Genomic DNA, 72,089 nt, shown 5'->3' with positions numbered 1-72,089 from the left:
TCATTTATTCCAGAAGCTCAAAATTTACATGAACAGGAAATATATCCCATGATGGTCTATCACAAGCAACTACTGAAAGCCAGGAAATGGAATGTATTACTTTATGCTTTTCAACATGGGCTTTAGGAATTTAGAGAGAGCGACTCTCTTTATGAAAAACATGAAAGTTTCTCTTTTTCAGTACCTCTTGAGATTTGGGTTTCCTTTTTGCCAATGCAATAGTGTTGTGTTTTTCTTATTCCATTAATTCATTATTCATTCAGTCAGTCAGTCAGTTATATCAAAATAAATTAGTATCTTTTTGAAAAATTATAAACAGAATGAAATGACAGACACTTTCAGCATATTCATTAACTAGTCTAATAAGTCCATTTTATTCCTCTCTCAGGTTTTGCTTCCTGGTGTACAGTAGGTTACCTATTGTCTTCACCCCTCAACCACTGCACGTGGAAAAGGGAAATTACTGAGATAAAAATTTATTAAAATAGTTTTTTGCAGCACCACAACAGCATAGTGCAATTACTAAACCTTTCTGCTGCAAAAATATCCAAAATATCCAAAGTAGATTTCTGGTCTGCATTGATTTCTCCTAAAACCATCCACAGTTATTTCCCATTTTCTAAAAGTTCCTTGTGTGTAAGTTTTTCAGCCCTTGAAACAACAGTGTACTGATTTTATTGGTTACGTGATCATTTTGAAAAGTTGCTTTGGAGATTCTGTTCTATTTTCCTTCCTATGTACCGTCTAATTATTACTGGTGTAACAGCCCAGTGTCTACTTATGACCTCCTCCATAGAGAAGAGTCATGGACACTCCGGAGCAAGTCCAGTGAAGGACCATGGAGATGATGAAGGGGCTGGAGCATCCAGTGAGAAGAGGCTGAGAGCTGCGACTGTTTAGCCTGGAGAAGGAGCTCAGGCAGATCTTACCAGTGTGTAGAAGACAGATTTTTTCTCCGTGCAGTTTCAGTGTTTCTTGCATCAATGCTCCAGGGCTGCTTGTGGCAGTTAAAAAGTTTAGTGCAGTTCTGAAGTTTCTAAAACATTGTCCCATCAACACTTTCTTCTATTTTTTTGACTCTCTGTTTAGTCACTCTTCCGCTCTGAAACGTCCAAGATTCTGCATCAGGATAGCAGCATTGAAAAATGTAATACACTCATTTAGTCTCAAATGAAGCAAACTCTTTCTCCATGAGACAGTTTGCTGAGAAATGCCTCTGAGCTGTGTTTCTAATGTTCTGCAAATCCCACAATAAGAGATAAGAGTGGAGATAAGTGTATTTGGACCTCATAGGGGGGGGGGGGGGGGGGGTGGGGGGGGAAAGCAAGCAAGCAAGTAGGCAAGTAAGCTATATGATTCTTATTGTATTACAGGAACCTGTGATCAGATGAAAACCTGTAGGCTAAGTGCCTTCTTTTGTATGACTTTTTTAGGAAACCATTGTTTATAGCTGTATTTACAATCACATTTCAGCAGACTTTTTCTGTAATCTGAATGTGTTTTCAGGGACTTAAACTGGAAATCTATTCAGAAGCAATAGCAAAACTAAGTCCTTAATGATAAAGTTGGAACACAGCTATCAAAAATTATTACAATTATATACAGAGATGAGAGTGAATTCTGCACTGTCTTGTACTGTGCAAAGCATAAACTAGACAGCAAAATTATTGATATCTCAGAACCTATCCAAGTTATCTACTATTCATTTTTCATCTGCTTTTGGTTTAATTTCTTAATACTTCTGATAGGAGAGCTGTCTGATAATATGCTGAAGAAGTAATTAATTATCTATACTGGAACAATTATAAAGGAAATTACAGTTCTGCATGAAAGATTCTGCAACAAACATTGTTTATGAAAGTTTTAAAATGGCATCACAGGTATTACTGGAGAAACAAGAAAAAAAGTGCAGAATGCTATGAACAAGAATAGAGGACTGAAAACATCTGTGGAAATAAGTACCATCCCTACAAATAATATTTTTAATGTAATTTTCTAATTCTTTTAATGTACAGAACTGCTTGAAGCAGTGCAGAAATGTGAGAATGAATATATCCTCAGCATGCCAGCTGTTGCTCTGCAGATAGATAGGCTATTTTATGCCAGGCAACACTTAGGTTTATAAGAAACTTCTGCACATCATTTTTGGAATAGGTGACTCAATGGGATTCCATTGCCAGGAGCAGCAAGATCAAATATACTATCTCAGATTACAATTACCAACTCATTGCAGAAGCAGGAATTAAATTTATAGTCAAGAACATCAGGATGAAGAGGCAATAATCCCACCCTATGAAGCCACCCTGCTGGTTTTTCTTAAGCAAACACAAATGGGTAGATATTCATTAAACTGTTTGGAAAGTGGTAACCTGCCAGCTCCACTGACCACACTTGATTTGGGTGGGTGGGCACCTCGGTGAGAAATCTGATTAGTAGGAGATAGCACAAAAAGCTTCAGTGAAATGTTTTGTGAAAAGAGACAGCCATGCTGTGCAATATTGTTGTGTCTCAGGCATGCCCTGCTGGGATAACAGATAAAGCAGGAGTAGTTATAGCTATAAAAATTTACCATATGACTGCAATGCAGCAAAAGGATTAAACTTCTTTTAGTGACAGCACTCAACTTTAATTGTATCAACATCACCAGAAGGGGAAATTCTGCTGAACAGAGAAGAGCCATAATTTTCACAGTTTTCAGTGCTGCTACCAAATACACAGCCCAACTGTGGCATAACAAAGTTCTTGGCCATTTTCACTTTTATGTCTGAGAAAATATTTGTTGCACATCCAAATGGTTATCTGATTGGTATAATTATGACAAAATTCAGACAGTGAAGGAGTATAAACTTTTGAATACACACACTAGCATGCTGATGTAAAAGTTATGTCTTGTGTACTCCCATCTGCATTGTGCTTTTTTCCTAAAATAGGGTATATTATGGTGAAAAAGAACAAGTTTAACTAATTTTGTCAAGTATTTTGGCTCAATCTCTGAACAAATCCACTTGTTCTCCTGCACTGTCAAACCTTTGGGCTTTTTGAAGAAAACAATACAGAAATGCCTATATGACTAGCTATTTTAAAAGCTATGAGTGTCCCTTCTGCTACTGCTTATATGCCACTAACAAAGACAAAGGAATAACCAAGAAAGACAGTGCCTTAAACTCCTATGACAAATTTTATCAGTTGACACTCAGAATTCTGGGAATATGAGTAACTTGGTGGGCTCTGCCTGAATTTCCTTCCCTCTTTAATTGGCAATGCATTGTGACATCTACTCCCAAATTAGATCCAGACTAGACAGGAGCAATTTTTTAGTCATACTTTGTTAGGTTCACTCTGAGTGAACCTAAGCTTGAGTGAACACTACTTTGTTATTGAAATCCAAAGTGTTGCATCAAGGCAAAAACTACAGCAGGCAGACATGTCGATAATTCAGTAGAGACAAAAAGAAATTCATCATTCATTGAAGTGCTGGGACTTTAGTTGCCTCAGGTTGCTCAAGAAAAATTGCTGAGAAAATCCTTGCTGCCTGTGTTTGGCTACCTTCTTGTTCTTGCTGGTTTTGGAAATGTTTACCAGGATGGTTGGCTTTACCACCTTCCCAAGGTTCAAGATGAGGCTGATCAGCCTACAGCTTCTGGATCCTCCTTTCTGTACTTCTTGGAGACAGGGGAGACATTTGGTTTCTTCCCAAACTCAGGAACCTCCCCTGAGAGCCATGACATTTCAAAGATAATTGAGACATTGGCCAGATCCCTTAGCACATCTGGCTGCTTTCCACACAGTTCCAAAAATTTATGTCGTTTGTTTAGATGTTCCCTAACCTAATCTTCCTTTTACTAAAGAGAGTTCATTTTGAATTATTCAACCGGCTTTATTTGTTAGATTTCAAAAATTCAGCATCTTCAGTACTTTCTTTATTTATTTCTGGACCTTACAGTAGCTTGAATAAAGCATTATCGGTTGTTGCAAAGCAGTCCTACTAATGTTCTACAAAAATTTTCAGGTTTCTACAAAAATATTCAAAATTTCAAACACTGCAGTTGCATTGCTACTGGAACAAAAGCATTAAACCTGTTGATCCAGATTCCTTTTCTTTCAGTTGTGATTTCACATTGGATGTATTCTCTGTATAGTAAATATTAAGAATAATTTTCCAATCTGAGAAAATTCATCTAAGTAAAAATAAAATGTATTAAGCAATATATTGCCAGTGTAATAGGGCACAATAGTTACTTAAAATTTTGAAAAACATTGCTATGTGTAAATGCAATAATCAAGTTTTATGTAAGAGATCTTGTGTCTCATTCTATGGAAAAATTCACATCATTCAATAAACACAAGGAATTGCTTATGGTTTTCTGTGAGCTTTATGTAAAAGTGTAAGTAAGTTCATTTTAGTTCTAACAATGTGTATAAATTTGATTTTTCCTAAATCTTGAAGAACAGCTATAACTGTTTAGGCAGATCTTCATGAAAGAAAATGAGGTACTAGAACATATCTGCAAAGTGCTTGTACTTAAATAAGCTGACTATAAATCTGTGGACAAGTTTTACAGGTCCTCACTAATATATGTGCATAGAATATATTGTTTTACCTTCTCATGAAGTTTTTGTAACTGTAGTCCACAGGCTCTAGAGGGGTCAAGGGATTAATAGATAGCATCAAAACTATGTGGAAAAACATTTCTCAGCTGCTTGGGAGCAGCACGTTTTGTCAGCAGTTCGGCACGAAGACACGTTCGCTGTCCTTGGCTGTGTGTCCACCTTGCACTCTGCAGCACAACCATTTGGCACTGTGGCTGTCAGTGGAGATGTCCCACACTGTAACTCTGCATGCATGTGTTGTTATTTCAGTGCTGGCTGAAGGCAGTTTTCATTAAAAAAAGAGTTCCATAAAAGCTTACTGGGTAAACATTCAAGAAAACTTAGATGAGATAGCTGTAAGCCACTGAGACTCATTTGTACTAGAAAATAAAAACATCTGTTTATTTCTTTAAAAGCTCTGCTATCACAGATTTCTCAAGCATATGCTCCAAACAAAACAACAGAAACCAAAAAGGCTGGATATCTGCCATTTCTTATAGCGGTACATTAATTAAATAAAAGTGACATTTTTGTTATTGGTAAGATAGCATTTTTTTCCCTTTTAAAATGTTTTTCTGTTGTTTTTCGGTATGTTTTTCCTTAAAAAATGTAGGTGATAAAAAGACTTTCAGTCAGAAAGGTTAGTTGTCTCTAGAAGTATTTGCAAACAAAATATCATGAGGACAATTGTGTCATGTTTTCTCAAGTATGTAGAATGCTTTAGGCCAGAATTCTACAAAAATGCAAGGAAAACCATTTTGACTACAAACATTCCAATTCATGTAAATCATATGTACAGAGCTGCAGCAACATCCTGCAATGAAGAATTTATTTCTCCCTTCTACACACTATCTTCTGAAGAATCCCCAGGCTCTTTAAGAGCTGCCACAAATCTGGAAGAGCATCAACACGTTACACACACACACACACACACACACACACACACACACACACACACCTACACCTACCTCTCAGTATTTATATTATTTCACTGTAAACAATTACAGAGTAAAGTATTACCATCATTTAAGAAATTGGATATTTGAAAGAATCCTGCAGACTAAAAATAAGATTAAATAAAAATCTTGCTTAAAATATGTAGGACTTTTTTTTAATCTTGTGATTCAACTTAAAGACAAGTTTTTCAGACAAGACTTCTTTTATTATATGTATAGGAATCACTCTAATTTTGTGTGACTTTCTAAACTAGATCTAAGTGACAGCAGTGACTGAACATGGAGGTAACCCCTCCATGATAATAATAATAATCCATAATACAGTGATTTCCTTTTCCTAGAAAGCAAAACCATAATTACTCTAATTGGAAGTGACTTAAAAAAAATCTGAATACTTGGTAGATGTGAAAACCATTCCTTAGATATTATAGGGTTTTTTCTTTTTTTTTTTTTTTGTTTGTTTGTTTTTTGCTTAGATGTCAGTATTTAACTACTTGAGAACCTTATTCTTAAAAAAGTAAAATCATATTCTCTGACAACTTTTCACATATCTCAAAAGTTCCTTCTAAATAGGACTAAGTAGAAATGCAGGAAGCATGAAGAATGCTGGGAGGATTTGGAGCACAAGTAGCTTTTTGTGAAGGATGCAATTAAAAAACAAACAACTTTAATGATGATCTTTAGACAGTAATGATGGCTTTGAAACTGGCTTGCTTTCTTAACCAATTCAAATGCAGAATGTTGCCCCAGGGTATGTGTTTTCCTGACCATCTCTTTTTTGGCCATGAGAGTACAATCAGATTAAAGGGCAGTTTATTTCCAGAACTGATGAAAAACAGTGTGCTGATGGAGGATTGTAACACAGGGCTCAAAAAATGGGCAAACCTGCTTGCTGAGTGAAGCAATGTGTTACTTCACAGCTTTTCTTGCCATTGAGCTCTTACTATTCAAAAGGAAGTGCATCTCAGTCACTGCTTGTCGTTATGACAATGCCAGCAGCAACTGAATTTATTGGGGAGAAAATTTCCTTCAGCCTTTGGTGCCCTTTTAAACAGATTCTATATGTTGTAGTGATCTTTGCCTCTTGATTTTACGGGTTTCTTTAAAACGAAAACTTTTCTTCTGTTGTGCCATTCAAGGACATGATAGGTTTAATTTTAATTTTGCAACAAATATAACCTTAGAAATATCAATGGGCAAGTCAAGTATTTAATCTGTTTAGTGAGTCTAAGAACATCTTTCCTATGTAGTATACATGAGGCAAAAACACACATAGATGTAAGAAAAGGCAGAGTTGTACAAAATATCTTCACCTATCTTATGCATGCAAAAAAAAAAAAAAAAATTGCTTAGGAGTGAAACTGAAAATACCTGAAGGGTTAGAAAGAACTTTAAAGTTTTCTGTAGCCTCTACTCAGCCAAACCTCTCTGGCTTTAAGTTCTGTGGCAAAATAAAATATCTTCATGGAAACCTGATTAGTACCTTTGTTTGTAGATAGCTGTATACTTCTCTGTCTGTGAAATCTTTTGGTTTTATTCCTGACCTCAGCTTTGGATATACATTTTTCAATTCCATTTGGTCATCTTAAACACGCATCTGTTGTCATATTCATTAGTAATGAATGCATATTCTCACATACATTTCTGTTTGAAAATGAGCTCCCTTAATTGTTGCTGCATGTGATTCATGAGGAGAATCTCCTCATTTAGTCTCCTTTGTTAGAACTTTTATTGCCTTTCATATCCAGAAATGGGTAGAAGGGGAAAAGTCAGACCACAGGACATCACTGCACGCGCCTTCTTATCTGGTGTGGGTGGGATGGCAGTAGGCTCAGAATTTTATTGGCCATAAAGCCAGATAAAATATTCTGAGTGAATAACATTAAAGTCCAATGAGGTAAAATTCCAGTGAGGTAGAGCACTTATTCTAAGGTTTCCCAAAATATCAACATGGACAGGTCTGTAATTATGCTGTAATTAGGTCCCCAACTGTGCCTGCTTTCAACTCCTTCCATTTCCTACCAGGAGGTCTGTGAATGCATGGAACAAGAAAAATCTAGTCCAAATTAGAGCAGGTTGGCAAAACTTCCAACAAAACAGTTTTCCCTGATGAAAAATACCTTAATTCCTGTGAAATTTCAGTGAAGCAATAATCTGGGTTTTTGTCAGGTAGGCTGCTTAGGATACCAGGACTGATAAGTCTGTCCTTGCTGACAATTCCATCATGATTTATTCTGAGGCTAAGAATCCCAGACAATTGAACAGTGAAGCTAGAAGTACAGAACTCATTTAGCTAGGTGTAGAGGGTTGATTCCAAATGGCAGATAAGCCCTTCCCTAGTAGGATGAGGGAGAGAATCAGAAAACAGAAATAAGAAAACTTGAGAGTAGAGATAGCTTAATAGGAGAAGGGGGAAGAGGGAAAAAAAGGCAAGTGATCGAAAAGCAAATTACTCACTACCAACTGACTGATGCTCAGTCTCTGAACAGAGGCTACTTTGGAAAAACTCCCACCAAATTTTATTGGTGAATAGGACATTATATGGACTCTCTGGCCAGCTGGGGAGACCTGTCCCGTCTGTGTTCCCTCACAACCTCTTGCCTATCCCCAGCCTACTGGCTTTTGGTGGTGTAGCAGGAGAGAGAGCCTTGACACTGCAAGCCAAAACATTGATGTGCCAACAACGCTGTTTTGGTCACAAATCCAAAACACAGCTCCGTATGGGCTGCTATAAAGAAAATTAACTCAACCCAATGAGACCCTGTACATTAAGATTTTTAATAAGTGTTTGGCCTTGAATTCCACCAAAACAATGCCATTTCAATTATAACTGTTTTCTAAGGGAGACAGAGTGTTTTTGCTAACATCCTAAATTTCTAGGAAATTACTAGGGTGTTACATAAAAACTCTTCTGCTAATCTGCCCAGTTTTCACAAGGAAGCGGTGATTGCTTGAAAACAGTGATGGCTTCATATTTACAAATGACTTTTTTCTTAGTTATAACCTCTCCTTCTCATGCATGTTCACCAAAGAAGAGAGAAATTAGGAAAACAGTCCTATATTTACAGTTTTTAGATTTAGATGTTGTATGCTATTTGCTATTTTCTGCCTGCCTGTGTTTCCAAATCCCTTTTTTGCATATTGATGAGGTTTGGTACTGGCCAAACAACAGGCAAAAAACACAAAAGCCGCTCACTCACCCTTCCCTGCTACAGCTGGGCAGAGGAGAGAAAAATTTAAACAAAGGGTTCATGAATTGAGATAGTGGCTGTGAGAAAAATACTCCAAGGGCAAAACAGGCTCAACTTAGAAGTACAAAATGAGTTTATTACTAGCAAAATCAGAGGAGGATAATGAGAAGTAAAATAAGCCTATAAAAATACCTTTTCTTCCCCCAACACCTCCCTCCTTCCCACCAACAGTGTAGAAAGACAGGATGTGGGGGTTTTGTTTAGTTCATCACCTGAGATCTTCCCCTGCTCCGGGAGAGGAGTCCTTCCCCTGTGAGGCCGTGAAGTCCCTCCCACGGGAGAGAGTTCTCTGTGAACTCCTCTGGCGTGGGTCCACTCCCATGATCAGCAGCCATAGTGCACCTGCTGCAATGTGAGTCCCTCCCAGGAGCACACAGTCCTCCCAAAACTGCTGTGAAGTGGGTCAATCTTACACTGGGTGCAGTTCTGCTAGTACAAGCTGCTCCAGCCTGGAAGCAAGGCCCCCTCTCTCTCCCGGGTCTCCCACTGGATCACAGCCTCCTCCAGGCATCCTCCTGCTCTGGTGTGGGCTCCTCCTGCACAGGCTGCAGGTGGATCTCTGCATCCCCTGTGGATTCCCAAGGGCTGCAGGGGCTGCTTCACCATGGTCCTCACCACAGATTGCAGAGGAATGTCAGCTCCCAGGACTGGAGCACCTCCTTCTCCTCCTTCTGCACTGACCTCAATGTGTCCGTGTTGTTTCCCTCGCATATTCTCACCTCCTTTTCTTCTCTGACTAGCAAAAACTGTACCCACTTTGTTTCGATTTTTTTTCTTAAATATGTTATCACGGAGGCATTACCAACATCTCCAACTGGCCCAGCCTTGGCCAGCAGCATGTCCATCTTCAGAGCCATCAGGGATCGACTCTGCCAGCCATGGTGGAAGCTTCCAGCGGCTTCTCACAGAAGCCACTTCCGTGGCCCAACCTGTTACCAAAAACCAGGCCGTGCAAACCCAACACAGATTCAACGTGTACCAAATAACTTGGTAGTGTAGAAAGGGAAGGAACACAGCATGAGTCATTTTTGCAAAAGTCAGCATGAGGCTTTTGGTATCATGGTTTAATAGGACTTAAGTGATGCACTGGCTTTGTACTGGTTTTCATACAGTGGGGACTGTGGGTTAGACTCTTAAAATTATGAATCCCTAGCTAAATATAAATACCTAGCTCTTCACTGGAAGTCAAACAGCTTCTGGGAACTTTAGCATCTTATTTATTTTTGTATGTCTTAAACATCTGGTGTCATGTGGCTTTCAGATTTGGGATGTTAAGATTATTGTTTTCTTATCTGAAAGCTGAATTAATCCCACTTGAAATCTGGTGAAGGCAGTGATGGCTATCTAATTTGTATTTAATTCTCCTGTAGGGTCAGTCCTTAAGGGTTCTTTTACTATCCTGAATTAAGGGCTATTGCACTATTTACCTTCTATGTAACATTTTCTATATGAAAAAAAAATTGATGGTTTATGTTATTAAAGACTATTTTGTTAGAGAAATAAAGTTCACAAATGTGTCACAAAAGTGTAACAAATTTGTTACACGAAAGTGTAACAAATACAGCCTTCAGATAAAAAGTTCTGTGTCAGCTACAAATGCATTGCCAGGTGAGCAGACAATGACATGGGAAGAACTGATAGGTGGTAAAGTTAGTTTGCTGCCTCACCAGCTCGGCTTTTAATTCTCTTTATAATTATATATGAGAACACATTATACAAGCAATCAGGCTCAGGGGAACTCCTCTTATTTCTTATCTGAATAAAGTATATTGACATTAAATAACTATCATGAAGAAGTAAGTCATTGTCTCCCACAGGAGAGTTGTTCTTTTATCTTGTCTCAGAGATTGATCATTTCAGAGCCCACAGACAGGTCTCATCTTCTTTACCATGTTTTTCCATTTACATATGCTAATGGCTACTCTGTAGATGGTACCACTTTCCTAAAGCCATTCTTACAGAAAATTAAATTTCTCTGAATTGATTGATTACACAGTTAAAAATGTAACTTTATTATAAGGTATAATTACTAATATGTGAGCTAACCTTGACAGACAAAGTATAGCATAAGGAGTAGACTTAAATAAGTGCTATCACAAAAATAAGCAACACAATACATTTATTTTGATCCCATACCTGATGAACAAAACAGCTGTTCTGCTACTGTAATGATTAGCAGTTATTCTCCTCAAGGAAACAAAATTAGTCCTTGATTCTTGTAAGTGAAAACATAACTGCCTACTTCAAGTTTTATAAGGGTATTTTAAGCTTTCTAGTGTAGTAGTCATAGATGCCAATACAATTTATGTTGTTGAACGAGGAGGAAAGAAACATATTATGCAGAAATGCCTCCTTCACTACTATGTAATTTAATGTCATGTTTATTTTCTGTGCAAAGTGCTGTGCATGAGGGTTTAAAATTCTCATATACATATCAAAGAGGAGGGAAAGAAGAAAGTATTGTCTGTGTGTACAGCTGAATCTTTTACTGAAATTTGTATGGCACATACATGAATTTCCAGAATCCAAAGAACCCGTTGGCACAGAGAAGATAAAAGTGGCACTATAACTCTTCCATCCATGATGATTTGCTCTCTACAGTTCCTACATTCAAAGCTCTCCAGTTGCCCAGCTCTACAGTTGTGCAGAGTTCAGTAACACATTCAACAATGTTTCCCTCTTGACTTTGCCAAATGCTAGCTCAGTGACAAACCACAATCATATTTTATTTATGTTCAAAAGCTGAGGTTGCTTTTAGAAACAAGATACCACATTACAAGAGATGGGGAAGAAAATGTCCTTAGGAACAACTGGATAGCATTGTTTAAGAAGTCTGCAGTGGCTAGAAGGAAGAGAGGATGTGTTTTAACTTATGTCTAGGGCTTCTACCAATATATCATTACATCTATATGTAAATGGCATAAATATATTTGAACTAATCAATGCTGAAAAGGAATTGCTCAGACAAGGCACTTAACCAGGCTGGTCTTTATGTTCCAAAGGAACATGTCAGTAGGTTTTAATCTTAGAATTATAGAATTGTAGAATGGCCTGGGTTGGAAGTGACCTTACAGATCATCTAGTTCTAACCCCCGTGCCATGTACAAGGAGATGAAGACTGGACTGTTTCCATGGTCCTTCATCTCTTCTGTGATAAAACTGAACAATAATTTCCAGAGCTATCCATGTAACCTTTTTTTGTGATTCTTAAATGCTACACAAAGAAAAAAACCCAGCAGCTTTCTTACAGAAGATTTTAAAGATCTTAGCAGAGAACTTATAGTATCAGGTCATGAATGCTAAAAACCACCCCATATATATTAACATTTATTGTCTGTAATGTGACTTGCATTTGACACAAAACGATGGTATCATGCAGCAAAAATTATGCACAGTTACTTTAGGCAGATTTACAGTTAAACCATAGGAAAAACAATAAGCCTATTATATCCACCAATATAATTATGTATGTTTTATATGTGCAAGTTACATGTATATGCATTTACACAGACATGCACAAGTATATTCTTTATATGAATTTATTTACACACACATGTTATGATGAACTGCTTCAGACCAGCATTGAATGGAGGCACAGAGATGTAGAGATGGAATTTAAGATGAGAAGAAAAAAGGAAAAGGAATATTTGGTGGGTTTAACTGTTTTCTAATTTGTACACTAAATCCTAGTCAGTGGTCTGGAATATTGAAAATTGCCTGGAGCTTTGCTAGGCAGAGCAGAATACAAGGAAGCAGTGGATAGTTTATAGAGCTGGACAGAAAACAAAATGTTTTAAAATTTCCACAGAATGGGGGGAAATGTTCTAGGAAATATTTGGCAATTCCTTTCTCTGCTTGCTTTTTTCCCCCAGCAAGCTTATTCTTGTCATTACCATGTCTACATATGTAAGTTCATGAGTACACACATACACACTAAGGAGATTAGATCACTCAAACAAGACGATAAATCCCAGATGCAAGCCATGGATGTTCTCCATTTATACATAAAAGACAACCCCTTGGGGAATCTAGCCACTCTTCAACTGCAAAACATTTAATGGTGCAGAGAGAATGTGGATCTTGATCCTGCAAACACTTAAACATGTGCTGCAGCGCAAGCTCTTAAACAGTCTGAAGAAGTCAAGTGTGTAAAGCTAAGTACATAATTTAGTTGCAAATTGAAGGTTTTAAAACACAGCAGAATGTATTGCTTTTAAAACTGCTAATATTTTTTTAGCAATACCACACAAAGCAGGAAGAGATAATTACAGCTTGAAAATCTTTTAGTAGAATTCTTGTAAAACCAAAGATTACAGTCAGAAGGGGCAACTGTCATAACCTTTATGCTCACAGATGCCAAAAAGATGCTGGTGGTCTAGGGATTATCTTCAAATACACAATGCTAAGACTCTGGTTGAACAGCAGGATGTCTGTTCTTAGCATGGCAGCAAGTCTGGAAAGAAGGAGGTAAGAACATCACAAAGAGTCACAGATCTGTAGAAGCAGATTTCCTAGTTCTGCAAAACAGCAAATTTAAAAGCACTAGATTAAGTCTGTGTCATCAAAGAGGAAAGATGTGAGTAAGGTCTGACTGATTAGATTGCCTTTGCAGAGAGGACTTAAGGACTGAATGTTTTAACTTCATTAAACATGCTGTTAATGGGTTGTGAAGTTTAAAATGACCCTTCATTCTCAAAATTAAGATGAAGCTGAGCTTCACATGAGCTGCCTTCTACATATGCAGCAGTGTTCTGAAAAGAGAAGCAAAGGAGGTTGGTTATTAAGGACTGGGTGGGAAAGAAATGCTACAGAGGACATTTGCTAAAAATATGTTCTTAGTTCTAAGACTGTCACTCTATGCAAGGCAAATAGCAATCTTTTAGCCTCCACTACATTATATTTCTTCTTGACTGACAGTCCCTTTTTCTAGGAACAAGTAGAGAAAAATGAACACATTTTAAACCCTGTTCCTTTGTAATATGTGTATGCATACACCAGTCTAAATACAGCTGAATGAAAGGAAATATTTAATTGTATTAATTGCTTTCACTTCTAATCATCTTCAATTCTGAGTGATAATCACATTAGGCTAGTAACTAAACAAATCACATTTGCTTTACGACAGTTAAAGAACAGCACTGACCAGGGTAATTATTCTTTTCATTGGAATGCAGAGGGCATCAGTTTGGAATAGTCCTGGTGGGACACAGTAGATTTGTTTGAGATACATTTTATCCATCAATCTGTACCTGAAGCTTTAAACTCTGATATTTTACATTCTCACAAGGGACTCCCGAGCATTAATTTCCATCACATTTCAGGGCAGGTTACAAAACAAATTTTTATCAGGTGTTTGAGGGCTGTTGAAGATACGGGAACTTTTATTATCCAGTGCTTTTCATTACCTTGTTTTTTGTTTTTATATTCGCAGACTGTATTTTAAATTCACAATAGTGAATTCTGTGAAAGTATTATATGCAATGGAGAGCTAAAAACACAAAAGCAGGACTGAAAGAAAACCCACTTAATGCAAATTCTTTTCCTAATTACTGGAACTGCATAAAAATGAGATAAATACAGCAGCCAAATTTTATCAGCACAAAGTCATGTAGTTCTGTGGGGCCCACCAGTGTAACAGCGACTATTACAACAACTAACATTTTCCATTCTTTTCAAGCTTTTCCCCTCAAGTTGCAGACATTTATGCAGTTTAACAGTATAATTTGGCTTTGATTTTTGCAGGTTTTTTCTGGTAACTTTTATGTTGATTTCATGTGACAGTTTCAGCAATGACATGCTGAAAGTATTCTCCAAGCCCCTGGGTGGTCTCTGAGCCATACAGAAAAGGAGTTGAAAACTGAACAATATTGTAGAGCAATAGGCCTAACAGGAGATTATTATTAATAAAGCATATTTATTTAATTTTATCTTTTCATAGCTCAGGCCTACAAAGATGAAGATTTAGAATAACAATGGCAGTAGGATGCTACAGTAACAGTAATTCTGTCACTCCTTAAAGCACTGCAGCTCCAAGCTCTTCCAGGTGATGAATTTTACTTAACTTTAAATTGAGATATGGCAGGAAATTGGTCTGTTTTTTAGCAGCACTAGCCTTTCCACTGCTGACAGAAGAGACATAAGGGTTTATGGCTTTGCTCTAGTCACCTATCAAATCCCTCAGGTATTTGTCAAAATCACATTTCCTCATCAGAAAGAGCACAAGCTGCTGACATCTTCTGAACATTTTCAAGTTTGAAGGAGTGTTGTATGATACCACGTATATGATGCCTTAACATTAGTAATTATGCAACACCTATGAACTCAGGTTAAGAATATTGTGTTTTTTACAGCAAGGGAGATAATTTGCTCCAACAGGTTGGAGCAGATCTTTGCTTAAGGAACACAAAGAAGGAGTTCACTCTTAACTCAGCTGCTTATGTGTTTTCTCAAACACAAACAACACTCTACCAAATGTAACATCAGCCATGATTTCCCTTTGTCAGGACCACAGATGTAGCAGCTCTGAAGCCAGACATGTATGGTACAGAAAGGATGCACTTTTAACTGGAAAAAAACCCAAGAAGTTATGTTATGAGCATAGGGTTTGGGGAAGGACTAAGGCAAATACAAATGTCTACACATAGTTTTTGTAGGAGACACAGTTTGGGGGAAGCAGGTTCAATACAGCCTTGTGCTAGCTGGAGAAATGAAGTAGCTGGTTTGTTGGGTTTTTTAAGTAGTGGTAATATCTCAGTCTAGATTTTATTGATGATGTTATTGTTTTATTCATTCTTGCCCTGTGTAATCATTGGAACAAAACTTGTATCATAAAAAAAAAAAAAAAAAGAAGCCGTAAGGATTTATTTGTTCCTCCACTGACCATCTGGCTTTCATTCTCAGATCTACTTATGATCTATTGCTAAAATGACAAAACTGAGATGATTAACAATATTAAATGTCAGAATACAAAAGTTATTTTTTTATCCTTACTCAAAACTCTGTCTCCATAAGCCATTTAATTATGGTTCTGATAGGACTGGTTCTGTCCAGTCCTATCTGGGTGCCAGAATAACATTACATTTAATACAATTTCATGTCAAAATTCCTAACTATAGAGGAAGAAAGGTAGTGAAACAAAACTTTCATATTACAGTTACATTGAGAGAGTTGCCCAAAAGACATACAATTAAAAAAATTACATAGCATTTACCATAGTTATACTGCCAATAAAATGAGAATATTTTAAACTAGTGTATTTTTTTTTCTGTATCTCTCTGTACAGCTTTCCTTTCACAACATTTCTATTCCTTCCTATTGTTAGCTTAAGAACCTGAGGTATGGATTCACAAGCCAGCTAAGGTTCCCCATTTAAATCTGGCAATGGTTATTGTAATTTTATTTAACCCTTTTTTTGTATTTCTACTCTTTACTAAAGATTAAGAGCATAACAAAAATCAAACTATGTATTGCTCAATACCAGTGCCCAAGAGGGAACAATACCATCCTGCTTAGAGAAAACAGAACAACAAGTGAAATAATTCCTCGTCCTGTTCTCACTTTTGTCCAATCTGATGCTTTGGTTTTCCTGAGCCAGACATTGTAGCTGTGTTTAACACTTCTTCATGTCTAACATTTCATCAGATTAATAGCCCTCAACTCCATGTAATTAATTTAGCATCAGCCTTTTAAATCTGGTATACTACTGAATTAATATTTTTGTGGATTTTCAGATTTTTGGATTTTTTAGAAATCAAATTAGCAACACTACTTCACATGAATTTGTAAAAGTCTTTTAACATTTTGTTCACTTCTTCTTTAAAACCAGGTCTGTGCTTTGTTCCTGTGTCAATAGACTTCTGTCAGATCAAGTCGTGCTCTGTTTTTTTAAAGCATAATAAAAACCAATGGTGTTAACCTAAAAATTGAGATGGCCAAACCATTGTAGAGGGAAGTTAACAGGACACCAGGCAGAGGTTGTCCTTCCAGTTTCTTCAAACTGCAGATGATAAAAACAATTTTCATAATTTGCTGTGCCAAGAAAATTCTATCTGTAGTGAGATATCTTACTCCTATCCAAGATAAAGACTTCTTAATTTTATCTGGGGAACAAACAGGAAAGACATTTTCCATTAGAGTGAGGCAGGGGAATCTATTTTCCTCAAAATACTTGTTTAAAGCCTCAGCAAAGCCCACTGGGAGGGAGAAGAAAATCACATCTGCTTCTCCCTCAGTCAGGACACTTCTGTGTTTTCTTACTGTATAAAGATACACATGAAAACAGGCATGCTGGGTGAAATCCTCAGCAAAAACCAGTGGAACGTCACACAGTAAAGCTAATTGATAATCTCTGCTTCTGCTCCTTTAAAGTACATCTGTTCTTACTGTTCCATCCTATATTAAGTCAATAAATATTGTCTTTCTCTACAATGCAGGGAAGGGCTTACAGAAACTCACAGCCTAGCTCAGTGGAGTAGTTAAAGCTGAGGAACCCCTCTGCATGTGCTTGCTTCCTTTTATGATCCTCAGCTGTGAACTCCCTCCTTCAGAGACCACAGAGACCTTTTCATAAAACAAAGGCAAAGAATGTGCTTTTCCTGGTTTGGTGAATGCATCTTTTTCTTACCAGGCCAGCCACAGGTTATTTGTTTTTCTATTCAGGGTTATCGAATAGCCATGGATTGTGTGTAGGATGTGCCCCTTACCAGGGGTGCCATATCTGTATTTGGACACAGCCAGAGGTGGCTGCTCAGTGACCGTACTGACTCACTACCCAGGAAGCTGTTCCCACATATGAAGTAAAAGCTAGGAGGAGAAATGATAGGCCCAGAAAGAAGGAACACAGCTTTTAGCTGGGAATCCCACTAGGATGTACGATTTGGGAAAGTTTTAATCCCCCTTCTTCTTGTGGGATTTTACTAAGACACATTTTAGTGTCTACATGATCAAAGCTTTTGGTACTAACAAAGGTAGTTGAGAAAGAAGAAAGAGAAGAATTTGAGAAAAATATTCTATTATTTGTTTCTCATCTGCATAGGTTAAAATTTTTAAGAATATTTTTTTCTCATCTGCAACTTAGAAGACATAACTTAGTCAAGACTTTTACCCAGTAATGTTAATTTTTATTTGTTTTAATTTTAATTTTTTTTATTAGAATAGTGGTGCAAATACAAATAGATGAAAGCCAGTAAGTATGAAGTACACTATTACCTAAAAGATCAATGTTTTGCACCTTACTCAAGTAGCATTTATTCTATATAGGGTAAAGAATTAATTCTATGGTGTCCTACTTTTTAAAAATTGCTAGAAATTACTAAGTGAGCTGTACACACACAAAGACAAACTGCATGGGAGACAGAGAGAGTTGAAATAGTAGTTGAGACTTGTATCATATTCAGCTTATCAATGTAATTACATGTCGGTGTTACATTTCAGTATCCGTAAAACAAAGATTATTCCATTAATATTCCACTAGCCAAGGGACTTCCTAGACTTCAAAATATTCTGGCACATTTTGAGTAAATACAGCTGACAGACCATGAAATAAGGATATAAAAATAGTTGAGAAAAATAAAGGAGTAAGTGGTTGATCCAAAGATGATTAAGTTAATAGAAAGCTTAACACTGATTTTATTTGACTGCTGGAGACAGATCTCCCATGATTTACATTAACTCTTATACTGCTTATCAAAGCCAAATTACATTAGATTTTTAAACTGAAGTCCTTTACTGCATAAGTCAAATATAGTATATACAAGAGGTCAAATATAAAAGAGAATTAGGGACTAAAAGATACTAACGATGTCATTACTTCTGAAAGTTAAACAGACTGTCAGTGCTGAGTACATTTACATGGCAGTTTAAAAAATACCCTCTACAAATTTTAAAAGCATTTTGGAAAACAAATGTCACTCAAAAGCCCCCCAGTTTTCTGAAAAAGCCGCTAGCAGAATAAACATGAGTAAAGTTAACCTCTTGTGATGCTGCAATATCAGTCACAGAATGACCAAAATGAATAAATGCACATGACCATTACCTATTCTCTGTTTCTATTTATTTGGTGTCAAAGATAGGAAGGGGGATAGAATCAAATATCTCATTCTGAATTGGAACAGGCAATGTGTCTTAGTGTGTCTTCCTATGTTTTAGTGATGTTTTTATGTTTCAGGACATTAGTTTCAGAGCTGCTAAACCATGTTTTTAAATCAAATGAACCTTAGCTAAGTTAAAAGTCACACAACCTACAATTTGAAGGGAAGATTGGAATTTGACTTTAAGGGCAGAATTGATTAGACAAAGAATGTTAACAATTTATTGCTTTGGAAAGGACGAGTTCACCTACCATTCACATACAGGAACTGGCACAAGCAAAAAGAAATTATTTTTACACAAAGAAAAACCTAAAACATTAAGGGGAAAATGCAACAAAACTCATTCCTCTCTGATACTTTTGGATCTGCCCAGGGCTGCAGGCTATCTCTCAGCCATCTTCTCCTTACAGGAGGGGTGTTATCTCCTGCAGGCAGCTCTTTCCAAACACTCAGCACTTGGCAATAATGCAATAACCCTTTGAAGCTTTGCAGGGAAATTTCTCCCAGCTTCCATGTTCTGCTCACAGCTTTATTTGGAGTTATGCTCTATCTCTGCACAGATAACATGCTCTATCTCTGCACAGATAACAAATACAACAACATAGATTTAAAGGGCTTATTCAGATTTACCTTACCTTACACTACAAACATGCTTAATAGTACAGCATGAAAGATTCGTTTAAGGAAGACTTCCATTTGTACTCTTAGCTACACAGTTGGAAAGAAAAGGTTTATAATTAATTAGATATAGTTGGCAATTTTAGCTTAAGCTTAATCAGATTCTTCTCTAAGGGTTTATCTGAGTTTACAAAACCCGGCTAAGGACTTCTGAGTGTCAGAGAGAGCAAATCCCAAAGTGTCAGGCCTGGGGATTCATTGTTCAGGACAGCATCCACCTACCCAGCTGTCTTCAGCTCTCAGCCTCTGCTTCCCCCTGCTTGTGCCTTACCATTCACACTAATTACTTATTATTCCAAGGAGCCTACCACAAGCACTGCCTTTCTTGTAGGTGATCCCTTTATTTACCTTCAAGTTGAGGGTTTGGCTACAACTAGAAAAAAAACCCCATTTGTGGCTTTGTCTAGAAACAACTACTTTTAAAACTCAAGGAGATTCTTCATTTCCAGTTTACACCTGAGCAGCTATGCACACCTATTTGTACACATTTTGGCAAACACTGCTGATTGTTCTTAGCTTAGTTACCAAAAAGAATCCTTAATCAACCTGCTAGCCACTTGGCTGCTGCTCACTCTGGACTGCTCCCCTAAATGCAATGTGAGATAATGACATCTTGTTAAATAATGTATAGATGTGTACTTTGTATACATTAAGTTAATGATCTGAGGTGTACTGCCACAAACATCCCACTGGCATGTTAGCAATGGAAGTGTCAAATGACAAAGTTCTGATGTGTTTATGAGAAAATTCCCTTTTTTTCTTTTTTTTTTTTTTTTTTTCCTGGGATTCCTGTTACCCATACACACATGCTGGAGCTGCACAGTCATGAACTTACACAGATAACCCTTAAACCAGAACAATCTAGTTGCAGATCCAAGAACTTAACATCAGCAGAGCCGCCTTCTTTGTTATCTGAATTTTTTAACTCAATTTTCAGCATTGCCTAAGCCGTGTTCCTTGTCATCCAACACCTCTTTTTTCTTCAGTTTATCACTGTGCTCTTCCCTGTCTTATGAGACAGTCATGAGTCAGCAAAAGCACTTCTGCTCAGGCTTTGTTCAAATAATTAATTTATCCATAGACAGGACTTCAGAATCCACCTTAAAATAAATATATATTTAAAAGCTTCACTGAACATGCTGAGATTAATAAACGCTAAGTTAGCTTTGGAATAATTTTCAAACTCAACCTTAAATCTTTCTTTCTTTCTTTCATTGTTAATCATAAAATCCACTCTGGGAAATGCTGATTTGTGCTGCAGTGTCTAAATGCTCCCTAGAATTGATATCATAGTTTCTTGTGCCATGTTTTCAGTGGAATATTAAGCAATGACTTGGACTACATAACCATGATAGAATTTTAAATTCTTCATTCAACACTCTTGGTTTTCCTCCCAAACATCCTGCTATTTAATAATGTATACATACAAAATTGCAGTTTGACTTCACATTCCTTTGGAAATGAAAGAGATGTTTTAAGTAGTGCAACACAACTTTACTTAGCCTATGATTTAGTTAATTGAAACTATGGAAATTACTGACAGAAACTATCTGAAATTCAACCTGCTGGAAAGCCCTATTCTCCTATGATAAGCCTGAGACTGCCCTAGAATTACTTTCGTTTTCCATCAATTCAGTGTCACTGACACAACTCTGTTACCATGAGTGCCAAGTACTACTTTTGGCAAGCTGTCAGCTCTTTTAACCACAATATGCTCTTTCTCTGCTGTCACTGTAAGAGGTTACAAGGCTGATAGTAGCAAAGGGAGCTGGCAGAGGAAAACCAGTCTAGAAAAGATTAAAGGTGCCTGTACTCCAGCAGCCATTACTGCCTCCTCTCTCTATCCCCTGAATGATCCATGACGAAAGGTGTTAATCCTCCTGTAAATACTACTCCATCATGACTAGCAAGGGGTCAAAGAAGTAGCTTAATGTTTAAATTTTGTCAAAGCTTCTCACATCTCTCTTTCTAGCTCTTGACTTTGTTACTTGTTTTGTAAAATATCTCTTTCAATACTCTTGTTTTCTTTATAAACATGTGCTTTGGGAAAAAAGAGAAGTAAAGCCCAAACTAATTTCAGGCATATGCAGTATTTCAGGATAAAAGTTTGTCATATCTGCTGACAAATAATGGAGAGAGTTGAGTAAACAATTAAGAAAACTTATTGTTAAAATTTCCCTGAATTTTTAGGACAAAATTATCTTCCTCAGACAGGAATCCAAGACACCTGTCTGATTCAATTCTCAGACTGTGAGAATTCCAGTGATTCCTTAAAAAAAACTCACTGCCGTCATAGAGCTGACCTGTTTCTTGCAATGAAGAAGCTCAGAGTATGTGAACAAAAGATGACTGAGGTTACCCCAGCAATGCTGCTCTGCCTCTGCCTTGACTCCAAGCCCTGTTACCTCTTCCTGCAGGGAAAGCTGCTCTGCCAAGAGCCATCCAGGTCAGTACCCCTGGAAGCAGTCTTTGCTGACCATTGTAGCCTGGCAGATGTTCAGTGGATGGCAGTAAGGTGTGTTTTAGTGTCAGCAGGCCTACATAGGCTACAGAGATTGTGAAACATTTCTGTGGACTGCTCTGCTGCTTGGTGTGTGCAAAGTAGTTCGATGACTGCACAACCTCAGCCCTACAGTGGAAAATACCAGCACTGACAAAACTTAAATGCTGAGATTTGTTCTGCTCTTTGTCCTCTGACAGACGCCTCTGGAGAGGAGCATCTCTTAGTAAATCTTGAAGCTTGGGCTCTTGGAACTGTTAAATATTTGCTAAATTCAGTCTGCATTAATTGTAATGAAGATTCAATGAAGGTTAAGGAAATATAAAACACTCTTGGTGGTCTATCAAAGGACCAATTTGAAACCGTCTCTTCTTCAGCATTTTACTGTACATCAGAAAATAAATACAGCTCTGGGTTGTAGGGCAATAGGGCATTGCTGACAATGCCGACCTGCTTTGGGTCTGTTTGGATCTCTTTGGGATATGGACAAGCATCTTCACAGGCCCCCGACAAGAACCAAGGACTGTTTCGTTCGTTTTCTTGCAGCGCAGGCCCTCGAGGGAGCCTGGGGCAGGGGATGCCAGAGCGGCCCGGGTACAGACCCCCGCCTGCGGCAGCCCCAGGGCCGGGACCGGGCACGGACACCCCCTCAGCGGGGCCGGGCCGGGCCGGGCAGGGGGCGGGCCGAGGTCCCTGAGGGAGGGGCTGCGCGGAGGAGCGGGGTGGGCGCGGGGAGCGGCCGCAGGCACCGGGAGCTGCCACAGGCACCGGGAGCTGCCGGCGGGCCGGGAGCGCGCGCGGCTGGGAGCGGAGCGGAGCGGAGCGGCGGGGCCATGCCGGGGGCCGCGCCCGCAGCCCCGCGCCTCTGGCTCGGCGTGGCCGTGCTGGGCTGGCTGGCGGCGGCCGGGGCCCGCCGGAGAGGTAAGGGACCCCGGGCACTGTGAAGGGCAGGTGAACGGGCCGGAGGGGCGGCTGCTGCGGCGGGGACAGCGCCGGGCTTCGCCGGGCCCGCGCACCGCTCGGCGCCGGGGCTGCGTGCCGCAGGTGTCACTGGAACAGCCTCAACTCTGTACCTGGCGAAGGAGGAGCTGCCCTTGTCACAGCGCACCTGTGGGGAAATCCTGCCGAGGGCAACTCCGAGAGCGAGGGTGCTGGGTCTCCCGCCCTCTCGCCTGTGTTGGAGCGCAGGCAGTGCCTTGGCACATCCTTACCTGGGACCTCTGCTAAGCCCGTGTCTGAATGGCTTCAAATTTCGGATAGAAAGTCTACATCAAGTGTAGATACAATAATGTATTGCAATGAGAACTACTAGAAAGCGTTCTATAAACATGTATTTTACACTTTCATAAAAGTTATGCGATTATTTGCTACCTTTGCAAAGCACCTCGTGTGGTGTGAACAGAAGTGGCTGAAAAGTGTTTCAACACCCAGTCTGACGAGGTTATTTGTAAAGATATATTAATATGTGCATGTTGATTCGATTTTCTTCATTGGTCCATGCATAGGAGTCACCATGTTCCTGTTCCATGGGTCATTGCTACAACATTTTTGCTCATGTTCTTTTATAGGTCTCATCAAAGAAAATGGTATTTTTTAGGCAGTTACAGTAATTTTTATGTTCTCCTTTAAAAGTATTACTCTAAAAAGTTGTTCCAGGATAACTTCTTCCAAAAAGTGAACTTTTTTCTATTTTAATATTTTGGAAGAGTTTAGATCCACAAATTCTTTTGTTAAATTCAGTCCTAGTTCTAATTTCTGCCTTGGGATGTTGGTATGCTGCATCCTTTGCAGTCAGTAGATGCAATAAAAAGCACACTCATGCTCACAGTGGGCACTTACTAAAGACACTGTTAGTTATCAGTGGTTGTTTGCCAGACCCCAACCTTTGGGCAGCAGGACATATACACTTGTAAGTTATTTATACCTGAGGGACTAGATTGCCACTGCTGCCACTCTGCCCTTGCCTGTCTGTACTCTGCTGTGGCTCCTTTTTCCTTCTCTACTCTAGTTTGTACCCAGCAGTCCTCAGTTCCTTACTGTTCCGTTGGGTTGGAAACATTCTGGACAGGTGGAAAATCATTGACCCCTCTTTGCACATGGATGGAATAGGGATGTGAACAGGAAGTTGAAAAGCCCTTCCTTTGTGGAACTCGTTTTCCACCCCAGTGCCTCAGAGATAGTCATCAGGAGTCACTTCATATCTCTTTGTGGCAAATGAGCTCCTGTGTCGACTTCAGAAACCTCTTTGATTTCGGTTAAGGTGTTCAGAGGTATTATGTGACTCAGTTTACAGCAGCCATGGTAGAAACCTCAACGTGTTTGCAGAGATTTCATCTGTATTTCTCCCAAAAGGCTCATCCTCTAGCACAAGGCTATCCATGTGTTTAAGATGTTGCAGTTTAGGTTCACATTTCTCAGTATCTATCAGGACCAAGGAAGTCTGGAGTGGATCACAGCGAAGCTCATTGCACTAATCCTGAAGACAGTCAGGAAAAAGCAAATATGGAATCAACTTCTTCCTGCTGTGAGGAGAGACAAGCTGAAGAAAGGTAGAGAGCCATGAGCAGTATATATATATAAGGTGTTCGTGGAAAGAAGCACAGAATATGATAAAATAAAGTAAACTCAAATGCTACGGAATTAGCTGCATATTTTCCCAGGATTGTCTGCTTTTTTTCAGCAGACAGTGTTTAGTATCTGGACCACCAAACAGAATGGGAGAGTTACAACTTTCTAGAAACAAGTCTCTCCTAATAACCTATTGATAACCTTTTGTCCTCTAGTCTAAGCGAAAACACAGATACACAGTCTACAAAGGAGACTGGATATTGTGGTCTTATTTCTCAAGTATTCATTTGTGTATTTTGTACTTGGAATTTCACTATCCTATAGCAAATATTTAAAATGAAAGTTATTAAATCACTAATGCATTTAAAGGTTCATAAAAATAACTACAAATAATATTCCCATGTATATGGAAAGGTTTTTGTCAAGAAACAATCATCAGTAAATGCTAAATTTTGTTGAAACTTACATGAGTTTTCTGTTTTGTGTCAGAACATGTTAGGATTTTTTGTGATTGTGGATGAAGTCAAACCACCAGTAGCACAGAAATCTTCCCCTAATTTAATGTTCCTCACATCCTCGATAGAGCTGGTGGGTAAGCCTGCCCTGTAGGTAACCTTCCTTAGCACTTCAAAGCTATCAGAACCTGTTTTCAGATCCTTGTAATTTTGTCAGATTTGAATCATCAGGAAGCCTACAAGAAAGATGGAGAAACATTATTTACAAGGGCCTGTAGTGACAGGGCAAGTGGCAGTGATTTCAAACTGAAAGAGAGTAGGTTTAAATTAGATATTAGAAAAACATTCTTTACTGTGAGGATGGTGAGGCACTGGAACAGGTTGCCTAGAGAAGCTGTGTCTGCACCATCCATGTAAATGTTCAAGGTCAGCTTGAATGGAGCTCTGAGCAACCTGGTCTAGTGAAAGCTGTCCCTGCTTGTGTCATGGAAGTTAGAACTATATGATCTTTAAAGTCCCTCCCAGCCCAAGCTACTCTATGATTCTTGAAAACTGCTGGGTGTTAGGAAGAGGCAAAACTTTTCTGGAGCATTTCAGCAAAGTCGGTATTCATCATTCTAGAATAATATTTGAAAGAATGCTTATATTAAAATCTGTTTTTATTTAAGGCATCCTGAATAAGGAAATCTTTATTTCAGTGGAAAATGTAGCCACCTCCCTCTTAAATGCTTCTGGTTGGAGCAGATCAGGTCTGCAGGGATAACATTTTTGCAGACAACACAACATTAATTTTTTGTGCGTCTGTCCATAAATATGATAATTTATTTGTTTTTGCAGTTGCTGAAGTTAGACAGCACTTCAGTTACATTCAGATGCACAGAAAAGTTATTTTTATTTGTGTTATTGACGATGACAGTTATTTTTAGTTGTTTTTCAAAATGAGAAAGAAAAAAAAAAAAAAATCAACCAGTGTTACACAACATAAGATTTCCAAACAATAACTATAGAAATATTAGTGTACTTCTAGGAAGGAGAAAAGGATACACTGGATTCATAAAGAGCTGGATGGCCTTTTAAAGTGACATGCATAATAATAAGAAACTTATAATTTGATCTTTAGTAGGATTTATAACCCTATTACAAGTGACTACAGTCAGCTGTTTTAAAGATCTATCAAATGATGATCTAATTAAACTGTGGAGGAAAAGAAAATAAAGACTTGTCTCATGTCTAGCCTGATATATTAATGGAGAAGGTAACAGATATTAATTGTTTCAGGAGTGATTCAGTTACAGGAAAGAAAACTAATGAGGGTGCTGTATGAAAGGGAGAATTCCAGTAAAAAATAGAGGACAGGAAGAAACTTTCATCATGGTTCGTAAACTGCTTGTGCTTTAGCTTGCTCGGAAAACATTTCAATAACACACATGACTGACCTGTGATTCTTCAAGGGCTTTTCTCTAAATTCCAGTGAAGGGTAAGTTCCCTGTAAGGTCAAATTGTGCAGACACGAATAGCCCACAGGCTACTACAAGAAACTCAGAAACACAGTGGTGGCACAGTCAATCACAGTGACTTCCAGCTGCCCTTAGAGGATAGAAGATAAAGCTATTGTTACCTGCCTGGGTAGCCTAAAGCTGTATCAGATTAAATCTTTAGTCTTTGAAAGAGTAGAATTCTCATACTGTGCTTGCTGAGACAGATAAAGTGTATTCCTTCACGAAGGCATCTTCTCCGTTTAAAGGTGGGGAATTACCTGATTTTGAAAGTGTTTTATAATTGTGGTTATCTAGAATGACATTAAAAATGTGGAAGATAGTAAACTATCTTATATTAATAAACCAAAGTGTTTCTAATCAGTGACACAATTATACCACGCAAAATATGCAACAAATACAGACATACTTGGGACCAAAAGCTGGAGATCAGAGCATTCATATTCAAAATGTAACATTAGACAGCTTTGCTTACAGCTGCATCTTTAAATTCAGTAGTAGCATAATGAAGGCAAAAATTAAGATTCACTGTATCATTCAGTATAACCCAAATTTCTGTTCACAGTTAGCATCAGTTGGTATCCATTTTTAAAAGCAAGGTAAATAGATAGGTATACTTTTAATCTCACTTGCACATAAACATTCCCTTGCTTTATTTTTCCATTCTTTCACTTCCCAAGCACATTCCTGAACAAGAATGACTATTCAGTATGTTGTATGTAAATATGCCATTAGCTAGAACTTTTGTTGTCACTGTCTTCTACAGAAGTCAACTCACCTGCCAGATCAGACTCAGAAATTCTGCTTTATTTCTAAATGAGTTTGTATTAAAAAAAAAAACAAAACAAAAAAACCCAAAAAAAAAACCAAAAAACCCCCAAAACCAACCAACCAAACAAAAACAACTGTGATAAAGACTTCTTCAGATTCTGATCCTTCATTCTATCAGAAAATTTTAGAGATTTTTCGAGGCCACAAGGTCACTTAGATGTCAAAAAATAAGTTTGGTAGTTGTGTTTCTTTATTATAATTAGTGTGTCATTCATGCAAATTGACTTAAAATGTGTATCAAGTATCTACCCATTTTAACACACTTTTGTTATATTCTGCACGTATACCTGCAAACTGCATGCAACTATCCAGCTATCTCTCATCCATTTGAGGGAATTATTAATTTCATGCAGAGGAGTTCTGTAAAATAGTAATCTATTATGAAAAGACCTTTGGATAAACCTTACTCCTCCTGAGGTAAGTTTTATATTCTCATGCATCTGACTCCTTGTTTGTATTCAGGTTTCATAAATATCAGTCAAACTAGAAAATCAAAATCCAGGTAGAATGTATAAACATATTCCTTCCCACTGGTTTTGCATCCAGGGTAAATGCCTATGTGGTTATTACTGCATTTGTTGTCCACTAAAAGAAGGAAAGTTGTGACATAATGAATTATGTTAAATTTCAGACTAAGACTTCAATATATTCTTTCATAAAATCAGTTTCTCATAATATTGCAACATTTTCCTTTTAAAATGCTTAATATATTTTCTAAAATATTTTAGTTAGGCATTCCGTCTTGATACTTGAAATGCTGTTGCTCCACAGTTCTAGAATGTTCTCCTGGTGGACATCAGATCCTGCAGAGCCCTTACCGAAGCGTGGGTTTTGATTCTTCCCACCTCCAGCAATCAGCTATTCAGGATTTAATCTGTGACCATTCCCTGACTCCAGGATGGTATCGCTTCATGATTTTTGATAAGCCTGCTGAGATGCCAACCAAGTGCGTGGAGGTATTGTTACAAATAATTTCATTCTGAGAAATAGATATTTTGGTGAAGAATTTTTCAGTAGGGTAGGTATAAAACAGAGTATGATTATGGGGACTGATGTGGAACAATACAAAGTTTCTATCATCTCTAAATACTTGAATATATTAAAATGTGTTAACTGAAAAATTAAGTCCTAGGCATTGAAAATTTTACACTGAATGGGCAATAGCAGAGGATGGTAAATTAAATCTCTTTTAGAGCACTCAAAAACTGTAATTTCCACTCGGTGCTAAAGAAATTTTCTCAGTAGCAGCATAGCAGGGCTATCATGTTGTAAAGCTGGAACTGTGTGATGGTCAGTGTGTCAGGAAGGCCATGTGAGAGCAGTATAAAGACTTGAAACCACATGGGCCCAGTAATTGTGGAGCTTTTAAAGTCATCATGTCACAGAAAAGAGATTACTGCTAAAGTGACTTGAACTAACAGAGCTAATTGAATATTAGTTGCCTTGTCATCTGCAAGCCTCCAAAGACTCAAGAGTTGCTTGAAATATTTAATTCTTCAGATGACTAGTTCTTTATTTCAGAGCTTATTTGTAGCTTTATTTTGGAGCTCTGTTATATACTAAGGAGATACATCTTTTTAGCTTCCCTTTTTAAAACATTTCCTTCCTTTAAAAACTTAAAAATGTCGTTAGAATATCGTAGCCTTGATTTTTCTAATGAATTGAAATTTCCTTGTTGCAATCTCTTAAAAAAATAAGTTAAAATCCCATCAATTAAGTGCTCTTAAATGAATGCAAAACAGTTCAAACATACTAATGCGTCAGCTGCCCACATCTCTTAGAACTCCAGGAGGTTAGTTGAGCCTTCAGTTGATGGCAAAGGGCACATAAAAGGTGACAGCTTTAACACCTTTAGTTGATACTCAGTGTACCTCTGCTCTACCCTGCATTCGCTGTGCTCTGATAGCAGCCACACAGTCACTGACAGTAGGTTAATGGTGCAAAGTAGCTCACTGAGCCATAGCACAACTGTGAGCTTTTCTGAGCAAAACACTCAGGCGTGGCTTCCAGTTAAGTTCTTCAGGCACTAAATTATAGCCTGTCTTTAGAACCAAATACAAATTCACTAGGTTCAGTAAAGGACTTAAGTCTCTTTTGTGCGCATTTGTATTCAGCCTTGAGGAGGAAAGTCATCAATCCCTCATCAATCTGGCTGAATTTGCTAAAAAACTCATGTGAGAAATTAATTACATATGTACCTCTCATGAAAGCACAGTAACAGTTTGATGTGGCATTAACCATTTCCTGATGTTTTTCTCTGGTGCTGAAGATGAATCACTGTGGGACTCAAGCCCCTGTCTGGCTGTCTCTGAGGGGGTCAGAATCCATGCCTCGACCTGGTGAGATCAAGCAGTTAACAGCTTGTGCTACATGGCAGTTTTTCTTCAGCACTTCAAAAGACTGCTGTCTTTTCCGAATCCCCGTCAGGGTGAGGAACTGCGGGGATTTCTTTGTTTACTTTCTGCAGCCCACCCAAGGGTGCATGGGGTATTGTGCAGAAGGTGAGAAAATGCATGCTCTAACTCAGCTAAGTGTCTGTGTTTATGAGTAAGTGTTTTTCTGATCTGTATATGTCTGAAACTTGGTGGAGTGGAAATGTCAGGAAATAGTTATGCTAAAATTTCTTGCAGTCCTTGCTTTTAATACTGATATGATAGGAGAAATGATCTGAAATGGTGAGATGGGTTCACTTCACCCCTCTTTAACTTACATGTAGCATTTGACTAATTTTCAAAGACCAGAAACTTAAGAATTGAAATTTTCCATATAATGAGGTAGGGTTATAAGACACATCTAGAAGTCAAAATTCAGTGTACCTAAATTCAGTATAATTCATGGCACTCAGACTGTCCAAATAGCCATTACTGAACATGTGTAGAATTTTGTATCAGAATAAATTTTGCCTTAAGAACTTGAGCAAACTGTGTTTATATCAATTATTATTTAGCACTATTAGGAATATTTTTCTTGTAATTCTTATAATCTTTCTGGAGTGTATACATGTTGTTGCTAGAAGAAAATTCACAGAAATGCTCTACTGATACACATTTTACTAGTTCTATGAGAAAGGAGACCCTTTGCAATGTCTCCTACTGTCTTGTGCTGCAAAAGTATGTTGGTGTTGGCAGCTCAAAACTTCAGCATTTCATTATTCATGACAGATTTTTCAGATAAGCAAGCCAGGGTTAAATCCTTTGAGTTATAAATACTGTGAAACAGTGACAAATTTGTGTAGTAAGAAATTCTTATTAGCTCATATAACACACCATTATGAAAATACTAGCAGTATTTTTGTGCATCATATGCTGTATTGTTTGGAGTCATGTTCTATTACCCTACTTTCAAAAGCATAGTAGCAAATCTATCAGTGGGCTTTCTGGTGCCTTGTTGGCCCATCATTATACCTTTAGATCCAATTTTCAAGACATTCTCCAAGGGTTCAGCAAGCATGTGCCTGAAACAATGAAGAACTCTTGCACAATAGGACTTGCACTTACTCTGGATCCTGGTACATGGTGAGGAAAGAAGATGCAAAACCACGGCTAGACAGCAAGCTAGTAAATTTTTACTACCTCAAAACAAAGCAGGCAAAAAGTATAACTCTTACTTGCCTCTACTGAACACTGTAAATCTGAAACACATTTTGAGTTTAAATGCACAAATTTAAGATGATGTTGTCATGTGAAGTACATTGTACTCTTGTACTGCTTTTTGTATATAGGTTACTATGTGGCCAGTGTTTTTTCTTTAACACTTGACAGCTGTAAATACCTGATGCAAATTTTCTATCTGTTCTCTACGTGCTAAGGAGTTCAAACATTATACCATTGAAGTGTAGAACAGCAAAAGTCTGCTTTTCATTCTTTTTGGTGAATGGGATTTCCAGTGTTGCTGGTGCCCTTCTGATGTAGTTTGGGTAGAGTGACTAAATGGCATTTTCATGTTTAAGTCAAGTTCCACTTATTTTTTCTGTAGCATTCAAAATACAAAACAATAGAAGTTAACAAACGATTTTTCTTAGGCTTCTATAGGAAAGGTGATTTTTTTGCAAAGCAGGTCTGCACTGAATTTCACTGTCCAGGGTTACAGTTAAAGCATAAATGTTCAGATCGGAATTTGGAGAGGCAAAATATATATTTAAGAGAATAGTATAATTCATTTTTATTCACTAGCAATGTGTGTAAGTATTGGCTGAGCACATCAGCAGTAAAGGTTGTAGAGTTGGTAGAATGTTCTGTACCCTTCCTTCTGATGATTTCCAACACAAGACATTGTGCTCTCTGCTGTCACATCTGTACATGGATCAGATTACAAGATTGCTTCTATTCTGAATTTTTGCACTTTAATTGGTGTTTTGTGACATTTGGTCTATAATCTATATTCTGTTTGTGTGTGAATATAAAATGTAAAAACCCTTTATAGTTGTTTCAGATGCAAGGCCACAGACCTGTGATCCTGAGGGAATGGAAATTGAAGGCATCTGTAGCAGTGAGTATTTTGTTTTGATTTTCCAGGTTTTCTGTGCATCTGTGACCCAATAATGTCAGCGCTTAGTGATATTCTGACTTGAATAAAAACATGTTCATGTTATCAACAGTATTGCTTGGTTTGTAGCAAAATGAGCAGTATGGAGGTAATTTCAGACAAACTTGTATTACAAATTTCTTTCTCAGAATATTTTTAATAGGTATCAAAATGTCAAAAAGTAACTGTAATGATGCTGAATGATTCCTCAGAAGTAAAATATAAGAGGAATCTACAAATAATATTGTTGCTTTTTCTATTCCTTTCTAAATAGCCTTTTTCTTTTTCCTTTTTTCTTTTTCTTTTCCCCACTTTCTGTATAAATAGTGAAATTATTCTTCTGTAAGGCACATTCCCTTGCATGTTGCTGGCTCCTGCCTGGTAAAATAATTAATCACATTTTATTCTGTTGTTTATGTTTTTGGTTTATGTTTATTTGGATTGGTTTTTTCCCCTCTTTAGCACCTTCCTGTTGTCTAGAATGTAATCAAAAGCTCATAAAGAGTTTTTGCTCCATTTAATAATTATAATCAGGGAGATACGCATTTTATTTTGATTCTCTTAAGAAATTATGTAGCATTTCCACATATAAAAAGGGTAAATATTACTAGTGTATTATCTGGCAAAAAATATGTCAGTGTCATTGTATCCAATACTGATTTTGTGCAGAATAAAAAGCACAGACCACGCTTCTGTTTGACTAGGTAACCTGGCTCCTACATCATCTCCATCTGTGTCACCACCACTTCCATCCGTTCCTGAAGTTGTAGCAGAGATTATCAAAGGCAGCATCTACCTGAGGTGTACCTTTGGCATTCCTTTTGCAAACAGCTCTCTTGGATTCATTGTAACTTGGTCAAGACTTTCTCCTGAAGGTGTCAAAGAAGAACTTACACATGAAACAGCAGTTCATACCTTCTCACTTCTAGAACTTGATGGGATAAATGTCAGACTTGGAGACAGAGTATGTTAAAACATTATTATGGTTTCTTTGTATATTTGTAAATAGGGCTCAGTAGGCACTAACAGTTTTCAGAGGGAGGTCCAGCACCTTCCTGTGTAATTTTTCTTGGCAGAAGCCTGCTGCCTCTACTTATTTACACCAACTGCCCATATGAACATGTAAATATCACAGAAATATAACTACTGCTGCCTCTGAGGTTTTGAGACTGATTGTCTCAATACAGTGCAGTGTCCCTCCAGGAAAATTTTTATTAAAATAATGTAAATGAAGAGGATTTTTGGATACAACTTCATCTCAGTGAGAGGCTGTAAGAGCCAGAGGTTGTGAAAAGCTGTGTTATTGATTCAATAGATGTATATTTTTCTCTGGATGTGGGTTTGTGTCTAGGATTTATGTTTTAATCTCTGTCATCAAAAGCAGTGTGATGCCTTACCTTCCATTGTAGCAGAATGAAGACTTAGGGTCTCATGGTAACTTTGAGAAGCCTAAGCATTGGAAAATCAATACGTGTTTTACCTATACATACCAAAATACAGGTTAATTTTTCCTGGAGAAAATAAAAAAAGCAAAACACATGAGTAGTATGCATATGTATGTTCAAGCCAAAGCCAGGCTGCCTGGATGGCTTATGGACATGAATAGCAATTTTTATTCCCCAAAAATAATTTGGGGACTTTATGAAGACTTGCCTGACAGTGTTGGCTTGGTGACAGTCAAAAGGAAAGGCACAGTTATAAGCTACCTCCTGCTGCTCTGAATCACTTTTTTTTCAGGATCAGAAATTCTGCATGTGTGGTCAACACATCTCAAAATGGATACAGCAAAATAAAAACAAATGCCAAAACAAACACCAAACCAAAGCAAAACCACGGTGTCTAGTAGCATGAAACTGGTTCAGTGGAGGGAAGTTACACTGAATTCCTCATCTTGAAGAAGATTATCCAGGTCTCTAATATCAGGAAAAACAAAATCTAAGATCTAATGGTCACTAAACAAAATTAAAAGGCAAAAGCTATGAAATAGAAAAAAAAAAAGTAGTAAATAGCATGTAATCAAGTGTAAAATGCATTTTCATAGATATCATTGGTTGTAGAAATGCTCCAGAAAAGATTTTTAAAGTATTAATTAAATATGATTTGTATGTAGCTTTTAGTTGAAGAAGTCTCTGCACCACTGGTAGAATATGCCAGGAAAAGGTCCTAGGATGCTCAGTTTGTATCTGTTTTTCTTCTTTATTTGTATTTACCTGTTACCACTGGCAACTGCTACCTTGTGGTATAACCAGAAGACTGGCCATGATGAAGCATTGAACTGACCATGGTGGCTGAGATCTTTCTTCATGTGACTACTTCATACCACAAATATATTCTTTTATTCTGGTTTTACCCTACAGGTGTACTGTAGCAGTTCTTCTTTTTTCATGGAGAAGCCAGATATACAAAGCTCTTCAGTTGAGAGCAAGGAATTTTTTGCTGGAATTAAGGTAACTTTGTAAAAACATAATGTGGTAGGATTTTTTGAGTATTGCTACAGCAGTCAGTCCTCTGACTAGAAGGCACTTAAAATGTATAAACTGTAAATTAATAGAGCTTGTTGTCAGCTGAGGTGGACATAAATTTGTCCAAAAGCAAGAGAATCACAGTGGTTTGTGTGCTCCCCATGTACTCAAGGTGCAGGAAGGCTGAATTGACACCTCACACACACAGTGCAGGCCTTGGTTTCCAGCACTGGAGCTGACTGGTGCTGTGCTCATAAAGTCTGGGGGCACAGCCTGAGCCAGCCTGGTCTGGGCTTGGAGCGGGGTAGCTGGGAGGCTACTGCTGTGTAGTTCCTGCTGTGGATAGAGCTATAGGGACCCATTTGCTGGCCAAGAATGGCACCCCAGTCCTGGAAAGACAGACTGCATGTCATTAATTATATATTGGGTATAGTCCTGCTGACGTAGCCTGAGCCTGTTCCGGTAGGATCAGGGCCCAGATTTCTCTAATGGAAGCGTAGTTCTGCAGTGTACTCTGCAAGGAGGCAATGTGCTCTCTTTGTTTCCCTGTGAGGCTGCATTCAGGACCACCTCACCCATCCTACCAAGCTGAGCTGTAGGCCCCTGCTACTGATCTGTAATTGAGTTTTTGATTGTACATTTTCGGTGATCAATATTGTAAGCTTGCAGAGAGGAATCCCAGGAGGAATATGGTGCTTCGAAATTATCCTGGATTGTTACCTGTAGGTAGCTTCCCACTTCCTTCCTCCCACACAGTACACAAAGCTGTTTGTATCTTAGCTTCCAAGGGTTATTCATTTTTGTGGTGAAGATGTGGTTTGCTAGCTCCCTCCTCTAGCTAACCCTTTTTCTTGCCTTTTCCTTATCCTTGCCCCTTTACCCACCTCTTCAAGGCTGTGTCTGCTGTGTCTGCATCTTCTCCTCAATATGCTGCTGCTCCTCAGCCTATATAAATAAGCGCTCCTAGCTTATTAGGAAGCAGTGCTGCAGTTTGCTCACAAAGATTGCATTTTAAGCACAATTTCTTCTGTGCTAGATACATCCAGAAGCATATGATATATCAGAAGATGGGAAGGAATACAGACTGACAATAGAAAGTAGCATTCCTATTCCTTGTCCTGAATTTAGCCAGCTAAAAAGTGACTGCAAAATCTCACTAACATTAAACAGTGTTGATGCAGGTAAGTATTACCCTGATTTTGTTACATTTTGTATATTTAATTACATTTTTGTATATTTTTATAAATACTGTGCTGGTTTATTTCTTCAGAGAAGTTGTTACACTGTAAAATAGTTTCTAAAATGTTAAAGCATTCAGAGTCTGTATGATGCTGCTGAAAATAGGAAAGAATTACTTTTTGAAGTTTGCAGGTGTTTTGGCAGACACTGATATCAGAGCCACATTCTTTAACTTGAATAGACATAATACTGTAATACTTGTGAAGTTTATAATTCAAGTAATTTTGTTTACCTGTTGCATTGCAAGTGTTATATATACAGTCACAAAGTCATAATTTTTTACTCTTATAGTAATTTTCTTTAATATTTTCTCAAGCACAAATCCTGTGAACCAGGAGAAGCCTTGCCTATGCAGACAACATTTTTTTTCATGTTATCCAGCCTATAATGATTTCCATTTGTCTGTCAAACTGGGGAATGCAAAAACATTGTCTTGGGTGTGTATATGAAGAGGTAGAGAGGAGGTTTTTTGCATGACCAAACCAAACCCAAGAAAAATGCATAATTATTTTAATTTATGAAAGTGTGTGTAAATAAGTTAGTATCTATATTAACAGTAGTATGGAGAATGTGTCTTGTTTAGAGAAGGAACTCACTAATGATGTATTTTCTTTAAAACAGGTAAAGAGCAGTTAGGTCTAAACTTGGCTCTTTCTTCTTGTCATGTGGATCTTCTCCAGAAATCCTGCAATGATGGAATCTGTAGTCAAGCTGTAATTTATTTCAGTGCTGTGACAGACTTCATGCAGGATGGAGACAGGATTACCAGAATTGCAGTTGAACCTATATCCAGTGAAAATTTCCTGTGGAATGGCTATGTTCCAGAAAGCACACAGGTTGAAAATCTTTGTGTTAAGATCTGTAAACTGTTCAGAAGTGTAGCTGGTGTTAGTGAAGCTTTTATTTCAGTTGTGACTTAATGATTCACACCAAGATATCTAAGTGGTTGATTATAATTGCTTTGTTTTTTCTTGAAATTCTGTGTTTTCATTTGAATTTTTTTGTCTTATATTTTAATATTGAAGTAACTACTAAGATTGATTAAAAGTATAATATACTTATTAGAATGTAAACTACTACCGTAAGATAAATAACATAGCTGAGTGCATTTATTTCCTAACCTGATGTGTTTTAAATTTGTTTTTCTTTGTTTTGAAGATTACAGTTAAGGATCTACCCACTGCCTACTGTTACTCATTTACTGACCCTCATATAATTACTTTTGATGGAAGGTAATTACTGGCTTGCTGCTCTTAATTTTAAGTGTGTTGGGAGCTTTTCTGGGTGGGTTTTGAGGAGTGTGTTCTATTTCTTTAATTATCTCTATATTTATTCTAAATCTGTGCTGGTGATACAAGTAAGCTGTAGTTTTCTGCAATTGCACTGTCTGTTTTACAATTCTTTTTGACAATAAGGATTAATGTGCTTTATGTGGTAAAAGCTTGCCAGCCATGATGAGGTTTGTAATATTTGCATTTCTAAAAGCAAGTTCTGGAGTTGTAGCGAGAGAATGAAGCAAATGGATAAGAGGAGTGGTAGCTGTGGAGTCTGTTGGCTGCAAAAAAATAGAAATGTTCATATATTAAATATGAACCATGATAAAATGATTGAGTAAACAAAACTTCTAATGCAAAGATATTTCCAAATAAAGGCATACTTTCCCTATTTCTGTGTGTCAGTATCTGAATCCTTGTAGGATCAAATTACTAGAAGCTGTCTGCTGTCTGGGTAGCATTTTGCTGTGTTTATTAGTGGCATTGAAAGACACTTATTGATTGCTGTCACTTGCACATCACTGGCCAAAAAGGATTTTGAAGTGAAAACAGCTTGCATAGCCACAGCTGGTTTTGTTGTGCTTCTTTCTTACAAGATAGTTCTGATTCACAAAGGATGTCTGAACAAACACAGGCTCCACACCTGGGAGTTTTATATTCTTTGTTCAGCAGAAGCACATTTCAAACAGAAGGGTGAGAAGACGAGGATATGTTGCCTCCAAAAAAGGATGTTCAGCCCACACATGATAACATAAGGGGAAATAAAAGTTGTGATTGGTTCTCTAAAAGAACTTTGACTACTACTAATAAAGTCAATGGGTTTATCCTGATCTTGTAGTTTCTCCTACAGTGGAAGTTTTAGGGATGTCTTAACTGGGCATTGCAAGCATGGATACATTGTGATCAAGCTTTCTCATGAAGCAGTGTTTTACTGCAATGTGATGTCTGCAAGCATGATGCTGCAGAGAAAGAACTTTCTTTTTAAGGATAAATTATGTTGCTACTTTATTTTACAAACTGAGGAAACAAATTACCTACTGAATTATGGACAATCCTATGCAGTCCCAGTTGTGCGGCCATCTGCAGTTTGTCTGCTGCCCCATTATACACAAAGCAAATTGACAGTCTACAATCAACTGTCAAATGCCATTTATAGCCAAAAGGCTATTAAACTTACAGCAAAAGTTTGGGGTTTTTTTTTCTAATTTTTTTTCTTGCTGCTGAATCATTAAATTGGCTATTTTAACCTTGCTTCAGGGGACAGATGGCTAACCCTAAGGAAAAAAAGCAAGTTGCTATTTATGGTTTTCATCTTAAATGATCATTGGGAATAAGCACTCCCCATCTACATCTTAATAAAGCAGAGCTTTTTAAAAAAATGTGACTTTCTAAATCATTTTGTCAAGGGTACTTGTGCGGTTTTCAGCAGCTGCCCCCACATGCACACTGCTATGCATCTTATTGCTCTTGCTGCGTAGGTGTACCATTGTAGACACACAAAGGTTGAGAAGTACCCTCCATATGCACTGTTAGAATCAAAGAATAGCAGTAGCTTTATGCTTATGTTTACATTCACAGCCATTGTCTTCATATATTCCACTCAAGATCCTTCTTTTCTGCTGTAAAAATAAGATTTTTTTTTTAATTTAGAGCTGCTCAGAGGAAGATATGATGGCGTTTGCTCAGGATAAAGCTTTGTTTTGCTCTGTGAGCTGTAGTGCTTTTTCTGACTTGAGAAAATGAGTTTCAGTATCAATGTTCACCAAATATTAGAAATCTGCTTGAAAATAGAGTTGCTGACATGTAGTGATACAGTTATTTCACAACCAAAGTGATATCACATGCTATACTTTTGATTCCAGAGTCTATGACAATTTTAAAACTGGAACATTTGTTCTCTATAAGAGTACATCTCGGGATTTTGAAGTTCATGTTCGCCAGTGGGACTGTGGAAGTCTTCACTACCCAGCATCCTGCAACTGTGGCTTTGTTGCTAAGGAAGGAAGTGATATAATTGCATTTGACATGTGCAGTGGTCAGCTCCATGAATCACAGCCACACTTATCTGTAATAAACAGAGACACAACAGGAAGCAATGTCAGAATCACTGAATCCTACCTAGGAAGAAAAGTAACAGTAAGTGGTAAATAATTGCTTACAGATTACGTAAAGTGAAAAATCAAGTTTCTCATGAGGCTATCTTGGATCTCTTTTTAGGTTTTGTTTTCTTCTGGAACTTTCGTTCGTGCTGATGTGAGTGAATGGGGAATGAGCCTAACACTTAGGGCACCCAGTTCAGATTACAGACATACAGTGGGACTCTGTGGCACCTTTGATGGAAATGCAGAGAATGACTATCACACTGCGAGTGGCATGGAAATCCCAAACCATGCTAATGTTCATTTTTCTTTTATTAAGGAATGGAGGTAACAAAATGCTTCAATGCTTGTGTTGATAAATCAGATGCCATCATTTTTGATTTTTCTTTTATTAAGGAATGGAGGTAACAAAATGCTTCTGTTGATAAATCAAATGCCATCATTTTTGGTTCTACCTTTCCTTCACACTCTTAAAAACTTGTCAAAATGATAAAAAAAGAATCTCCTTAAGTTTTGAAGTTGATGTTAGAATGTCATAATTACATTCCATAATTAATTTAAGAGAAAATTTAAACTGAATTGCCAAATAAGTATTTAAGCACTATGATGTAAGATTAGTTTGATTAGGTTTGGAACAAAGCACCAAGGTATACAGAAAATATCCACTCATCTCAATTCTTGTATAAGTTACTCTTGGGGTTTTGTGTTTTTGCTGGTGTTTAAATATAACTGTGTGATGCATACTTATGTTGTAGAAGTATGAAACAACAAAGAGCAAAAAAAAGTTAATGCTTTAATAACACAAAGAAAATAGTTCAGATGTTACAGTTTCACCTTTTCCTTTCCTCACTAGAATTTTACCAGGAGAGAGCTTGTTTGACAAGACACCTGCTTCATTAACATCTTCTAGAAAAATGTTCTTCTGTGACTGTTCACGTGAAGATACCAGATTATATCAACCAGCAAACAATCTGGAGACAGTTACTCAGTCAGAACCTCCTCTGTCTTGTAAAGAAAGTGAAAATGGTAGATTTCTTTCTTTGATACCAGGACTGGATGTCACTGCTGAGTATCTTGGTCCTGCTGATCTTGTCAGGGGCTTAAAGAAACGTTCATCTACACAGGAAATTGATTTATCTACACTTCTGCAGAAGCAGAATAATCAAACCAAACTTCACAAAACATCACTATTAAACTCACGTCTCTCTGCCACCTCAGTGGGTAATACTGGTACTGAAAGAGAAGGAAGTTCAAGCTTAGACATTAGGAGAAATTCTCACCATTACAGCAGTCATTTTCACAGAGCTCAATCTGCTACAAGTAGAGGGAAGCGCCAAAATTATTATGAATACCATCCAGTATTTGTCTTCCAAAGTCTCAGCCAAACAGATTTAGAGGGATATAGTTATTTTTTCCCAGAGGACCATGTCACTGACACAGATGAAAAGCTCCTTCCTTCTTGGCCCACACCTTCAGGCCTTACTGAATCTAGTGCTTTGTTCCTGTGCCAGCAGGCAATAGCTAATTCCAGCATAGGCAGGTCCTGTGCTGCCCTCCTTGGCCGGCGAACAGGAGATGCCATCAATATGTGCATTAAAGATTTGCTGCTGAAAGATGACCTCAGTTGGACAGAAGCTTCCTTAGCTCTGCTGGAGAATGAATGTGAGAAAAGAATTTTAGAAGAAATAAATTACAGTCCACAGGAACTTGAAGAATCAGTTGAGAGCCTGCTTACTGCTTTGAAGTGTCCCAGTCTCTGCAGTGGTAATGGAGAATGTACAGAATGGGGCTGTGCATGTTTTCACGGCTACAGCTCATATGACTGCAGCATACTGTCTGGTAAGTGGGGGGAAATGAGATGTACTTCAACAATGTTCTCAATATTTGTACAAAGTGTATTTGTTTTGCTGCCTTTCTCTCCTGCTTTTGTACATGGGCAAGGGTTCTCAATTGTTTAGTTACAGTTTACTACAGCTGTAATTATTTTGCATTCAGCCTTCTTGTTTCCAAGGCCAGAACATGAGCTTAGTTACTAATAGGTCATATTAAAAAAGTCCCTTTGCAATGCAGAGTGTAGCCCCAAGAGACTGTCAATGTTTCCACATGCTGTCTCCTTCAGGGAAAATATGCCAGATTCATCCCTCCCCTAGTTTTTTATAGTTTATGTGATCCTGTTTATTAAATCTCAGTGCGATGTTTTTGTCTTTATTGATGTTACATCTCTGTAAGCTAGATGGGATGGGAGCAGAATTGGAAGCGAAGAAAAAAGAGCTGTAACAAAGTGCTGGGCAGGGTTTTTTCCATTTTCTGTAGGTAAGATATTCACTAAAAATTCAGTTGAACAATTACACTGGAAAAATATGAACAGTAGTACTGAAGTCAAAACTCTTTCAAAATAAAGCCAAAACTGGTTTGCAATCATGTTTTTAATGACTTAAGAGCAAATAGACAAAGAGGGAATAGAATAATAAGAAATGTTTGACTTCAGTAGAAATAAGCTAGTTTTGCCTCATAAAAACTGTTTCTGTGTTCTGATCTGTCAGTTTATTTCCTGAAATAATTTCCATTTGAGATTTTTTTTTAGTTTTTTTTTAGTTTTTAATAAAAAAGAATCCCTATATAAATTATTGCATAGCTGCCTCCTTTCCAGTTCCTATTTCTAAGGCCTTAGTTTAATTTCAATTTTATTCTGGAAGTCTTATGTAAAGAACTATAGTTGAGAAAGCAAAACATGTACTCACAAGTGTTTATCAGTTGAAATTTCTCTGCTTCCTAGTACTGAGGTTCCAAGAGAAGACAGAAGCCTATCTTTAAAGTTTCAGTGTAACAACTAACAAGTGTTTAAATGTTGAAATTTCTCTGCTTCCTAATACTGAGGTTCCAAGAGAAGACAAAAGCCTAGCTTTAAAGTTTCAGTGTAACAATGTAAAGTCTTTCTGTTTATGCTTCCTTTCAGCTGGTCCCAGATTTTCTTGTTTACATAATTTTCATGGTTGGATAGAAAAATAAACATACTGCATAATGTAAAAGCATAAGAATGAATTCTCATACTAGCATTTATTGTCTAATCTCTGCTTCCAAGACCAGGCTCCAGAAATTACAGAGTTGGAGAATGCTGGGTTGTGCGACATTCGACAGTATGACTGCACATCTGTGAGAGTGTTTGGACATGGCTTCAGGGACTCATTGAACCTGAAATGTGAAATCATCAAATTGCAAGTAGGTCTCCCTGAATAGTGACAATTACATTTTAAACTTCTTAGAGAACAAGGGACAAAATGTCAAACGTATTATTCATTGATGTGAGCACAGCCCAATGGTTTAGTAGAAGCTAAAAGCAAAGGCACTCAGCACTTTGCAGCAAACACTCAAGACTTTGCAAGATTGCCATTTCTTCCATGATAAGAGAAATACAAAACATAATGGGAATGTTCAGCAGCTGGGAGGGAGATAACAGCACACAGCAGCTATCCATCAGAAGAGGGCAAGGGCAGCCCTATTAGTAACAACCAGCACATCGTTGTATTTTTAAGTGCTTATGGAGAGGAATGGAAGTACCACTTCTTTGAAAAAGGACAGCAAGGTTAAAGCCATTACTAGATTTCTCTCTCAAATCTAATGCTTGAAATAGCCTTTTATAAACATAATAAATCTATTAGGAAAAGATAAAGAAAGGCATTTTTGATACGTTGTCCATTTCCCAGAAGTAGAATACCATGGCTCTTTAATGATATATGTCAGGTTTGCACAGGAGATTAAAAAATGTTTCGCTGTAAACTTAAGGGGAATTTGTGTAGAGAGACTGTTGTTGCTGATTCTTAAAAAAGAAAATTTTCAAGGCAAATACACAAACAATTTACAAGTTGTAGCCTGGAATAAATGGTCAGCATAAAAGTTTTTATGTCATGTTAGACATGAGAACAAAAAAAGCTAAAAGTAAAACTGTGTTTTATTGGTGTGATGATGGAGGGGGTGAGAGCTGGCAAAAGGGGAACCATTCAATGGGAAATGTTGTTCCTGAGACAGTAGTTTTCCTTAGCTATTTCTAGCAGATGCTGAAATTATTTTGACAGATGAGGCAATGCTGGCTATAGGTTTTCCTTAAACTCCACATATCTCCACTCAAGTTGGCTTGAAATGATTGTCAAGAGTACGTTTATGCTCCCCTTATATTAAAAGACTTTTAGACCAAGCTTGCAGTAAGACAATTATTGGGAGTTCACTTATCACAGTTTGAAACATCTCAGTTTTAACTCATGGCAAGGTATTCTGAAATCTCTCTTGGTGGTGCTGTATTTGGCTGCCAACAAAAAAAATTCCTAATTAGTGACTTTTAATGATGATCTTCTCACTGACAAGAGCCATTTTACTGCTGTTAGCTGCAGTTGAGGAGAAAGCTGCAATTTTTTTCCTTGAGAACACAAAAGAAATGAAGTTTGGGGTACTGGTTTTTTGTTTAGATTTTCAGGCTGGAGAAATAGTGAATTCAAGGAAATGTCAATAGACTTGCAACAGTATGGAACCGCACATATTTTGAGATTGAACTTAAATGATCAAAATTTTGTAGTAGAGGCATGTTGACAGAATTTAGAATTTCTTTCTCTTTTCAATATTTTCACTTTTGAAATGTTAAATCAAGTCTATTGTTCATGGGCTGTCTTACTCGGTTTAGGGTAGATACTTGATGCAGGTTTGGGTGGGAAATGGTCAGGAGCTTATGATTACAGAACTAGAGAATTTAAAGGTAAAGGATGAGAGTATGTTTAATCTCTGCAATACAAAAATATAGTTTTATTTCCTTCTGGTTTACACTGAATTCCAATTTCCATGAACCTTATGAGCTGGAATGCTTACAGATCTGAAGGCTTTTTAATTGGTTTTTGAAAGATTAAACTTTCTGAAAAAAATATTTGAACTTGCCTCCAGCTAGTAGCAAAAGGTTTCTGAAGAAGTAGACTGTATCACATTTCAAAGGTTGCAGTATTAAATGTACTCAAAATGCCATGTTTAGAAATATTTAGCTTTTATACTTACCTTTGCTGTGAATTTCTTAAATAAGTATAGGGTGAAAGAAAAAGATAAGTGGTTGGAACAGAAGCAGCACATATGTCTTTTTAGCAAAAGTGTTCCTTTTTCTGTTTAAAAAAGAAAAAAAGGCTAGGCCTATATAGCAGATGACTCTCCATGTAAAGATTGTGATTGAATAAATGTTTTGATTGGTTCTAATAACTAAAAAAAATTATGTAAGCTCAGTAAAAACTACTCAAGCTCCAAATCCCTTTTACTTGCTGTTCTCTTGATTCTTAGTCTGCCTGGATTCTTAGTTCCATCTCATTTTATTTATTTTCCATATGCTTAACCCTACTTCCACATCAGTGCTTCAGCCAAATAGTATCACCCTTATTCTGTTATCTTGAGCTCCCAAGATGGATGCTTGGATGCTCTGTCCTCACAGCAGTTTGGAAGAATAGTCTGTGGCTGTCAAGAAAAGTCAATGGTGTCTTGTTCCATTGAACAAACTATTGGCTTGTACAAGGGCTAAATGGCCAACTGCCAGTATTGCCCCGGCACCCAGAATGATTCCTGAGCCCTGCCAAAACCTCATCTACTCCTTTGACTAAAGCCTGTCCTGGCATGGGAGCAGAGATGGAGTGGAACAGAGGCACTTGCACGTCAGATCAGTGGTGTTTGAGGATCACCCACTGCTTCACCCTCCTGTTCCCTTCCAGCTGGAAGGGCTGTTTGTCCCTGGCAATGCAGTGCCAGAGGGCTGTGCATCAGGAAGGACTTCTCTGCCTGCTCCTCCACAGTAGCAGGCTTAGGTGAAAATCTGTGTGTGCAAATACTGTCATCTAATATTTGCCACTGCATTCTAATCCAGACACATTAGACTGGTTCAAACGCTGTGCAACACATGGGGAGTTTTTCTCTGGTAAAAATGTTTTCGTGATGTATCAAATTTTCTGTCTTAACATTCAGTATAGTGATAGACAGTGGATTCCTGGAGAACCTTTAACTATGCCAGCTGCCTTCCAAAATGCCAGGACTGTTGAATGCCAGTTACCAAGTGATGTCCAGCAGTCTGATGTAATGGATGTGGTTGATGACAAACCCATTGCCAGATGGCAAATAAAGGTACTCTCATAAATTTCAAATATTCACTTACAAATGTTCCTATTAAGATGAAAATATGTCACGTAGATATCCTTTATTTAATGGTACTAAAGGGAGAAGTCAACTTGCTTAACTTGGGGTCTCAGTCTTGTCACCTAAGCTTAAGTGTCAAGTGTCGTTTGATAGTATTCTCCTGCAGGGTACTGGTAGATACAACCTAGGTCCTGCAGAGAAACACATTCTTCAAGAGTAGAAGTTAAAGGCCAAGTAGTTAGCCTAAAGTATTTCAAATGACCTTGGATCCATCTTTGGTAGAACTGAGTTGAGCTCAGCCACGTGTACAAATCCCTGTGCTCTCATACAGATAATCTGAGCTCTCATACAGATTGAGTCAATAAGGTCAATAGAGCCTACACAGAATTCAATTTACCTTAGACACTGACATGTGGTTGGTCAAAATCTGCCTAGACTCCTTGGCAGGTTTAATTAGATTTCTGATGCCTTTTGTGAGGGTTTAGACACCTGCACGTGGGTGTCTATTAATTAGTGGAAGGGTGTGCTAGTGGACCAGGTGAGTCTATCAATACTTGTATCAGTTAATCCATTTTTACTGCTCACCTTGCAGATTTCTAATGATGGATTTGTTTATAGTAACTCTAAAACAATGATATTATATGATGGAGCCTGTCAGACATGTGAACCACAAGAATCTGGGTTATGTTCATTAAAGGTATGTATTTCACTACTCTCTTTTATGAAAGTAATGCATTTTTCAGGCTGAAAAAAAAATCTAGAAAAATTAGCAGAACATACCTGTTCTTGTTTCCAGCAGGGATTTTCAATGCACAGAAAGAGAAGCTGGGTTGAGGCAATTTTAAATGTAAAAAATCAAACCAAAATTTTGATCATAATTACCAAGTAAAATAATTACTTATATTTACCTAGTAAATTACCAAGTAAAATCAAACTATAATTACCAAGTAAAACCAAACTTGCCATTAGTTGTTTAGATTTAGAAGCAAGCTTAGTTGTTTAATAGAAGTGAAGAATGATTAGATTTTATTTACTACTTACAAATTCATAACCAGTTTGATAACCAAAACCATTAATTAATAACATTGTCATTTCTCTAAAAGGAGAAAACATGCAACATAGATGGACTCTGTTATGGTGAAGGAGACACAAATCCAACCAGCCCTTGCTTACTGTGCAGACCTGACTTAGCCAAGTTAACTTGGTCAGTTGTTGAAAGTAAGTTCTAAATAGTATTTTTAATACCAAGTAGTTGAAAGTCTGCAAAGTTTTTAAATTTATGGTAATAGTGATGTTTTAAGTTTAGCTAGGTAAGTGTTTTGGTATTTCTGTTAGTTTCTGAAAATTATATTGTTGTTTCCAGACCATATATGTAATATTTTCATTTGCTTTCTCTGACTCTCCTGCTGTAGTAATTACAAATAACTAATGAAGATTTAACAACTTTCAGTCTAATTAGTACTTTGGAGTCTTGATATTTAGCACAGCTACATCCACATATGTTTGTCTTCAACATATAGGTTAAACAGGTATTTTTCAACAAATTATTCTGATTACAAACAAGTGAGGATCCCAAGTTAAATTAAATGACATCATATTTATTAGACACAATATCTGGGCATCATTTACATTGATGGCATAGATACATGGCCTAAATCTTAAGTACATCTAAGGCTGCTGTACTCCAATCCAGTTAGAAACCATACTATGAAGGGAAAACTTAAGTCTAAATTTTTCATTTTCCTTCTCTGTAGTACAAAGTTCCAACACAGAAGTTGTAGCTCTTTAGGTGCAGATTTCAGTCTTTGGATATACACATCAACTTGGTCCCTTCACGAAATGGATTTCTTGGAGCTTTCATATTAGCCATCCAGCCTGTCCTGCCAACTGCAGTCTCTAACATCACAAGTACAAGCATTCTATCAGCGTCTTCATGAGTGAAAGACCCATGAAATCAAGACTCTGCCTTGATTAGGAAAGGTCCTGTCTGAATGGGACTTCTGGTGCCTGTCTTGGTGAATCCTGTCCCAGTTCAAACTTGTACTGAAAGCCAAGGTAGATATACCTATTCTAAAAGGATGAGATGTGAATGAAAGGAATGAAATGAAACTCATCCAGCAGAGAGGGAGTCAATGGATTTCTGTGTTATCAGCATGTTATGGACTGGAATTCAATACAGCCAAAGTCAGAAATGAGAGAAGAACGAAAACCAGAGGCAACACTCCAAACCTAAAGAGCACAACCTCTTTCTGCAAGGAGGATGGTGTTAGAAATGAGAGAGTTTAGCAGCTGAGACACTGATTACATCTTCTTCTTCCTTCATGGTTTTTGCCACAGTGGGTGGATTCCTGCTTGCAGCAGTCACTGGCTAGCATTGAAAATATCAAGTGTTTTTCCTGTGCCATTCAAATGACATTAGAATTTAAGAGAAATAAGTATGTGGGATTTCTTTAGTAGAAAGATATGTTCCTTTTAATTTTTATAAGTATATTGCAACTTTTCCTTAGAGGAGGAAAACGTCTCCTTTGTTACAGGTAACCAGCCTCCAGTGCTTGAAAATTTTCAGGGTATGCTACAGACATTTTATGGAGAAGATTTTTTGTATCAGTTTTTGGCTTCAGATCCAGAGGGTTCTGCTATTCATTTCACATTGGATTCTGGTCCAGAAGGTGCCAGTCTTTCCCCATCGGGTCTCCTTTCGTGGAAAGCTGTGTCAATGAATGTCCACAAATTAACATTTTCTTTGACCGATGACTGCAATGCAACGACCAAGGTAGAAATAGAGGTAATGAATATTACAGTAAAATAACACTTAGTAACAAGATACCTAAGTTATCTATTTACAGAACTCATTGCTAGTTCATTAAAGAAAAGAAAACTGTCTTATTGGGCATGTCTTGTAGGTCAGTGTAAAATCATGTGATTGCCTAAATAATGGCTCATGTGTGACAAACATTCATTTCCCACCTGGAAGTGGAAGATATCTTTGTGTGTGTGTGGCTGGATTTGAAGGTGATCTCTGTCAAGTGAATACTGATGACTGTAAACTTAACCAGTGTGGTATTGGCAGATGTGTGGATGGAATAAACAGCTATTACTGTGAATGTCCACATGAACTTCAAGGTAAATTGCTGCTTTATTTCCATGCATTTATCATGTTTAGTAATAAATAGGAGTTTTTAATTTTATGTCTACAATTTTCTTTTTTTAATTTTTCAATGTAAATACCTTGCTGTTGACAGTTATGTAGTATTATAAAGAAACTTTATGGTCTTGTGGTACAGATATATGATATACTTCAAGATTTTTCTTGCATGGCTATAATAGTTGTTTATTTTAGTTCATTATGAGAACTAGTTTGCATTGTTTCCCTCTGCAAAGGTAAATTCATCAACACAGGGAAACACAGGAAATTCGTCCTGCAGATAATCATGTAGTCCTCACAGCCCATCTTCTCCATGTTCTACAACAAGCAAAATACTTGATATGAGAGGAAAAAATGTGAATAGCAAACCTTATCAGCTGTTCTTATTAGATGTACTGAAATGAATGGTTGCACTTTTTTTCTCAGCACTTGCATACATTGTACTTTTATAAATGCACCATCAAAGTCTAGTGATACTATATTATAAAAAAAATTTAAATCTATATTTCAATACAGGTAAAAATTGTCAAGAGGATGTAGATGAATGTGCATCCAGTCCTTGCTTCCCTGGAGTATTTTGTTTCAATACTTTTGGTTCTTACTATTGTGGTCCATGCCCAAATAATCTTCAAGGAGATGGGAAGACATGTCATGGTAAAACTATTTGATTTTTAGAAGAATGGTATTGTTTTACTGTCATTCAGAAAAAATATCTTTGATTGTGCTTCATGCTTTTAGTAATAACTTAGAACTCTCTTCAGTAGTCAGCAATGCAGGGCTCTGTCTCTGCTGATGGCAGTATTAGACTGTAGTGGGTCAACACAGCTGTAAAATACTTTCTAGCATAGAAAAAAACAGATACAAAACACATCCCCGTTTTTTTACATTAGAGTGGAATAATACAGTGGAATATTTTTGGCATTTTTTGTCATTATTTTAATAATATGAGAAATTATTAATAAGTTATTGAAAAAATATATTTTCATTAGATTGATTAACAGAACTGTTTATCCAAGTCAAGGCAGCTGCCAAACATTTATTTACAAGCAATTTCTGAATAACTTGTATTTTTTAAGTATTCTGCTAAAAAACTTTTAATAAATGTTTTTTAACTTTAATCTACTTTCTGAATTTTCAGTTGTTTTTATGTAATAAAATTTTAACTTTTTTTGTAATTTATTTAAATTTAAAAACATGTAGCTACTTCTGTGCACTACTAATGTGCCTTCACATCTTTTCAGAAAGATTTGACAACACTGGTGTTGAAAGGAAGGATTCCAAGGGAGAAGTTGGAGAGAATAAAGGTGATTTTTTTTTTCCTGAAGAAAATGGAATTTCTGATTCACATGCTGATAAGAATATATCTGGCAGATAAAGGTTCTAGTCAGTTTTATGCTATTCACTTTATTTTTCAGTTTGACACAATTTATTAATTACTGGGGTTGTATTCTGATCTTAAAAATGAGACTGAAATGTCAATATCAACAAATCCCTTGGGTCAGTCAAGCAATTTTATTAACAGTGTGATGTATGACACTCTTACAGTTGCCTTTTGTTTTAGTGACCAACCACTGACATAAAATAGGTAACATGGGGATAGGGACATCTGTTATATGAGATAAACAAAAGTTTATGGCATTATGTTGAATGTCATTTTCCTACTTCAACTCAAAGGAGAGGTGAAGGATATGGCAAGTGAATGTCTTTATTCTGAAACTCTGTAAATGCTGTTGCTGGTATTTCCATGTCTGTGCCTGCTGGGGGTTTCTTTGTAGGAAAGTCTCATGTGTCTTTTCCCTCTATCTCTGAATTGTTGTTGGGGGGAAGGAAGACTCTCTTACTGCACTGCTGGATAATTAATTCTTCATCAGCTGCAAAACGGTTTGCTTTTCAGCAGTGGGAGACCACACTTTATGGTGATTCAGTAAAGTTTAACCTTTTGTAAACCATTTTCTAGTTATAAATAGGTTAGGGTTTCATTCCTCCACTGCCTCATAATGCTAAAACCCCATTGCCAGTCTGGGATTATAGTGCTGTACTTCTTTGCACAAACCACACACTTTCCCTGGGCAGAGTATGAAGAATTTATCATTCATTTTGTGTTCTCTTGAATGAGGTGACTGAGTCAGTCTTTGATGTTTATTAAACAATTGAAGTATCCCACTATAAAACCATGCAGAAAGTTTAATAAAGTTGATTAAAAAGTTTTAAGAATAAAACATGGTAATACTTGTGCTACGAGTTGGTGGCTTGTTCCCCTAGAATGCTGTCCATGGTGCATCAGTATGTAAAAGCATCTTCATACATGTGGTCTTATCTCTGCTTCTAGTGCTAAGACACACTGATGAACCATATGCAATATCTTTTCCTTAAAGTCTTTCAGTTACCTAGTTGAAAGCAATATATGGAGCTGATAATCTGCTGACAGTAAATCTGTTTATTGACCTAATATGGGAAATCTCTGCTCCTTTAAATTGTGCCTCCTATAAACTGTGTTTTATCCTTATCTTCCAGCCAAGAAAAGGCCATGGTGAGGGCGGGAGAGGTTGTAATCAGAACACCTTGATCTTCTCTAATTCTCCCAGTTAGGTTCTACTGCATACTTACATTCTGACATAGCACAGGGAGAGATTTCCTGAAGCACAGAATGAATGGGCTGTATGTTTGTTTGTTCAGAAAGCATTCCCCACCCTCGAAGGGGAAAAAAAGTCTGATGGTATTCACATACTTCTCCCCCCTTCTTTCTAACATACTGTAGGCTTTCAGCCATCATCCTTTGAGAAGGTTTTAAGCATGTCAGGTTATATTCCCAGTTCTACAGATGTCCCAAGGAGATTTATTTCTACAGAAATGGTCACTATCAGCACACTACCAGCCTCCACAGTAAAAACAATCACTGCCTACAAGACACCTGATTCACAAGGAAGTGCTTCTATACAACCTGTGGTTACTGGAAACATTGCTCGTGCTCTAGGCACCATCAGTGGTCACCTTGCTGACGTAGAAAACAGTTCTTCGGTACATGTTGTAATGGCTGCATCTTCAAGGAGCCATGCTGTATCACCTGAGAAGAAAACAAGGGCACAAGTTGAGGCCTTCAGCTATTTTGAGAGCAGCAGGAAGACTTCCCCTAGCAGCACAGCAAGTATAAGCAAAGGACATACTTTGCCAAACAAAGCATTCAAAGATGGAAATGCTCAAAGAGTTCTGCACCTATTAGCTAAGCAACAAGCAAGTAATTTACCTTTTACCCTTGTGGAAGTCACTGTCCCACCAAAAATGCTTCCTGAAGAATTGAGTGAAACAGTGATTCCTAAAGCAGTGACCTGGTCTGATTTACCCTGTTTTCCTGGCGTACCCTGTGAGCCAAGGCAGGATGGAAGTGTCAAGTGTGGTCGTTGTCCTTATGGTTATTATGGAGATGGCTTCATTTGCAGAGGTATTACAAATTATTGCACTTAAATGCTTTGAAAAAAAAGAATCTTGGGATGTCTTTATAACTTGCAAGTTTATTGTTACTGTATTACAGAGGTATTGTAATACCTCTGTAATAGGTATTACCTCTGTAATGTACAGAGGTATTGTTACCTTGCAGAGGTATTACAAATTATTGCATTTAAATGCTTTGAAGAAAATAATCTTGGGATGCCTTTATAACTTGCAAGTATATTGTTACTGTATTATCAGTGGAAAGTGTGGTGTATTGAATTTCCTCATTTTCATTATTAATATTGGCATAGCCTACAGGCTTTTAGTTCTATGGGTGCACTTAAAAATACCTGATGTGTCTTAGACTCTGCATTTATGGGCAGCGACATCATGGATTCTCTGTGATCGGTTCACTACAATAGGTAAGACACAGTGTGCTGAAATGCCACTTTAATTTTTCTTATTCCTTTCTTTGTTTTCTTTGCTTTTCAGCAAGATGTAGACAACCCTGTGGCAAAAATATGGAGTGTGTGGCACCCAATATTTGTAAATGTAAGCCTGGTTTTGCTGGTCATAACTGTCAGGCTGGTGAGTATGGCACGTTAATTTTGCCTGCGGTAACTCATATGCACAAATGAATGATTTGCAGAGTGCTTTTTTTTTTTTTTTTTTTTTTTTTTACAGCTCTATGCAGACCTGATTGCAAAAACCATGGGAAGTGCATTAAGCCCAACATCTGTGATTGTTTACCTGGATACAGTGGCTCCACCTGTGAGGAAGGTAAATGTAGCAGTCTTTGCTTTTAAATGCATAACTACCCAAAGGATGCTGTGAACAACTCCCATGACTGTTCATTCTGACAGCATGAAGGTGTGTTCATTTTACTGTCACTTTAACAGAGCTCTGGAGTTACATTTTGGTGTATGTCCTCATTTTCTTGATACACACTGTAAATGTTGCTTATGATTGGATATTCCTAAATTTAGCTTTCACATTAAGTAGAGCAGTTCAGCAGTGAATGCAGTTGCCTCTAACCTAAACACTCCTAAAGAGTGGGAAGCACAGTCTGGAAATTGTGTCAGCTTTCTTTTATTCAGGGTGACCACCACTGTTTGGACTGTGCACTATTGAAGTTGTTCTTATTACTTACTCTTGTCAAAAGACATTGCCTATGTCTCCTTATTTTATTTTCAGTTTTTTGCTCACTGACAGTTATTATCATTTCGTTTTTTATAAAGCATAACCAGTCCATGCATCTTTCTAGAGGCAATTTCCTGAACATAATTCTGTATCTGCAGCACATTGTAAACCACCGTGTCAAAATGGAGGCACCTGCTTGGCCAGAAATCTCTGCACCTGCCCATATGGTTTTGTGGGGCCAAGATGTGATACAAGTAAGCAAAAGAGAGTAAGAGAAAAATACACGGTATTTTTCCTGTTCTTCAGGAGCCAGAAAGCAAATTATGGTTTAAATTTTTTATGCCTTCTGTCTAATGCTAGCAAATGACATAATACCTGTGCCTCTTTGAAGGTTCCTATACCTGGGCTTTTTAAACATTGGGTAATATTTCCACATAACTGTGAAAACATAATGCACTATAAAAGCTGCAAATATTTTATATTTTGTTATTCACAAACATGGAAAAAATGAGTACATTGTGTATGTGATATTACCTTTAGAAAAACATGCAGATGTTTCTTATGTCCTGACAGCTTTTTAACTTCTATTAGCTCAGATTGATTAGATACTGAGGTACATTCAGAGGCTGGGGTGTCAGAAAGACTGGGATACAGGAAAATTGAATTCAGAGCCACATTATGGTGTCTTTTTTCCTTTTGCCTGGCGTGAAAATTGAAAAATTTGCTGTGATCATAGATGAAAGATTGAAATTACTTTGTCTCACATAAATTGTCTTTTACATATCAAATCATGCATGCTGCAATTTGGCAACTCCAAATTTTGGATAGATTTTATATAGGTAATTTGTATCCTTCAGAGAATCCAAATTTAACATGCTGTTTATATATTGTTCACCTGAATGTACCATTGCATTATCGATCCTGAATTCAGAAAATCCTTCGTCTCCTCCACAAATCCCAGGACTTTCTGATTTTCAGCTTTTCCTGTTCTAATTTCAATTCTGACAAAAAAATGATGCTCTTTGTGAAGGAGTACTAAAGAGTATGAGACGTTTTCCTGAAGTGATTCATGGTTTTCCCCAGATATGATATTTTAATGTCTTTGCTTGTCAATCTCATGTTCCTGTGTGCATGCAGCTGCACTTGCGTCACTTAACACAGTCCATTTGTCTCAGTATTGCATTTCTCATTTGGTTTAGAATTTTTATTTAAATGTCTACATTTTTAACACTAAATATAACTAGACCATGGATATTTGCATGGAAAGACATTTTATTTACCTTTGTCATCTCTGCTTGCTATTATGTGTTTGAGACGAGATTACTCTGTTCAGCAATTCCTCTTCAGCTAGGAATTTTATGTTACTTCCAGTGTTAATTTTTGGGAAAGAACTGAAAAACAAATCGAGAATAATTTGTGATGTATCTCTTTCTCATCCTCCCACCCCCTGTCTCCTCCCCTGCCTTATGTTTTTGCCCACCTTCTTGGACGGCAGTGGTTTGCAACAGGCACTGCGAAAACGGCGGCGAATGTCTCACTCCGGACACCTGCCAGTGTAAACCTGGCTGGTACGGACCGACCTGCAGCACAGGTACCACCCCTGCAGCTTCCTTGTTCCTGGGAGAGCGTCCATAGGACCTCCCGTTGTTTGAAATTTGGAACTGCGTGGCTTGGGTGGCAGCACTGGGCAGCTGCTCTCTGCTGCAGAGCCCCCACACTCCCCTGAGTCTCTGCAGGTTACTTCTGCTGCCAGCAGCACCTCTGGGAAGTCTTATGCTGATCCTTTAATTTGGGGTAAAGACTCTGTGGGAATGACGTTTGCCTGCAGTTGTCTTAGGTGTTTAATTCCTGTTCTTGAAACAGAAACACATATTTTATAGACTTTATTTGGATGTCATGCTTCCCACTCTTCCTGACCCTATTTCTGCAGCAATGTGTAATCCTGTGTGTCTCAATGGTGGTTCCTGTACTAAGCCAGATGTTTGCCTGTGTCCACATGGATTCTTTGGTGCCCGCTGTCAGAATGGTAATATTTTCTTTATTTTTTCTCCCTACTCCTTAGTTGCCGTTATGAGGAAATCTGTGAGAAAGCATTAAGACACAAAATTAACAATCAAGTCACGTACCTGAGAAGTAGTGTAAAACAGAGATTACATTATTTTTTAGATTTTATGGCTGATTCAACAACTGTCCAAGGAGAGTGAATACTCAAAATTTTCTTGCATTCCACTCAACATTTAAGCAGTTTTCGTCCCATTCAATTGTATGTTATGTGTAGTCTGGTTACTTTTGTACAGATACAGTTGCCAACCTTGAGTCCTTCTTCTCTGATTTTGTCTTTACTATTGATTTTTACACCAAACCACATTAATATGGTTTTTACAAGGCAGGCCTGATAGTGCTGAATGTCCATACAAGCTGTCAGAATCTTAGTGTTGCACTCCAGTTTTCCAAAAGTATATCACTAAGTCAAAATGCAAACTTACAGCCTTTTCCTCCTGTTTGTACCTTTTAGCTGTCTGCAGCCCTCCTTGTAAGAACGGTGGTCATTGCATGAGAAATAATGTCTGTACTTGTCCTGATGGGTACACAGGCAGAAGATGTGAAAAAAGTAAGCCAGTGTTAAAATCTTCCTATGATCCAAAAACAGCCAATAAATTACTGTGTGATCAGTTAAATGTGTTAAACAGCAGATGGTTTTGATTTTAAGGTGTCTGTGAGCCAAGGTGTATGAATGGAGGAAGATGTGTAGGCCCAAACATTTGCTCTTGTCCTTCAGGATGGAGAGGAAAAAGATGTAACACTCGTAAGTACCTTGTACCAGGAGAATCATACCTTAAAAGTTATATGAGACTCAGGGCAACTCTGCTCATGCAAGTAATACAAAGTTAGTGCCATAGAACTGAAGAATATATACACATTGAAAAAACAGTTGTCTGTATCTTGGCAGCAAAATTTAGAATGGAGAACTAATACCATGCAGTTCTTAGGCTAAATCATAGGACCGAAATATCTGTGAAATCCTTGTATAGCAAATATTACTTGTTTCTTTCTGGATTCTTGTCTAAATAAAAACATCTGCATTTCTGCAAAGAGATTAGTCAAAAAAGTGAAAGAAATCCAATTTGTGCTATAGGACATAAACCCAGATATAATAGAAAAAGAAGTTCAGTGAATATTGGAAAACTGGAAACAGCTGGACGTGATGTGAATAAATGATGCAGTGGGCACAAGCTCTTTAGGACAGGTAGAGGGATTGGACTGTGATGGTTGTACATCTGTGGGTCACATTGTATCCTAAGAAAGATATTGATGGTGCATAAATAATTTGTGTCAGCATGGATAAAAGCACAGTCTGCATGAAAATCAGCATGAGGATGGCTAAAGTGTTAGTGTCTGTCAGAGTACCCACCCAAGGCTTAAAAACTGATATGGGCAATAAGCTCTCTTATGGCATGGAGGAAAAATAAATTTTCCTGTATTACTTTCTGTAATTATTAGAAATGGGTTGTTTTTTGAAAAAAAAAAATATTACCAGCATTTACAGGAGTGAGATATTCTTGGACACTGTGGAGGAGAGATTTGATTATCAAATAGTCAGGTATGAATGAAAGGAAATAATGGTGGGTTAGATCATGGCTTAGTAAGCAGGGACAAATGTGCAGACAAATGGGTAATAGAAGATATATTTGGATCAAATATTCTTGAGCTGATTCATTGGGTGTTCAGTTGAATGACAGACAAAAGATCTCTCGCCAAGGTGTGTGCAAAAGGTAAATTTGGAAAAAATAAAGGTCTTTAATGGTCCTCTCCTAATTCAGTATTTCAGGCTTTTGTAGAAATCTGTGACACAGCAGAACCTCTGAATGTGGGTTTTGGTTTTAGGGCTTTTTGTTTCTAGTTGCCTCTCCTTTAATATCTTGTTGGCCTTAGACACATATTTGAGTGAAGATGATGTGACTCGTGTGTGAAAAGCACTCTACCTCTTGTGAGAGCATCCTCAAATCTGAATAATAGCTCAATCCAATTCCAGTCACTTGGAATATAACCATACTTTTTGATGATGTTTGTGCAGCAATCTGTCTTCAGGAATGTAAGAATGGTGGGGAGTGTATTGGACCAAGTACCTGTCATTGTCCTCCACAGTGGGAAGGATTCCAGTGTCAAACACGTAAGAATGATGCAACCTGAAACCTCTTGCTTCTGCACAGCTCAGAAAGCTTCAGCAATGCACAGTGCAGAGAAGTCCTCCTATACCTTGGATGTGGTTTGTCCACATCTATGTCAAGGGCAGGATAAAGAGTAGAGATTGCTCTGCTTCTTCTGAAGCCCTCCAGGATCTGATGGCACTCTGGGAGCATGGCAGTATGTGTTGGTTTGCTCCAGTGCTGTATGCTGCTGCGCAAGCCCTGAGAGTCCATTGTGATAGCTTGAAATAGCAAGATGTGCCAAAAACCACCTTACTCATGTTCTTTGCTCAGTCTCATTCACACCCTCAGTATGTTCTCACATTAAATCTGCATCAAAGCAAAAGGGGGATGGGATAGACACAAGAACACTGTTGGCTCCACGTGACCTTTAAGTGTCCTTAGGCTGAGGGGTGTTACCCTGTGAAAATACCTTCCAAGGTCTTGGTTCCTATAACAAACAGAATAAGTATCTAGAGATAGCATCCACTTTTCCTTCATCAAGATGTGTCCATGAATAAAGCCTCATATGCACCTCTCTTGTTTTAGCTGTGTGCAGCCAGAAGTGTCTGTTTGGAGGCAAATGTGTATTGCCCAACGTGTGCTCTTGTCGTCCAGGTTATACTGGAGTCCTCTGTGGGAAGAAAATTCAGGTACATGTAGAGCCAAGACACCATCACAATACAGTGATTTGGGAGTTAATTAACTAGTGCACCATGTCCAGTGAAGCAGCATGATATACACGAAATGTGTATTTTGTCTGATTTCTTCCTTTCACTCTGCAGCAATGGAAAATTCATGGAATTTCTAAGACCTTTTCCAGTAATTTTTAGGTTCTAATACTTACAGAATTGTTCTCAGCACCGAATGTAAACTTCCTTTGTTTCAAATTCAGCTGATTGTCTCTTGTCATGCAGTAGGAATTGATAACTATCCTCTTCACAACGATCACTATTTTCTTTTCCAGCATCTGGCCTCATTTTAGGGAAGAGTGTCCTACTGATGACTTTCTTAGCTTGCATCAAGTCAAGCTCTGATCTTTTCCCATCTAACTACACTGCCAGTCAGTTCATCAAGTGTTATTTGGGAATAACTTTACTTTTTTGTATCAGAGGGAATGATGACCGTTTCTCTGTTTTGTCATGCAATTTTCTGTTGGATTCCCTTGCTTGAGTGCTGGTGCTCACTCACTGAAGTAATTTGATTAAACATTTTGCTACAACTAACTGTTTGGTGATGTCTGAAGTGAAAGCATTCTGCTCCTCTTGCATCATCTATGGTGTTTCTCTTTTAATTTCAGTGTATTAGACACATTTGTGCTGCCAGCAGAATGGAGAGATGGAGTAGATTTGTTTCAGAAATTGAAACAAAGAAATGCTTATACATATTTTTAAAGTATGCAATTACTCATCCTACATCAATAAGACTGTAATGTTTGTAATGTGGATTTCCAAAATGTGACCCAAAGAGAGAAATAATTTTGATTTAAAGGTTGTCATAAATATGTCCTGCATAGAGTTAAAAAAATATATATTGTCTGTCAGTCAGTCAGACAGTGCTGTATCATACATTGATCAAAATAGCACATTTTCTTAATGCAACAAAAAAACTGTAAGCCCAAGTTTCACTTAATGTTTTCATTCTGCATATCAGGCAAGCAGAGAGATTCATTGAAATTGTTTCATAAACTTAACTATAATAATGGGTTGCCTCAGTAAAGTCTGGTTTTAATATTTGTTTTCTCTCGCCAAGGTACAAAGACATCATGGTTGAAGAAGTGTGGCAATTCAATTGCAATGCTGCATGGATGTATGAGACTTGAAAATAGCAAAAGGATTGAAGGCAATTACAGAGTCATTTAAATGAAAGGAATATTCAGAGCCTTATTTTAAAAGATTCATATTAATCACAAATGTTGGTGACTTCAAAAGAACCAGCTTATAGTCATTAAAACATATGTATATTCCTGTAATTTTTTACTACCTCATGTACAAACCCCACAGCCTCTGATGTCTTCACTGAATTCCCAGATCGGATGACTGAGCCCAAAATTCTGCAGTTACTCAACAAGACTATGGAATTTCTCTTGAGGGAACTAGACTGTAGCAGATGTTGGGTGACTCTAGCAAGGAAGGCAGCGCTTCTGCACTTGTGAATGGTACCTCCTGTTTACAAACACTGTTTACATACATATGGACAGAAGAAAAAGCAGAACTGGTTTTTCTTGTTTTTTATTTACATCGGTCTTGTAATGACAAGCCAGTAGCAAGGCGGGAGGGGAAACCAGAACTGAGGCTGGACTACTAACAATGAAGGCAAGGCCTCCTGTCCCGTTAACAGTCAGCCAGATGCAGAATGACTCTGAGTTATCTATGACATGCCTTTGCAGCTGTAAACCAGATCCCAACTTTTCTGTTTGGACTTCATTACTTACAGTCACAAATTTGAGGAGCTAGCTATGAATTATTACTGTGTCTGTAAGACTTTTATGCCCCTGTCTGAGATTACGGTCAGTAATATGAGGAAATTTTTTCCCCAAGACTCTTAGAGAATTTAACAATGCTTTCAGCAATGCTGATTCTTAAAATAGGAACTAATAATAGGAGAGATTTGTTGTACATCCTGCCATCCATACTCACCATGCCAGAAAGTATTTGTGAAGACTTCACAGAGGATTTTTTTCCATTACCAATTGCTCCAATGAAATGTTGGCACCTACCAGCTGCCAGATAGTTTTGGAAAAAAAAAATCCTACAGAGGACTGTTGTCTTCTCCTAGAGCTGTGAAAGACATTTCAGTTCCTGCTATAACAATGTAATAGGCACAAACATTCCTTTGGCTAAGCCATTGAAGTTTATTGCTTTGGTTTTTTAAGCCAAAAATAAACATCATGACTTCCGGTTCTCCTGAGCAATATTCACTTTATGTGCACTAATTTTGAACAGGAAGAAAATAGAGGTAATTTTGCCATTTACTGCCATTCTGGGATGCTGATTACCAAATCATAGCTGTTAGCAGCTCTGTGCCTAGATTTCTCCTCACCTTTTGATAGTTTCTTAAGTCATCTTGCAAAGCAAGCTGGCATTTTGAGAGCTTAGCATCATTCCAGAATGATACCTCATGGATTTCCAAGTGCCTGACTGGTGTATTTAAAAAATGTCCAATTTCCCACTTGCATTTTAAATTTCAGTGTTTCCATAGTTTCTTTCAATCAAGCATCCACGTGGCTGATAGCCTGATGATCTGGGAACTATTACATTACTTAAAACCTACTCCTCTTGAACATTTCCTTTCTCACATCTCACAAAGATGTTGATGAACAAAATCTGACTAGCTCTTGGAACTGTTTTGGATACACAAGGTACTGAAAAAGTTTTTAGAGTACAAACACACCAATATAACATAATCTCTTATTGTAATCACTGCTGTTCCATGTGTCAGTTACAGAGGTACCGTGCAAAAAAGATAACGTCTGTCTGGAGCACTGCTAGTAGTACTTTGCTTAATGAGTTTGTGCAATCCTTCACTCACAAAACTTAATCAATACATATATGTGCATTTCTAGGATTTCAGGCTCAATAAAGGGGTTTTTTATTATAATTGTTAGTCTTTGCTGTTTATTTTCAATCGTTTTGAAGGCAGAAATTATTTCTTTCACATTTTCCAAATGCAAGCTGTGCGAACAAAAGCACATCAAGAGTTTTGCTACAGTAGCTAAAAATGCTCAGTGCTAGGCTGTGCTATTTTTGCTATTTTCCAGCAAGCACATGATGCAGAAAAATTATTAGTACATGCAAAATGCCAGATAGCTACTTCAAAACTGCCCAGTAATTATGTGATTAGTTGAATCTGTTTTGTTACTACATTGTCCATCATACACATGAAACAGAATTCACTGCAATTAGAAAGCACATGGCAACAATACAGTAAAATTACTCAGTGTAACAAGATGTGGATTTATATAGAGGGCTTGTGTACAGAGGTTAACAGAACTGCTGAAATTGTAACCTGCAATTAGGCCCAAAAGAGTTAGGGGATGTGGGAGTGGGGAGAAGGGTTGGAGTTGTCACAGTTTTACTCTGGAGGAACGAAGGGCAACTTGTACCAAACCGAAGGTTTTGCATTGATTCTTAACCACATTATGCACAACACCAGTATCTTAGTTGAATTTGCTTGCATGATTTCTTTAGACACTAAAGAGTGCTGGAAGGTACCTATGTACAACATCCATTTATTACCTGGTTGTACTACAGCTGCTCTGCAGGCCAGCAGAAATTCTCCCAAGTGCACATTGATTTTTGCTCCCCATCTTGAAAAGATCTTTTAAAGTTCAGTACAGTGAATGTTCTCAGAAGGAAGGGCTTGTATGACAGAAGATACCACAGATAGTCATGTTGGCTATTTATTTTAAAAATAAAACCACAAGTGGGCCCTATGGGAAAGGCTCTTTCTTTTTACAAAGGTTAATTATATATTTTCATAGCTGAGAAGAGAAAGCAAGTTAACATTTCTATTTACCAAAAGCAAATTCATGAAGAGGTATCAGCACAAGCCCTAAAGTAAATAGGTATAAAAACTGAAGCTACATCACAAATTGGCTACACCCACTCCATTATTTGTCCAAATGGAAAAACCCAAAGTCTAAATTCTCAAAATATAACATACATGTACAAACCCAAATGCAGAGGTTAGAAAGCTTTGCTAATAACTAAAGTTGTTTATGCAATTTCTGTCATTTAAAGGTGTCGCATGCTGGTATTGGGTCATTTTACCCAACTTCTGCCCACATCTCAGTTTAGCTAGCAAATGGTATTTTACAGCTAAACCAAGTAAATCCATTCTTGCCAGAAGCACTTAGAGCAGAAGAGAAAACATTAATAAATATGTATGTAAGTAAACTAAAAAGAAATACCTCACCTTTCCATGCACACTCTAGAAAGACAGAATATAAAAAATGCAACCACTGCAATACCCCTAAAATTTTTAGTTGTTTTAGTGAAAACCAGAGTATCTGCATAAGGTGTTACAGTTAGCTCTAATGAATAAGGGAGCTAGCATGTTCTGTGATGCTTTTCTTGACCTTTGAGCTGCATGCATGACATCTCTCCACAAGAAGACATAGCTATCTCCAAAAATTATGTGCTCTAACTAGTATGTTCAATGCTCCAGTGAGCAGAAAACAAACAGAAGACAAGAATTACTGACAGTTCTTTTAGTCTTTTTAGTATGTTAAACTGTGGAAATAATAAGCTGGGGACACAGACTGTCATTAATAATATATTCTAAGACTGTTCGACTCTAACTAATTAGAAAAATCACTTTTAAACTCACTTAAAATATAGTTGAATGACAAGAAGAAATATTTCTTAAAACAACAACAAAAAAAAAACCCCACAAAGAACCCTGTAGCCAGTAGATGGTGCTATGTTCAAGCAGTATTTCTGAAATATGCCATTACATTCTGTGTGGCATCAAATTACTGCTTACTTCAATCATTTCCAAACAGGAAGCTAAATTAGCATTTGTTTTGGCCTGTTCAGAAACACAAATTACAGATCTTTCAATGACTGCTTCTGGTCTCTTGCTCCTGACAATGCTATCTCGTCCAGCTTCTAGTCACTATTACTGTCACTTTTGTCTTTATTAGTAGAAGCCAGTCTTTTTTGGGAATAATACTGAGATATTATGCCTCTTTGTATTTGCATAGTACTGATTATTTATTCTAAATTTTGGGTCTGGTGCAAGTAATTTTTTTCCCATTCATTCCCTGGCAAACAGTGTGTCACCTAAGGTATAATATATATATTATAATATCATAATATGTATAATAATGGATATATTATATATATCAGCCTAACTCCTGAATTTCGAAATTATGGCATGATGTAGTGGATTTTGACACAGAATTACATCATCATCATCATCATTATAAAACTTCAGAACAGTTGATGGAATTATCTTGTTCCACACATGAGAATCACATTTTCACCAGCAGGTGTGAAATAGCCAGTGTAGCCCAGCAAAAGCAACACAAAAAATGTGCATTCCTCTTATGTTGTGCCCTGTCCCTGCACGAAATCCTTCACAACATCTCTGCAGCAGGTTTCCCCTAAACCTCCAAAGCAAGTGCAGGAGAAAGCTCAACTATGCAATTGCTCAGAACAGGAAACAGGAATCTCAGGAACCAAACCATTGCCTTTCAATTGCCCTCTGCACACTTGAGCACCCTCTTGTAGAGAAGATTGGTGACTGAGAAGACCCCATTACCTTTGCCTCTTTGCTCAGTGGCTTGTAATCCCAGGAGAAACAGGTCACTGACTCACTGCCCATGAGAGCTACAAGTTCTGGTAGTTAAACACAGTTAAAATGTTGTTCCAACAAAAAGTAATGCATAGCTAAAATTCTCACACACACACACACACAAAATCCAGTTTCATCTAGAAGACAATGAAAAGCAACCTCTCAAAAAAATAAAAACTGATCTGAGCATCATTTGGAAAGTTCACTGATACAGTTTGCATGTTTTGGCAAAACCCTCCTCAACAGTACCATACAAAAACCAGCACAAATGAGACCAGGAACAGTGAACATAGGAGACAGTCCATTCTGCAGCCCATTCAAAAGGCTGCAAAACCTAAATGAAGCCAAACAGAAACATCTCCAGAAGGCAACATCAACATCCCCCACATGTGATTTGTGACAGGCACGGCTTTTCCTCACTGCTAGTCTTCAGCCTCCCATTATACTGCTTCCAGAACAACACAGTCTTGAATAGCATAGAATTATCAATGTCTCCAGAAGAAAAATTCATTTCCCTGTCTCACTGGCGTAAAGGAAAAGAAATAATTGGATGTTGAGAGATGATCAGATGATATGACCTTAGAAGTAGTCAAGATAAGGACTCTCAGAGTATCAGCATGGATTAAGCTTTTAGACAGTAACAGCAGAATGACTGAACAAGTATTGGCGGGGGAGTGCTAGTTGTTGGGGTTTTTTTTAAATACTGTTTAGCTGATTGAGATCCAGATCAGATTGGAGGGGAAGGAACAGGAAGCAGTGATAACCATGATTTAAATAAGATGCTTTGCAGTTTGGTAATGTTTCAAGAAAGATGCAAATTTGGCAAGTTTCCTCTTGCAACTGTTTAATCTCAAGGCAAATTATATTTGAACTAACATTCACTTCTGATGTTGTGAATTAAGGGCTTTTTGTTTCATGTGCTTTTAAAAAATGCAATTATATAACACAGTAAGTCTAGTGAAAGGGGAGAAAAATCGAGAAGAAGAGCATAGATCTATCCTGACTTTATTTGAGGAAAATTTTATTTCAAGGTCAGCTGTATCAACCAAGCATAATACTTTTGCTTATGAAGAAAAAATGAGAAGAGGAGAAAGGAGAAACAACTTTCTTACAATCACCAATACCTTCCTTTCATATAGAAAAGCATGTACTTAATATAGAGAGGACAAAAAGCTGTCTAAAATCAAATTACCATGTTTATTTTAAGGTCCCCCACTGCTGCAGACTTCCTCTCTGTACAGTCACATTAAAAAAAAATGCAGCTTATCTTGGCTGAAGTTGCTTCATTCCTTCCTTTTCTTTGTACACTGTGGCCCAGAGTATGGCAGTCGACATCTACACACATTTGGAGCGATGCATTTCCCTCCGTGCTGGCAGGGCAGCTTACATACAGCTGAAATGAGACACCAGATACACAGCATATCTTCAGCACAACACAGGATCATTTTTCTTTTTGTCTCACTGCAGTAGCAGAATTGTTCCCTGGTGACTTCACTGGCGCAATATAAATAAAAGCATAATGGAAGAACTGAAAAGCAATGTCTCTCAATTTATGGCATTGTGGCCTTCACTGGAATACAGGCACAGTACATCTATTCATGCTCCATTTCCCTTTTAAAATACTATAATTTCTGTTCTTTAAGGCACAGGCTTTTTTTGAGATGCATGCCCCCATAAAAGTGAGAGAACAATAAAATTTCCCCCTGAAACTTATTGAAGCCAGTGCTTGGATCCACACCCATGGGGAAACAATCACCTAGCAGTATTTCACATACTGCCCTCCTCTTCCCCCGCAAGAGCAGAGGAGGGCTGAATGGGCACAGCTTCAGCTGTCCCCTGCTACACACCAGTTCAGCTGACAAGCCAGGGGCTGCAATTTATGTATGAGCATGTACACCAAAAGAAGTCAAACTTGATGCAGATCTAGTTAGTTTGGGAACTGATTATTTTGACATTAAGAACCTGAACACTTCTGCCATTACTGCAGCTGCAGGGAGCAGCTATTAAGCAGGCTATAAGTTCTCTGCAACTCCCACACTTGGCTTTTAATATCACCCTCTATCTCAATACACTGATGAATATAAACCCATTTTGATGGTCAATGGTAATATCAAAATATTACTTGTTAATGTTTGCTGGACCACCTATATTGTAGAAGAACTAACACTAGCTGATGTAGTGCCACAGCTATGCCCACAGACATGAGAGAATATCAGATGCAGAGGACTTAATCCGGAGATTCTGCACCCACAATATCCAGTTCAAAACCAATGTTTGCATGAGGGTGTTTCCAGACTCCCAGAGAGCAAAAAAAGAAACCCTTGCCTTTTGTAGTCTCAGGATTATTACCTTTAACATCAGGGCAGTGCTGTTACAAGCATACAAGGCCCAAGAAGCGAAGATTAAAGATTTATAGTCACCTGTTTCTGTAAATCAAAGTTTGTGAAAATGGAAGTGGTTGTTCAGCAAGAGCGTCAGTACTACGCCTGATTACAGACAGCTTTCAAAGTTCTAAGAACACATGGAGTTGATTCTATCAACTTATCCTCAAAGTGAGAAGCCACAGTTTAAATTTTACATGTCTATAAAATTTAATGAAGCTTCTAACCCATACCAGTAGCAATAGTACTTCTGTAATTTTCAGTTCTTTATACTGGGGTCTCATTTTACAGACAAAATTTCAGAAATATCAAAGAAACATACCAAGCAATTAATTTGGTGACAACCAAAATCTGAATCTCTGTCAAAGTGAAAAAGTTATGTGTTTCTGACCAAACTGAACAGCCATCTACTCCCTATATATACTTGTAAGAGCCCCAGTATGTGGAAGCAGCTCTCAGTTACTATTCAAAGATACTTTCCCTGGAAGTTTTGTTAGGCCCTGAAGATTTGAACACTTTGATTGGTAAATCAAACAAGCAGAGGAAAGGATAAATGAAAAATGTCAGAAGTCATTTACCTAAGTGACATGCTCTACCGACCCATCCAGCTGGACAGCTACAAATCCCCGGAGCCACACAAGCTCCATTATTCCGACAACCTTGAGGACAAATTGCTACAAGAAAAAGAATGGGTAAGTCAGCAGGATTTATAAAACTGATGTAAAAAAATCCTGACAGAATGAAAAACTCAGGATGATACAAGTCAAAATGGCAAAACACATTTTCTTCTAGGCCAGATATTCAACTGGTATAACTCCAAAAGCATTTCCAGGACCATGGAAATGGAAAAAAAATATATAGGTACTGTGTTATGAATCTTGGTTTAAATGTGAACAGTTGCACACCTTACTGCAAAATATAATCACACTATTTTATCTGTGTAAGCATACATAATGTAGGTCACTAATTTCTGTAATAATGCAATGACATTTCCTTTAATACATTTAAAATATTTTTGTTACCGCAATTTTAGAATTAATATAAATATTTGCATGAATGTAGACACGCACCTTCTTGGCATCTTGATCCTGTCCAGCCAGAAGCACAAAGGCACTTCACAACTCCATTGACAGAGACACATTCCCCACCATTCTGACAGCCTCCTTCACAGCTTACTGTGGAAGACAGCATACACTGGGAATTTCAGAAGCAGCACAGGACTTCAAATAATTGTCTTTAAACAGCTAGTCCGGCATCAACTACTTGTTTTATCTCATCTGCAAAAACTAAAATTTTGACTGTTCAGGGCAAGGCACTGCTCTGCTTCTCACCAGTAACCCCACTGTCCATCAGCTACACCACAGGAACTAACAACATGCGTATTCGTATCAAACTTGCCAAATCACACTTGGTAAGCCAATAACATGTGGTGAAGGATTCATGTATTTCCTTACCTGACAGGACCTACATATAGCAAGAGGAAGAAGAGAAGAGGATATTACTTTGACAAATGAAATTACGACTATAGTCAAGCAGTGCCTTCCCAAAGGCCAAATACTTGAGTTAGCCTCCTCATTTCAGAATTGTTCTACACATCAAAGCCCTGAAGGCCTCATTAATGAAGCGTTATTTATGCCAGACATATGATTGGTATCAACTGTGGAGAGCACAATCACTGTTCTGTACAATCAAATGCCTCCTTTCACAAGGATGAATGTATATTCTATACCACCTTCACTGTATTGAAGAAAAACAACTATCCTTCACTGTAAAGGTGGACAGTTTGGATGTCTGCTTGATAATTTGTAGATAAAATATCCAAATCTCTTGTTCGACCACAAGTATTGAGCACAATTTCAGCTAACATATTTTTGGTACAAGTACTGAACATGCAAGGACATGCAAGTCAAACCCAGCACAGCTGGAAAAGCTCTTCAATGTTTGTTTGCGTATTACTTTGTGACACAATGTAAGTTAACGTATTTAATATTGATTGCATTTGATCTATTACAGTGACAGAGAGAAGTGCATGAGGACTGGATGCAAGCAAATATTACTCCAGTCTTCTAGAAGGGCAAGAAGGACCCAGGGAACTACAGGCTGGTCTGCCTCACCTCAGCTCCTAGTGAGGTAATACAAGGACTGACTCTGGAAACCATTTCCAGCCACATTAAGGACAAAGAAATCATCAGCAGACCTTCACAGAGGGTGACCAAATGCTGGTACAGATTGCCCTGGGAATTGTGGAGTCTCTGTCCTTGGAGACATTCAAAAGCCATGAAGACTTTGCCTTCAGCAGCTGGCTCTAGGTAGCCCTGCTTGATCAGGGAGCTTAGAAATCATGGCCTCCAGAGGTCCCTTCCAACCTCGCCCAGTCTGTGATTTTGTGAGATTCTGTAATAGCACATTGCCCCACACCACACACAAGTTTGTACATGTACAACAGTGTTTTCTTGGATTGTCTTTTCCAATCCATGCATATACTCAATATTCATAAAACCATCAAAATTGGTCTTTGCTACTCCTTATCTGTCATCTCCTATTACCTCTCAACAATACACTGCCACACATATCCTCAGTGACGGGCCCTCAGTGTTACCATCTTGCAGATACTACATAAAAGTTTCAACCACTTAATGCAGAAATATGTATCTACACAAGCCATCTCAATAAATGATTTAGAAAGAATCTGTTATAGAGCTAAATGGAATATTTACATAGCACATAAAAAGGGTATTTTCCAAGGCAAAAACCTCAGATTCTCACAACACATTTCAGCAAAGGTACTCCATCCCTTCCTCCTGCAAGCAGGCAGATCCTCTAGGCCATGCATGTCTTGATAGTAAGGTCAGAAATTTACAGAATTAAGGTCATTATTCCAAAGCGTGTTAGACCCAGGACTTGAGGCATCCTAAATTAATTTAGTCTGTTTTCAAACTCCTTGTCTTTCCAAGCTACTGCCTCCTTGGGTCTTACCTTTATGACAGTATCTACCTCCATACCCCGGTGGACATCTGCATTTTCCAGGTCGGAGGCACTCTCCCCCATTTTTGCATTTTGGATAACATGTAGCTGTAAGACAGATGACAAAGAAAGGTTGGATAAATATTGGTGAATCTTACTAAAGTTGCTACTTAAATACATAAGAAATTTACACATTATTATATTTTCATAGTTTGTCTTAATATTTTCTAAGATATATCAGCCACGTCATCTTACATTGCTGATAAGGTGAAATCATTTCCCTGCATGGGGAGCATTCCACCACACTAAGCTTTTAAGCACTCAAAACTAAGGAATGTTTTGGGCCTGGACAAAACAGGCAGAAGAAAGAACCCTATTAAACAGGAACACAGCTGGACTGCCAAAAAAGCTTTTGATAACTGGAGAAATAACAGAAAACAGGTGATAAGAGGAAATGATTCAATAAAAAGATGTTGCAACTTGAGAGGAATCATGTGATTCTTAAGATTAAATATCAGACTTTTTACTCTTTACTGGATTCCTACGTTCATCTTCAGAAAAGCTACTTGTCTGTTCCTTATACCTCTTCTCTAAAATGTCTCCAGAAGTAAGTCATGATTTCTTTCTCCCCCACACTCTTTTTTTCCCTCTTTTTTCTTCAGCTGTCTTTTCAGAAACCTTTCCAAAATGTACAGTGTTTGTTTAGCAAGCATCCAAAGATAAATGTAACTTTTCTCGTAACTCTAATAATCTGTTGGGAGAAAAGCATCTATGATCATCACAAATCCTGCAACTTTTTCATTGCTGACAGCTTGGACAAGTTTGATAAGGTATAAATAAAATATCAATGTTGCAAAATTCTGGATAAATCCATTCAGATTGCAAATGAATTACCTATCATGTAGACTCTCTGCAAGTCATAATCACCCCTGAAGCAGCCCTGCTGTCTGAAAAAACATTTGTTTATTCACACACAGGTTTTAGAAACCCAGCTGTTTCTGGGAGTCTCATCTGAATTAGCTGCTGGTGTGAGATGAGCTCTCTACTTATTCTTTGACTGGATGGGTGAAAAGTATGAAAAAGATGAACGATGAGTAACACCATCCTGATTTTGTCCTCATACACTTATTGCACTCTCAAGAAACCCAGTTGAAGAATAGAGGACTTTTCCCATTAGTACCCATAGAATGAATACAAGCAGGCAAAGGACAGAGATGTATGGAAAAAAACACCCAGTGCTCAGCTCCCTGTAACTTTTACCAGATGCTCTCTTTTCTTTGGAAGTGCCATACAAGAGCTCCCGATACAAGAAAAATTCTGTTTCTGTGTTATTTCACTCAGTTTTCAGTTTGGTTTTTTTTGACAGAAGAGGGGATGAAGCTTCATTTATCCAAATTTTTTTTGCTACGTTGATGAAACAAGGATTCAGTGGTTTCCTTAACAATTCCAGACAGTTCACCTCTCTAGCTCAAGAACTGATCTGCCTCTCCACCAATATTTCACTGCTCCCCTAAACGCCAAAATGTCTAGGAACACAGTTTTTGAAACAGTTCATACAGCATAGTTTTTAATCTACACTACACAGCACATTAGCTATACATCATTTGTCACCACCTGCTAGCCTCAGCCTCAAAATGAAACAACACTCCATGAACAATTACAGTGCTGAATGAAATTTTCAGCATCTCATTTCAGAGTTTAAAAAAAGAAAACCAATCACATTTTAAATGAAGAACATTGAAAATTAGAACAAATCTTGTACAATTTTATCACCTCATAGGACAACAGGCAAAGCAAAGGAACTCGTGACACTGAGTGATTTTTCAGCATTTAAATAGCCACAAGCTCTACAGTTAGACTTTTAAACAAGAAAAGTAGAAGATTACAAATCTAACGTGTAACACCGAACAGGGTTGAAACTAAAACTCTTCTTCACGATGTTTGCTTTTGCATATTAGGTGGCATTTTCAACAAATACTTTGTCTCTCCATGGAAAGCAACAGGAACAGACTCCACCCTAGCTTTCCGCCTCCTACCGTGGAAATGGGATGCGCAAATGACTCTGTGTGTCAGGTAACATCCAGGAAGGAAACAACAATACTTTTATAAGCATAGCGTATTCCAAATAAAAAGAAATTAAAAAAAAAAAATAACCTACTTTCTACTCTACACTCTTCTGATTTTTTTGTTAGTGACTAGTCCTGACTAATTGCACCTAGAGATACTTGATAAATGTTGCTGTGGCTTAGAATGCTGTCAAGTCTCTAAAAGCATTCAAGAACTATCTGGATGCAATCCTGTGCATTGCACTCTAGGATGACCCTGCTTGGACAGGGATGATGGACCAGGTGACCTTCTGGTTCCTTCCAACCTGACTGATTCTGTCATTCCTTAAGTACTTACAGGGAAGTATTTAAGCATGCAGTTAAAGCGGTAGGAGGAATAAACCACCAAAGCCTGTCCAGCGAGTGGCCTCTTGCCCAACACCCAAGTGGCAAAAAGCGCTCTATGGACCCACGGCCATTTCCGACCGCAGGGTCTGCTCACTAACGTGAGGTCTTCGCGCTGCCTTTTGGCTGTGCGCCATCAGTTCGCTATCGCTGCCTCACCCTACCAAAGGGCGCCTGAACTCTCTTCTTCCACCTCGCCTCCTTTAGGTCCTCCCCGGCACCTCACCACCCTCCTCTCACACCAGATCCAAACGCGATCTCCTCAGCCCTTCCCGCAGGGATTGCCCGCCGGAGGGCTGCCACGAACGCAGCGCTCGTGCCCGTCCCTGCCGCGCTCGGAGCGCCCCGGGAGCGGCGCGTCCCGCCCCGTTACCGTGCTGGCAGCGCTCGCCCTCGTAGCCCTTGGAGCAGAGGCAGGAGCCGTCGGCGAGGCAGAGCCCGCCGTGCCGGCAGCGCGGGCTGCAGGCGGCGGCGGGGCCGGGGCTCAGCGCGCACAGCCACAGCCCCAGCAGCAGCCGCAGTCCCGGGCCGCGGCCTGCGCGCCGCGCCATGGCCCGGCAGGGCAGCGCCGCCTCGGGCAGCTCGGCCCGCTCCGCTCCCGCTCCGCTCCGCTCGCTGCCCCCTCAGCCCCGCTCCTTCACGCTCCTCTCGCTTTTACCCTCTCAGTCCGTTCCCACTCCTCCTCCTCCTCCTCCTCCTCCTCCTCAGGGCCGGCCTCACCCGCCCGCCGCCCCCTGCGGGGTGGGAGCCCCCCCGAGCGCCCGTGACCCCCGCGGGTCACCGTGCTCCGGCACGGCCGGGGTGCCGAGAAAGGGGGCTCTGGGGTGACCTTACCACCCGCTACAGCTCCCTGGAAGGAGTTTGGAGCCAGGTAGGGGGGTCGGCCTCTTCTCCCAGGCCGCCAGCGACAGGACAGGACAAGAGAACATACTCTA

General features: G+C 38.2%; 2 protein-coding genes across 2 annotated transcripts; one reads left to right on the top strand and one right to left on the bottom strand.

Annotated features, from left to right (window-relative positions):
* Positions 1-22,896: 22,896 nt before the first annotated feature.
* Positions 22,897-58,832, top strand: VWDE (von Willebrand factor D and EGF domains). Its single transcript, XM_041466562.1, has 31 exons — positions 22,897-22,984; positions 28,185-28,369; positions 29,683-29,914; positions 31,836-31,901; positions 32,642-32,901; positions 34,295-34,384; positions 35,436-35,580; positions 36,260-36,474; positions 36,797-36,870; positions 38,775-39,048; positions 39,130-39,338; positions 39,865-40,850; positions 42,094-42,230; positions 44,991-45,146; positions 45,751-45,855; positions 46,262-46,376; positions 47,693-47,943; positions 48,062-48,281; positions 48,820-48,957; positions 49,545-49,607; positions 51,062-51,742; positions 52,225-52,320; positions 52,417-52,512; positions 53,031-53,126; positions 54,368-54,463; positions 54,803-54,898; positions 55,388-55,483; positions 55,583-55,678; positions 56,948-57,043; positions 57,609-57,712; positions 58,812-58,832. Exons 1-31 carry the CDS (start codon positions 22,897-22,899, stop codon positions 58,830-58,832), a joined length of 5,583 nt encoding a protein of 1,860 aa, XP_041322496.1.
* A 5,534-nt stretch (positions 58,833-64,366) lies between these two features.
* On the bottom strand, positions 64,367-71,799 carry LOC121353030 (von Willebrand factor D and EGF domain-containing protein-like). The gene is made up of 5 exons (XM_041466526.1): positions 71,528-71,799; positions 68,717-68,812; positions 66,811-66,915; positions 66,319-66,414; positions 64,367-64,752 (listed from the first exon to the last, which is right to left on the bottom strand). The coding sequence occupies exons 1-5, from the start codon at positions 71,703-71,705 to the stop codon at positions 64,643-64,645; spliced, it is 585 nt and encodes a 194-aa protein (XP_041322460.1). The 5' UTR covers positions 71,706-71,799; the 3' UTR covers positions 64,367-64,642.
* Between the last annotated feature and the right edge of the window lie 290 nt (positions 71,800-72,089).

The sequence above is a fragment of the Pyrgilauda ruficollis genome, unplaced genomic scaffold, assembly GCF_017590135.1.
Source record: "Pyrgilauda ruficollis isolate IOZ18807 unplaced genomic scaffold, ASM1759013v1 scaffold2, whole genome shotgun sequence".
Taxonomy (NCBI): domain Eukaryota; kingdom Metazoa; phylum Chordata; class Aves; order Passeriformes; family Passeridae; genus Pyrgilauda; species Pyrgilauda ruficollis.
This window is presented reverse-complemented; position numbering and strand designations above follow the sequence as displayed.

What these genes read in the sequence shown, in the direction of transcription:
- VWDE (XM_041466562.1), top strand. Translation starts at nt 22,897, where the DNA reads ATGCCGGGGGCCGCGCCCGCAGCCCCGCGCCTCTGGCTCGGCGTGGCC. An exon ending in TTGCCAGATGGCAAATAAAG is followed by an intron (nt 45,147 to 45,750) that starts GTACTCTCATAA and finishes CTCACCTTGCAG; the next exon opens with ATTTCTAATGATGGATTTGT. An exon ending in ATGTCCACATGAACTTCAAG is followed by an intron (nt 48,282 to 48,819) that starts GTAAATTGCTGC and finishes ATTTCAATACAG; the next exon opens with GTAAAAATTGTCAAGAGGAT.
- LOC121353030 (XM_041466526.1), bottom strand. Translation starts at nt 71,705, where the DNA reads ATGGCGCGGCGCGCAGGCCGCGGCCCGGGACTGCGGCTGCTGCTGGGG. An exon ending in GGGCGAGCGCTGCCAGCACG is followed by an intron (nt 68,813 to 71,527) that starts GTAACGGGGCGG and finishes TCTGTCTTACAG; the next exon opens with CTACATGTTATCCAAAATGC. An exon ending in AGGATCAAGATGCCAAGAAG is followed by an intron (nt 66,415 to 66,810) that starts GTGCGTGTCTAC and finishes TTTTTCTTGTAG; the next exon opens with CAATTTGTCCTCAAGGTTGT.